The sequence below is a fragment of the Marmota marmota genome, unplaced genomic scaffold, assembly GCF_001458135.2.
Source record: "Marmota marmota marmota unplaced genomic scaffold, marMar, whole genome shotgun sequence".
Classification (NCBI taxonomy): Eukaryota; Metazoa; Chordata; class Mammalia; order Rodentia; family Sciuridae; genus Marmota; species Marmota marmota.
Window position 1 is genome coordinate 39,566,447 of NW_026000005.1, and position 71,387 is coordinate 39,637,833.

The 71,387-nt window shown below is 37.4% G+C and overlaps 1 protein-coding gene across 1 annotated transcript; it reads left to right on the top strand.

The window, feature by feature from the left end:
- Positions 1 to 7,988: 7,988 nt before the first annotated feature.
- Acsl3 (acyl-CoA synthetase long chain family member 3) lies at positions 7,989 to 55,788 on the top strand. Its single transcript, XM_015481455.2, has 16 exons — positions 7,989 to 8,076; positions 8,692 to 8,749; positions 29,298 to 29,715; positions 36,187 to 36,364; positions 37,371 to 37,480; positions 38,302 to 38,440; positions 39,901 to 40,051; positions 41,285 to 41,408; positions 41,641 to 41,712; positions 43,178 to 43,317; positions 44,591 to 44,763; positions 45,953 to 46,027; positions 47,059 to 47,250; positions 48,573 to 48,687; positions 49,488 to 49,645; positions 55,047 to 55,788. The coding sequence occupies exons 3-16, from the start codon at positions 29,338 to 29,340 to the stop codon at positions 55,202 to 55,204; spliced, it is 2,163 nt and encodes a 720-aa protein (XP_015336941.1). The 5' UTR covers positions 7,989 to 8,076; positions 8,692 to 8,749; positions 29,298 to 29,337; the 3' UTR covers positions 55,205 to 55,788.
- The last annotated feature ends 15,599 nt before the right edge of the window (positions 55,789 to 71,387 follow it).

Consider the following 71,387-nt stretch of genomic DNA (forward strand, 5'->3'; position numbering starts at 1 on the left):
CTCTAACAATTTACTTAACGGTCTTTCGGTTTGTTTTTTACTAATTTCTAATCTACTATAAAGGTAACGCAACCCAATAAGATAACATAAAACAAAACCGAAATAGAATGAAACAAAAACGGAACAAAAAATCGTTGTATCAATTTTCTCTTTCTCAGGGCCGAACATCTTCAAACCTTGAGCCAACCGTTTTTCCCAGTTTGCCTGAGAAAGTTCTAAGGATAGGCAGCTTGAAACAAAAACAAAATAAATCAAAACAAGAACACATTGTTTTTTTGAAATGGTCACCCATTCTCTCGCCTTCCCTCAGGGGCGAGCAATTTTACTCACCTCTAAGCTTCAGGCGTCCCCCGCACGGGCCACCAATTGCCGCAGTCTGGCTGGGCACAAAATCACGAGCCACTCAAGCAGGAACAAACTTTATTTTTGAAACTGCCGCCAATGCCCCGTACGCTCCCGGGAAATATGCCGACCAACACACGCGGTGTTCTCCCGGACCCCAACAGGAATTCCCTCCTCCGGAATTCCCTCCTGTTCATTTTGCCTCATAAAAGTTTCTACAGTTGGTCCTGTTTGTCCTCTGCTGCCTTAAATTCTGCACCTCTTCATTCTGTGTGTGCTTGAAATCCCTTCTGGTTTATTTTCTATGTAGACCTGAGCAGTCAATCTAAAAAAACCCATTTGTTCAAATGCCTTACTTAAAAACCTAGCTCATTCTGTCTTCAGCATTTTCTAACCCCTCCCAGGTTTTCTGTGTTCCAGCCATTTCGGGCTGCTTGTGGTTCCTCATTGTGTTCATTCGTGCTTCTGTTTGTTGGGCTGGCATGATGGAGGAATCAGCATAGAGGAGTGATTCAGCTCATCTGTTGGTCCAAGGAGGACTTCATGGAGCTTTAAACTGAATCTTGAAGGATGAGTTTACTTTGGCAGTCCTCTTAGCTTCTTTTGTTTCTCTCCAGTTCCATATCCCAATTTCAATTTCAAGGTGAAGACACACACAAGGTGAAGCCAAGAATGTGCCCACACATTCATATTTTTGATATAAGCGTCACTCTAGATAACTGTGGATGTCCATATTTGCCGTGATGCTGGGGTGGATGTGGAAGCCACCTGCTTTGCAACTTATAATCAGTTTTACTCACTGATCTAAAATGACACAATTGTTAGTTAAAAAATTGCATGAATATGTTTGGTTTTCAAATTCTGTACCAGAATAATAGTGTTTGTTTTGATATCTAGTAGGACAAATATGCATTAAGTATTCTTTTTTCTCAAATTTTAATAGATAATCTTAATTTTTCTTCCATATATTAATATATTAGTATTAATATATTAAGATATATTAAGAAACCATACAAAACAAAAAGTTAGAAAAATCTCACTAGGATTTTGATTGGGATTACATTTGGATAACAGGTTAATTTTGGCAGAAATATATTTTTCCTTTCCACTCAGAAATAAGCCTGTCTTTATGTTTAGGATATTTAGTGCCTATCACAATAGCATTTTTCATGTGTACGTGTGTGTGTGTCTGTGTGTCTGTGTGTGTGTAACCTTTCCAAGGTCTCGTGCATGCTGGGGAAGCAGACTGTCACTGAGCTACATCCCCTGTCCTGGTATGGGTGTTTTATAACATGAAATGTTTTAAGGTTGTTTTTGTTGTTGTGATGAAGATCTTGTTTCTTTTCATTTGCTAACTGGCTGTTAATACTATATAGAGAAAAACACAACTATTATTATTATGTCCAGATGCCTTAGTGAATTCTGCCTCTGGTGGGATAGTATTCAGATGATTGTTTTGGATTTTGCCTGACAGCCACTTATCCATGCTGAGTGATGTTGTTTGTTTTTCCTTTTCTAGCATTTATACTTCTCTCTCTCTTTTTTTTTTAACTTGTCATTGTATTGGCTAGACCACAGTACTGTCCAAAAGATTGTAGTGAAAGCCAAGTATATATATAAGCCATATATATATAATTTTAAGTTTCTAGTTGATACATGATAGTGAAAGGAAACAGGTAAATTTAATTTTATTTAATGCAGTAAATCCATAATATTTCAGTGTAACTAGTACAAAACTTACTAATGATCAATTTTATATTCTTTTTTTAAAACTTAGTCTTTGGAACCTCTGTGTATTTTACACTTTGAGTATACTTCAGTTTGGACAAGCCTCATCCCAAGTGCTCAGTAGTGCTGTGGTTAGTTGTTAATTCATTGGTTAACACGTATTAGAGTCTTCTGAATAATATACAGTAGTTATGTTCATAGTGGGCTTCCTTGTCTTAGTTTTACTTTAATGGAAATAGCTTTTGTTCATTTCTGATAAATACTCTTTTTTTTTGGATAGTTTTCGTTTGTTAAGAAGTATCTTTTAAACTCAAAAAACTTAACATCAAAATATCCAAATAACCCAATCAGTAAATTGGCTAAGGATCTGAACATACACTTCACAGAAGAAGAAATACAATCAACCAACAAATATATGAAAAAACGTTCAATATCTCTGCAGTCAGAATGGCAATCATCAAGAATACAAGCAACAATAAATGTTGGAGAGGATGTGAGGAAAAGGGTTCACTCATACATTGCTGGTGGGGCGGCAAACTGATGCAACCACTCTGGAAAGCAGTGTGAAGATTCCTCAGAAAATTTGGAATGGCACCACCATTTGACCCAGTTATCCCACTCCTGAATTTCTACCCAAAGGACTTAAAATCAGCATACTATAGTGGTATAGTTACATCAGTGTTTATAGCAGCTCAATTCACAATAGCTAAACTATGGAACCAACCTAGATGTCCTTCAGCAGATGAGTGAATTAAAATAAATAAATAAATGTATATATATATATATATACACACACACACACACACACATACATACATACACACACACACACACAATGGAATATTACTCAACCTTAAAGAAGAATAAAATTATGTCATTTGCCAGTAAATGGGAAGAGCTGGAGACTATTGTGCTAAGCGAAATAAGACAATTCCAAAGAACCAAAGGCCGAATGTTTTCTCTGATGTGTGGATGCTAATTCACAATAAGGTCAGGGTAGGGAAGAACAGGTACTTTAGATTAGACAAAGGGGAGTGAAGGAGGGGAGGGGGTTTGGGGGTGAATAGGACAGTTTTGAATGAATGGGACATTATTATCCTATGTGCATATATGATTACATGACTGGTGTAATTCTACATCATGTACAACCAGAAGAATGAGAAGTTTATGTATGATATGTCAAAATGCATTCTATGTCATGTATAACTAATTAGAACAAATTTTAAAAAATTGAAAAAGTATCTATTAAAGTTAATGATTTATATTACTTCTCTTAAATACTTCTAAAAAACATACACTGACATGATCACAGGGGATGTATGGGTGTCCTAGTATGGGTGTTTTATAACATGAAATGTTTTAAGGTTGTTTTGTTGTTGTGACTAAGATCTTGTTTCTTTTTATTTGCTAACTGGCTGTTAATACTATATAGGGAAAAACATAAAAAGTTTTCTGATACTTATGTTGACTTTTTAATTTCAGCTGCTATTATTAATTTCTAAGAGCTTTTTCTTATTTTTATCCTTTCTTTTATTTTTTAATTTTATTCCTTCTTTTCCCTCCCATTTAGCCTGTTAATATAGAGAATGATAATTGTGGAGTCCTAGTTGTGAAGCAACTTTATACTTGTAAAGAAACCATGTTTGAATGTGATGTATCCTTTTGCGGGGAGGGCACTGGGGATTGAATTCAGGGGCACTTGACCTCTGAGCCAAATTCTCAGCTCTATTTTATATTTTATTTAGAGACAGGGTCTCACTGAGTTGCTTAGCAGAGGGTGGCTTTGAAATGGAGATCCACCTGCAGTGGTGTAGTATTCTTTTAACTCTGCTAGACTAGATCTGCTGGTGTTTGGAGATTTTTTCCCTAGAGTGGTTGTCCTGTGTGGTTATGTTTAGTTTTGGAATTAGCATCATATGTATGCTTGTAAAATAGATAATAAAACTTGAGATCAATTCTTGCTTAAAAACTGTCTGAGAACTTTTAACAAAGGTATATATTCACATGGTTGAGGGACTTTGGGTCCCTACATGTCTGGAGAATTTCTTTATTCTACTTGTAATTGATGGGCAGCTTATTTGGGAGTGGAATTCGAGGTTAAAATTAATATCCCTCAAACCTTTTAAGGCAAATTGTTCATAGCCACCTGGCTTCAGGGTGCTCAGCTGTTTGCTGCAGTGTGATTCTCATTCTTTTATGGAAAGCTCCACAATGTATCCTGATTTGTTGGAAGCACCCTCAAATTATACTTTCTAATAACACCTGCTTTTACTCTGAGAAGTATCCTTGTTGTTGATCACTTACCGGCACACCTTATTTGTTAGATGATCTGCTTTTTGTGTCTTTTTGGAAGCCTCTAGGGTATTCTTACACCTTGTGCTCTGAGAATTCAGCAGGCTGTATCAAGAGGTCAAGTTTTTCCATCATTCATCTGCTCTCCTCTTTAAGTTTGAAGACTACTGTCTGTCAGCTCCAAAGTATTTTATTGTAGACTGCTTCAGTGATTTCTGCCTCCTCTTTCTCCTCCTCATTATCTTTCTCCTCCTCATTATCTTCCTCCTCCTCCTCCTCCTCCTCCTCCTCCTCCTCTCCTCTCCTCTCCTCTCCTCTCCTCTCCTCTCCTCTCCTCTCCTACTTTTCCTTTCTAGAACTCCTTGTAGTGGCACTTGGATCTCTTAGATACATTTGACACCTTATTTTTAAATAGAAGTCAAATTCTTTGATTAGTCTTCTCTCTTTGCTTTTTTCTTCCTTTCTGGGAAATATTCTTAATCTCATTTTCTGATACTTATGTTGACTTTTTAATTTCAGCTGCTATTATTAATTTACAAGAGCTTTTCTTATTTTTATTCCTTCTACGTAGCATCCCAGTCTTGTTTTGTAGACATATATGAGAGTCTCTTTCCCATTGAATATCAATTACATATACATATTTAAAATTTCCCCCCACTTGCTACATTATATATTTCCATTGAGGTTCCTCTTCCCCTCTGTTTCTCTTTCTTTTAAAGCAGTGGTTTTTCTCATCTATCTGGTGATCCAGAAGTTTTATCTTCTGTCTAGATTTTTAGTTTTAATGGCTACTCTGTTTCTTTTGCCACCAGATTTAACATTGTGAAACATAGATCTGATTTTGTCATTCTATGCATGAAAATGATACCTCTTCAGAAACCTGGTTGACGTCTCAGCCACTTTGCATGACATTCATTTGCAGTGGCAGCCCTGTGTTTGCTTCCTAGGGCTGCTGCAACACATCACCACAGTGCTGGTGACTTAAAAGAGCAGAAATTTATCCTCTTATAGTGATGTAGGCCAGAAGTCTGAATCAGTATTACGGAACAAATCAAGGTGCCAGCAGAGGTTCTGACCCTCTGAAGCTCTGTGCAGGAATCTGTCCCTTATATTTTCCAGCTTCTGTTGGCTGTTGGCATTCAGTCTAGTCTCTTAGGCCAGAGTTGTCAAATCTTTCTGTTTCACATCATCTGTGTATGTGTGTGTCTCATATCCCTCTGTTGCTCTCTTACAAGGGTACTTGTGATTGTTTTAGGGTTCACTGGATAATCCAGGATCATGTTCCTGTCACATAATCCTTAATTTAATCACATCTGCAATGATCCTTTAAATAAGGTAACATTCGCAGGTTCCAGATATTACAGCCTGGTACCTCTGAGGTTGTTTGTTTAGCTTTCTGTCAGTACTTCTGAGTTTTCTTTAATTTCTCTCTCTCTCTCTCTTTAATTTTTTTTTATTGTTTACTGATGGACCTTTATTTATTTATTTGTTTATATGTGGTGCTGAGACTCGAACCCAGTGCCTCACATGCTAGGCAAGTGCTCTACCACTGAGCCACAACCCCAGTCCCTCTAGTTTCTCTTTTGTTTGTATGCCTCTGTGCTTTTGCAAATGTCATTATTTATTGTTCTGTTTTTAGACAAAAATGTATGTATTCAGTTCATAATGACTTCTTTGACTTTCTTCCTCCTAGACAGAGGACTGCATTTGCCTGTCAGATTTTGTACTATAGTCTTTGTACTTCTTCTAACAGTATTTGTCACCTTAAAGCATTTTGCCTTGTCAGGCTTTACAAAAAGTCTAGGAACTTTTTGAAGACTAATTAAACACTAGGGACTGTCCATTGGACTGTTTAATTAACACAACAAAGTAGGCCAAAGTAAGTATACACACGTGCCATACTTTCTCCAGGGCAAATTACTTACTTAAGAGGCATTTGCTAGGTCATAGGAATTTACATTTTCAGCCTTTGCTAGATGCTGCCAAATTGCCCTCCAAACCAGCTACACTTCCCCCTAAGTACTAAGCTCTATTCTGTTCCCTATATCCTTTTCAATTCCTGTATTTTTTTTCATTAAAAGAAAATTAATGGGGAGAATGATAATGTTTTACTTTACATTTCCGTGATAGTGAGGTTGACCATTGTTTTTTCAGTATGTGAAATTCTGTTAATGTAGTCTGCTTTTTTTTATCTACAGAAATTGTACAAATATGGATATGAATGATGTTGCCGTTCTCACTTATATATGGGGAAACTGGCAGAAGATATTAGCAAGGACATTTATAAGATGTTTTCCTCCCAGATGGATATTTGAACATGTCTAGCGTTATAGCTAATAGGAAACAGAGCAGGGATTTTGAACTCAGTTATATCTGGCTTTAAGGCCTATTTCTTCTTTCCTCTCTATATTAGGCTGCCTTACAGAACATGAGAAAATTAATATTGCAGTGGTATGCTGAAGTTTGATCCAAAAGATTTAACTTTTAGCTCTACTTTCTAGCTCTGTGACTTCGGGTTGGTGTTAAAATATTTTTAAAAATGACCATCAATGACAGTCAATTTGCTTTATAGTTGATTGAGAAAAAACATTGGGATAATGTAAAAATGTATTTTATGTACAGTATGCTGCTATGAATAATTTTAGTAATTATTATTCTTTTTAAAAATTTTGTTTTGTTTTTGGTGATTCTGGAGATTGAGTCCAGCGCCTTGTGCATGCAAGGCAATCACTCTACCAGCTGAGTTATATATCCACAGCCCCCCCCCCCCAGTAATTATTATTCTTTATTATCATCATTTTAATGAGTAAATAAATTTGATCTTTTCTTGTTTTTTTTTTTTTTTTTTTTTTTTTTTTTTTNTTTTTTTTTTTTTTTTTTTTTTTTTTTTTTTTTTAATTTTGGAAGTCCTTTGTTTTTAATGGACTTTATTTTTTTTTAAAGCAGGTTTAGGGTCACAACCAAATCTCTGTACCTTCTTCTCAGTTTTAAGAGAAATTTACTGCAGGACACATACAGCTGCCTTCATTATCACCATCCCTCACCAGTGGTACATTTGTTACAGTTGAACATGCGTTGACACATTACCTTCACTGGATGTCTGTTATTTACATCAACATTCACTATTGGTGTTGTATATTCTCTGAGTTTTGACAAATGTATGATGATATGTGTCTGCCATTACATACCATTCAGAGTATTTTCACCTCTCTAAAATCCTTTGTGCTCTACATGTTCATCTCTCCTTACCTCCAAGCTTCTGGTGTCTACTGATCCTTTTTACTGTCACCATATGTTTGCCTTTTCCTTAATGTTATATAGTTGACATTATACAGGAGGTAGTCCTTAGATTGTTTTCTTTCAATTATTAATATATATTTACATTTCTTTCCTTTTTGTGGATCGCTATATAGGTTTCCTTTCTTTTTAGCATTGAATCATATTCCATTGTTTGAATGTACCACAATTTATTTATCCATCCATCTAATGAAGGCTTTGTTGGTTGCTTCCAAGTTTGTGATTATGAATAAAGCTGTTATAAACATTCATGTGCAGTTTTATTTTTTGGTACTGGGGACTTAAGCCAGGGGTGCTTTAGTAACCAAGCTACATTACCATACCTTTTTATTTTTTATTTTGAGACAGGGAGGGTCTTGCTGAGTTGCGCCGAGGTTGGCCTGAAGCTTGTGTGATCCTCTGAGGCTGGGATAACAGGTGTGTGTCATTATACTTGGCTCATGTGCATGTTTTTTTGTGAACGTGTTTTCACCTCTTTTTGGTAAATAGCAAGAAGTATGATTGCTACATCATATGTTAAGAGTATATTAGTTTTGTAAGACACTTCTCTCTCTCTTCCATAGTGGTTATACTATTTTTCATTCTCATGTGCAATGAATGAGAATTCCTGTTGCTCCTCGTTTAAATTTTTTTTTTTTAATTGTAAATGGACACAATATCTTTATTTTAGTTTTCTATGGTGCTGAGGATTGAACCTTGGACCTCATGTGTGTGGGGCAAGTGCTCTACTACTGAGCTACAACCCCAGCCCTTGCTCCTCATTTTTGCTGGCATTAGGTATTGTCAGTATATTGGACGTTGGCTATGCTAGTAGATATGCAGTAAATATACTACACTTTTGTTGTTGTTGTTTGAGAAAGATTACATGATAAAATATTATTTGCTATTATGATAGAAGGTATTTCTAGAAAAACTCTCCAAAAATTTTCCTATGAGTTTTAGAAGTAAAATATCTTTGGGGAAAGGTTCATATTTTTAACTAAACTGTGATTAGTTAAAATGCTTATTGTCTTCATGTGTTTGTTTTGACAGGTAGTGACCCAAAGGCCCTTATCTTGAAGGCACTAGTACCTCCTACCATTGTCAACTGGTAAAATATTTAATTTTTTATTATGAAATATTGCTTTAAGCATAAAATATATTAAGTTAAAATAAGTTATGGCTAAACTGATGAAAACGCTTTCCATTTTGTGTTGTAGAATTAGGAACATTATGAGACAGTAGTTTCATACTTATTTTAACTCCATACAAACCCATTGAGCATTAAAGCATGTTGTTTAGCACCGTTGTGTACCTTCCTTTCCTCAGTTTGGATTTCATGAAGTGTTTGTACAAAAGATATGAACTAAGTAACCTCTTTATTTTATTAAGTTTATCGCTAATTATACTAATGTTAACCATTTCAACCTCTGATAGTCACTTTAAATTTGTACTAGTGTTATTATAAATTTCTAACTGGACATTTTAACAGAAATGGTAGTTTCAAGGTTAGAAAACAGCAATGGGCTTTTTGTTAACCTTTAGAAGGTTCTACATGATAATTACAGTAGTCTTGGGCATGCCAAAATATATCAAAGTTTTCGTTATTATGGTTTCTGAAATAGATTCGTGAGATTGGGGGCAATAGTTTAAGGATCAAGTGACCTGAAAGTTTTTAGCATTCTGTGATATGAAAATAAAATTAGATAGTTTCCCTTGTTCTTTTGCTAGGGCCTACCCCTTAACAGTATGGAGTGTGTCCTTTCAGATCTTTTGTGTGCATAAGTAATTTTACCATCTTTTGACGAAGCTGGGTGTTGGATAAAAGAATATACTTTGCCCGTTGATGTCCTTCACTTTAGACATTCTTTGCTGTGTCTCTTTGAGGGATATATGTTGCAAAACTATTAGTGCTTTGAAGTTACTAAGCGAACATATTGGAACAATACAGTAGTCCTCAACCCCCTCAACAAATTTCTTTTAGTGGTCAGTAGGTTACCAAACTTTGATCCTAGCTAAGAATACATAATTAGAGTTTAGATTTACAATCAAACTGAAATTACCAAGGTAACTTATGACATTAAAAAATAGGTAGTAAATAGTAAGGCATTTATAGAAATGATTATAATAGTATTGCCTAGCTTGTGGTGGATGGAGAAGTGGGTTTGGGAGATTTAGTACATTTATATGTGCTCAATGTAGGACACTTAGGACACTTGAGGGTCTTCCTGTAAAAGTAGGATGACATAACTGGGGGTAGGGAATGGTACATGGGGAAACAGTGGTATCATATGGTGACAAGAGTAACTTTGTCCCTATCATAATTTTGCCTAGGTTTGACCAGGTAACCAAAAGTGGAAAGGAAGCTCAGAGTCATATTTCATAAGTTATTTATGTGATGAATTAAAGGGGATGTCATGAACTACTTGGGGAACCCAGTGTCTTGAATTCTGGAACTAGAACTCAAACCTTTCACAATTAGGAACTGCCTATGTTCGGAAGTCCCATGAATTAAGAAATGATGTCAGCACTGAAACTGATTTATATCTGTACATGTCCTATGTGAGATTGTCAGATTTAAAACTCCTTAAACACCCTAGGAAAGCAGATTTTTAAATACAGAATTTTATATTCATTTCATGTTTTTAATAGTCTATCTAAAAATGACTTTAGAATTTCAAAGATATCATTAAGAAATAGAATTGTATATGAATAAATTTATAGACCTTCATCACAGCTATTGTAAAATGTGTTAAGTCTATGTATGGATTCTCAGCAAGTTTATTACTCTCAGTTTTTTCCCTTGATGCTCAGTTCTGTTGATAATAAAAATCATCCTGTCATGATTATAGTAATAATTCATATTTAAATATTTTGTACAGTAGACGTTTTTAATGACCTTCAGCTTTTAATAACTTATTTTGCTATTCAATGTTCTGTGTTCACTTGGCATCAGAAAGTGTTACCTATGTGTATAGCCCTGCATTAGAGAAATTGTTCAGAAACTTTTTATTTGTATGTGAAAGTGATGAGAAGTTAAAGGAATGGGTATGACAGCAAGTAGGGTTTAACTGGAAAAGGTTTCTTAGAATTGGGCCAAACATTCCACATAGGAATTTAACTGGGATTGCTTTCTCTTGTATCTTTTTAAAAAATGTAATCTGGATTTTGAATACTTAAAACTTCAGAGGCCAGAAAATGGTACACCAGAGAATGGAAAAGAGGAGAGAGAAGACAATTATTTATCTTAGTAGCTTTTGTTTTGAAACATGTTGTTTAGGAAAAGCTTTATTAGTGTTAAAACAATAGAAAATTTATGAGAAAAGAAAGCACAGTTAAGAATTAAAAAGGGAAAACATATGGGCTGGGGCTATAGCTCAGTTGGTAGAGTGCTCTCCTGGCATGTGCAAGGGCCCTGGGTTCAATCCCCAGCACCACCACCAAAAAAAGGGGAAAAACATAAATGTTAGAGTCTGTAAACAAGTCAGGATGGCACCTGGCATTTTGCCAGAGGGAGTGGTTTGAGAAGTAACGCCAGCGAGCCATTAAGTGTGGAGATTTCTTATTGGTTGACTGCTGTATCTAGTTTATGCTAATTAAGATAAGCTGTGTGGAATGTATAAATACCTCTGTTGTCCTACAATAAAAGGCTCCCACTCCTGCTGTATCAATCTACACAAGTTGCTCGTCACCCCCCGGTTATTTTGCTGCAGCCGGACTGCGGCAGATGGTGGCCCGTTACGGGGAGCCCCGGGACACTCAGGGGTAAGTGACGAAAAAAAAAGCTGCCTGTCCCTAGATAGGACGGGAGCAAATCTGCTCGTCCCTAGGCAGATAGGGCGAGAGGAAAAATGGCCATTTTGAGAAAATGGAGAAGATTGATACAGTATGTTTGTGTCTTGTTTTGTCTTGAAATGTTGTATTGTCTTTGTGATGAAAATATGGAAGGGGTGTTAAGTAAATTGATAAGGGAAAGAGGCACCTCAGTGAAACCAAAAATAGGGCATGTGTTGATGAAAGCCCAGGAACTCTAGTCAGAAAGAAAAAGAAAGTTCAGAAGAAGAAGGATTATCAGGAAAAAAGTTGCAGCAAAATAACGGGGGGGTGACGAGCAACTTGTGTAGATTGATACAGCAGGAGTGGGAGCCTTTTATTGTAGGACAACAGAGGTATTTATACATTCCACACAGCTTATCTTAATTAGCATAAACTAGATACAGCAGTCAACCAATAAGAAATCTCCACACTTAATGGCTCGCTGGCGTTACTTTTCAAACCACTCCCTCTGGCAAAATGCCAGGTGCCATCCTGACTTGTTTATAGACTCTAACATTTGCCAGGCGCCATCCTGACTTGTTTACAGACTCTAACATAAAAGTAGATAACATTGTATGAATAAAGTAATAAGACTTAGGATGGGTTGGGGTTGTGACCCTAGGTTTGATCTTAGTACCATCTAAAAATAAATAAGGGTAATAAAGGTATTGTGTCCAACTACAACTAAAAAATAATAAAAAAAATAGTAATAAGACTTAGGAAAAGCTTTATTAGAGGTAAAACAATTGAAGATTTATGAGAAAATAAAGCACTGTTAAGCATTAAAAAGGAAAAAACAAAATAGTAAGACTTGACCAAAGGAAATAGTTGCATGTTTGAACTTTTTTCTTAACTATTTAACCTTTAAGTAGTACGTATAAAAGTGAAATTATGTTAGTCGTGATGCAGCTAATTCATTCCATAGTTAAGCTATATTTCTCCAACATTTTTATAAATTCCAGTTATGCTATATGTTATTTGCCTTTTATTCAGTTTGTTTTTTAGCTGATTTGCCCAAAATAAAGGTAAATGGGCTTTTTGGGCAGGAGGGGAATGAAGGAAAAGATAAGGAAACATTCAAGAAATCTTAGCGAACCAAATTAAAAGGAGTAGGATTCTGATAGACATAGATTATCAACCAGCCAGATTGATGTCATTATGTAATTTTAATAGTTTATGTTCTCCGTAAGTATGTCTACAGCTTACTCTCAATAACCATTTTACTAAGGATGATTGGAATAAATAAAGAATAGTACCAACAGGGTGAATAGTCCTATTCTATATTTTCTTAATATAGTTAAGGTATTCATTTTTTTCTAGCTGGCATATACAAAATCGTGCTACTGAATAGGGCACTAGAGTCTAGTTTCTCTACTCCACCATTTGGATAATGCAGTGATTGCTTGATGTCCGGGTTTTTAGCTCCCGCCCCCCCCCCCCTCACACACACACACACACATTCCCTCCTGACCTGCGGGAGAGATTGGGAGAGCATGCCCCGACCAGGAAAGGAAAAGGCCAACTGACCGCCCACACCCAGCACTCCCCCGCTGGAGGACAATCAGACATGTCAGGGAGACCAGTCAAAGCAGGATCTCGTTTATTGAGAAAACACACACAGCTAATATATTATACAGGATAAATCAGGATAAAGGTCAGCAGGGTGGGGAGAGTTCACGTGTACACCCATCCTACAGGCAGTAATGGGTGACAGGAGCTGTCCACAAGGTTGGAAGGGTTCTGAGCCTATCCTAGAGGTCCTCAGATTTTTCGTCACAACCCAGGCAACGCCTTCTGGCTGATTGCTAGGCGCTATCTTAGCCACTTGTGGCCCCAGGACCGGGATGTGGGTAGCAAGTTAGGTTTCCTCTTTTCTGATGCAACATGCCCCACATGTTACATCATGCCCTACAGCTTTACATGTCTTGTCATCCCTCCCCACTCCCCTTCAATGTGTCAAATTTGAACAAAATTCTAATATAAAAAGTTTTACTTCTGAATGGAGAAACCTTCATGTCACTTCTTTTTAGATATAATAGGTGAATACGGCTTGGGAAAGTAAGTAGAAAGGAAAACAGGAGTAGGCTTTCCTGTAGGTGAGCAAGTTGAAGCAAAATGATTCAGAACCCAGAACTGATTGGAGGATAAGTGTTTGGGTGCTGGGACTGGAGGTGGTTAGCAGCACACTTCATGGCAACTGAGATGGCTGAGTGGACTACAGAGCACTTTTGAAGTACAGAGTCACTTCTGCTGTATCTTGTTAGGGAAGTTTGTTAAGGAACATCTCTTTTAAATATATGATGGTTGTGTGAGTTGAATTGGTTAAACAGTTTTGAGTGTTATCCAAAAGTATTCTTTACCTTTGGGACTAGAGTGGGATCCAGAAAGTGGAATTCAGTAGTTCTGTGTTATAAAATCCAAATGTTTAAATTTTAGCACAAAGTACCCAAAACAGGAAAATATTCTTAGCATGTGATGACATCTTAAACAAAAATGAATTTTGTAATCAACTCACTGAAGCTCATGGAGCGAGATCCCCAAAACTGACTAGCTAGCCAGAGATGCCAAGTGGAATACTACCAATTTCAATATAAGATGTGTTAAGTATCATTCTTACTTTTGCTTGTTATTATTTTATGTTTTATAAGGGACTTAATGGATAGACATGATTTTATCCTCTTCCAACCAACCTTAAAACCTTAAATGCAGTAGCCTAGGTACACTTTTTAAGTTGAATTGACTTCAGTGTTTATTTAATCCAGACAAAAGAATAGTGGTATATACATGGTTGTATGATCAACAGCACTTAAAGTACTATCAACACTTTTGTACTCTCTCTATTAGAGGACTTTCACCTACTTGTTACTAATAGGAGTTTTGTGGGGCATTGTCATCGTGCTGGTTTTATAGTTGGTCCTAAAACATGAGGGTGTGAAGGGACTTGCCCCATGTCACATAATTATTAAATTAAAAGCTGGCATCAAACCCAGAGCATATTGCCATAGTTCTAAAAGGAATGAGTCCATTTTAAACATTGTATGTAATCAAACTAGAGTTGCAAGTAATAGCACTGCCAGTGAATCCTATAGAGTATGTAAATACAACAGGTACTGTCTGCTTTGAAACTCTGAATGACACCGACTGAACTTTGTATCTGTACCTTCTATATTGATAACTAGTTTTTAAAATCCCTTTGCATCTACTGCATTTCACATCTTATTCATACTTTAGTTTTGTGTATTGGGTAAGTTATGATGACCAGCATATCCTGGCTTGCCTTCGACTTCCTTGGTTTTTAGTATTGAAAGTTCTGTGTTTTGGGAAACCCTGCTGCTCTGGCAAATCAGGGTAGTTGCTCATCTTAATTAATTTTAACATATGGTGGATTGGAAATTGGTGTAGAGTTGCCGTATAAAATACAAGACAAGTTAAATGTTAGTTCACATTTGATAAACATGGCAACCATAAGTAGGAATGAAGGGACATTTCCTGTGTGTAAAAAGTTCACTTAACTGCTTTTGTTTGTGGACCTTGGGCTTCACACATTTATTTGCTTGAGGGAACACCCTCTGGTAGGTTCCTTTTCTAGGATACTTGGCTCTTGGGCTTTTAGCTGTGTGGACAGAGAAGTCAGGATGAATGTATAAAATTAGATTTTACCCAGTTCAGTAAAACTGGTGTGTCTTCAGTGGTACGTGGGGGTTGTAGTTTGAAACAAACAGTTCTCCTTTACTTGACTGTAAACTTAACCCAGGCCTGAGCCCATCCGTTCTTTGTTGGATCACTCCTTCAAACCAGCAGTTCTTGTGGCTTGGCATATTATCTTTAGACTGCATGTTAGAAAAGCATTTGTTGTTGTTAAGATAGTCCATTCATGTGATTCAAAAATGAAAAGGAATTAAAATCTTTCTTCTTTCTTGTACCTATTCATTAACTCATCATGGAGATAATCTGGTTTGATTGGAGAAGGTAAGAAGTCTTGAAAAGGATCTTAGACTTTTTTTTTTTTTAATGGGCAATGTGAAAATAAATCCAATGGAACTCTTTCCCAACCCTCTCACCCTCACCTTCCAAAAAGGGAAATATTTAGGTCATTTATATCTTCATTATTTGGTGGCTATCAATAATTGATTTTGGGGAGCTTTAGACATCAATAGAATATATTATTAAAATTGATCTGTGATAGTTGAATCTTAAATCCCATCACTATTAATGGCAAGCAAATTAAGATTTATTGTCCTGATCAAGGTACTGGTGGCAGAGCTAAGATGTGTGTGATATTTTTGCATGTATGTATCCATGCATGTGTTCTGTCTGGTTGGGTTTTTCTTTCTTGTGGTGGTGCTGGGTACACCAGAGTGCTATGGTTTTGATCTTAAATGTTTCCTCAAAGGCCCATGTGCTAAAGTTTGTTCCCTGCTCATGGCTGTTTTGGGAGGTGAGACCTACAGGGAGATTTGAAGTCAGTGGGGGCCTTCCTTCAAAGGGAATTTTGAGACCCTAGACTTCTTCCTCCTTCCATCTGACTTTGAACTGAGTGGACCTTCTTCTCTGCCATATGCTCCCACCATTTTGGACTGTGCCACCACAGGCCCAGAGCAATGGGGCTAGTCAGTTATAGACCTAACCTTCAAAACAGTGATCCAAAAGAAACTTTTCCTTTTCATAAACTGATTTATCTCAGGTGTTTCTAATAGTAATGGAAAACAGGCCAATATAGGGTATACAGTCAGTGAATGTTTTAAATCCATTCTCCTAAATCAAATATATGTTTTTATCATGCTTTTAGACTTTAGGGATAGATAAGTGAATATTTTCACTAGAACTATGGTGCTACTCTAAAGAAACTTTCGAGATTGCAAATAAGAGTTGTTGGTTGCATTTATAGGGACCCAGAAGACCCTTTTGCTATAGAATGAATTTAATGACTTTTATTTCTATCCTGTGGATACTGCAAATGTCTTCAATTCTGAGGGTGACTCCTCTTTCTTTGCTCAGTTCACCAACTTTGTAGAGAATAATTTCACAGATCTACCAAGTTTGGATTGAGGTATTGTGCTGCATCTTTCAAGCTTACAATGATCTTGAAATGTCTCCCTTTAGCTACAAACAGATCTTAGTAAGTAGAACCATTTGATATACATATAAATATGATCCCTAGTCACCATTTTTCTGTTACTAAAACATGCCATCTCTGTTTTCAGATAAGAAAGTACAGCAAATTTTTTTCTTTTAAAAAATGAGCAGGTGGTGGGACTGTGATACTATTAATACTCTTTAGTAACCGTTTAGCGTAAAACTTTACTTAACATCATTTTTATACACTCTGAAAATGTATCATTTGAGAGCAATTTTGTGGGTGGACGTTAATCTTCCTTATTTTATGTATAGTTGTTTCCATAATCCAAAGATTTGTCCTCACTTTTCTGTCAATGACACAAAATCCTTCTGCTCCTTCATTTTTTCGAAGGCTTTTGTATTCTTCATTCCTTCCAAGACTCTTGTATCTCAAATAATAGAGGTCACACAGAGAAAGATCTTCCTTACTATTTGATTATTAAGATTTTAGACAATTACTAATTAAAGTGATACAAGATGTAAACTCTTGACATAATGCAGCTGATCATTTACATAGGACATTTTAAAAACACATTTGAAGTGTTTGAACCTAGCTATCTATTATCACACAGTTTCACATTTTAAGAATTGGTGTTTGCTCATCTATCATTTTATGAATAATAATAGGTCATTTTCTTTTAATGCTTTTAAACTTGACTCTTCTTGTTATTTTAATGAGCAATTCTGAGAATAGTAAAGAAGGGAGTTATTATATTTTTCGTGATGCAAGATTAATATACTTTGACCCGCATTTATATATTTAGAGATAGTTGCTTTAAAATCTTGACTTGTTTATTTTTTCCACTATGGTCAGTCATATAACCTAGTGTACCTGTGTATGCATTTTTCTTTTCTTGCCCTTTCACTAAAATGAGCAAGATATAGACTCCTTCTGGGCCAATGCATGTATACTCTTCCTTCAGTATCATCAGGGAATTTGTTCTGAGACCTCTGTACATACCAAAATATGAGGATGCTTAAATTTCTTACAGAAGGGGCTATTTGTATATTACCTGTGCACATCCTCCTATATATTTTAAATAGTCTGTAAATTACTTAGAATACCTAATACAATGTGATGCTATGTAGATAGTTGTTTTAACTTTACTGACTGGAGAATAATGACAAAAATATAATTTTTTCAGTTTAGACACAATTAAAAGTTGTTTCAATATATTCAACCATGGTTGTTTGAATCTGTGGATGAAGAACCCATTAATATACAGGGATGATTGTACCTATAAATCTCTATAAGTGGCTGCATCACAGTCCATTTAGTTTCTCAGTTATTCTTTGATAAGTAGATCTTTAGATTGTTTTCCTCTTTTAGTTGTTTATTTTTTTCTTTTTTTGGTCACTGAAACAATACTTCCATATCTTCCAAGCTTTGCCTTTAGACTGGGCCACTTACTACCCCTTCTTGATGTAGTCATCTATACCTCCTTCTTCCTTCTAAAGCCTTAAATAGCTGAATACCAGAATAATAGGCTTCCTGTTACTCTAGAGATGAATGATTTCAGTGTCTTTCCAATACTCTGGTCTTCACTTCCTTGACAGCCTGCCTTTAAGTGATTTTGTATTCCATTTTGCATTTGTTACCCCCTTCTTCCTGATCATAACCTGGATCTCCACAGGAACCCAACTCTCGTTCTCTGTAATCGGAATTTAAAGGATTGGTCTCAGACTGTCACCTCTTATGGTTCTAATGTGACCCAGGATCTAAGTTTATTGATTCTGTCTTTTGATAAACTGTCTCCTCAGGCTGATGAGTGTGCTTGCTTGCCTTCCTTAACTTAATTCCCTGATGAATCATTATAATCACATTATTAGAAACAATCTCAGTTCCCTTTGTCCTCTCTCTCCTTTCCATTTGTTCCTGGGGCCTCTGTGGGCCAAACTGCCCAGTGTGGGCTGCCACACTCTTTTCTGGAGTTAAGGTTGGGTAGGTGGGGTACCTGGAAGATTCCCAAGGCTGGGTCAGTGAAGCTGCTGGGTGCAGCTGCCCTGCTGTTTCATGGGACCCTGTGTGGGTGGATTCTCCAGATAGAGCTATGCATCAGGATCCTGGTTGGGGTTGGCAGGGTGGGGGATGTACTGTGCCCTTTATCCAGGGCAATGCAGTGCTGTAGTAACTAGGAGGCTTGTAAAGATTGCAGGCTTTTCCAACAGCAAATGCCTTAGGTATTTGTGGTGTGTGGGGGAATTCCCCACTTGGTCAAGTTCTTGGTTCAGGGTTGATCTCCACAGACAGGATGGTAGCTGCTTTGTGCTTAACTTCCTTCTTTATGAGGCTGTTTTGTGTTTCTGTGCTTTACAACATCTCTGTCACATCCACATTGCACTCAGGTGCTCTGCCTCAGACATTCCAGTGGAATAGTTCCTGGTTTTTCCTTGTTTTGGTACTTTGCTCTGGAGGGAAGTGTGCCAGACATCTCTGGTTAGCCTTCTTGCTCATGTTCCCTTCCTCACTTTGCACTTGCTTACAAAGTAAAGAAAGCACATTGTCATGTGAGTATTAGCCATCTGCATTTTCTTTCTCTACAGCCCAGTTTTCCTCTTGTTGCTTTTTAAATTTATGGACACTTTTCATATTTTGTCATTGTTACTTTTCCCCCCCAGTCTTGTTTTCCTTTTGATTTTCAAATTGTTTCAACTTACAAAACTGTTAAATCTTTAAAGTTTATGGAGGAGAAGAATTGGTGAGAAAAATTTGAAAAATATGGGTCTTTAAAATTGTAGTTCCCAAGCATTATTATACATAAAACTCACGTGGTTTCTATTTGAAGATACGCATGCCACTAGAGTTTGCATTTTATAGCTGTTGGGGTGGTAAGGAAGAGGCATATTTGAGTAAACCTTATTTCAAATAACCTCTAAGGTAATTCTGATAGTGTAATTGGTTAGTACATGGACCATGTTTGAGAGACACTGTTGTAAATCTATATTCAGAGTAGTAAAATATTAGCAAAGCAGTAGAAAAATAGATCAGAGAGACAGAATAGCTGTTATAAATATCCAAGGGTAAATGAGAAGTTTTTAGTGAAAGTGGTATTTTGGTTAACTGGGAGAAGTTTAGGAGGTTCTTGAGAAAAAAAACCTTCTTTATAGGAAAGTAAAGTCTGTTTAAAAATCTGGATGAAGGGCTGGGGCTGTGGCTAAGTGGTAGAGCCCTTACCTCATGTGTGAGGCACTGGGTTTGATTCTCAGCATCACATATAAATAAATGAATAAAGTATGACCCATCAACAACTAAAAAAATTTTTTTAAAAATCTGGATGAAAAATTATGTAAATACTAGAAAAAATATGAGTCTATTAGCTTAATCTTTGGATAGATAAAACCAGTTAGACTGGCAACCTAGAAAGAAAAGATTGACAGATCTGTTTACTTTTCAGAGTTAATACAAATGTAGAAATATGAAAAATTGCCCTTGACTAGATTTCTAAGTTCTTTACATTTTTCTATAGCCAATAAATAGGGTGCAATTTGCCAAAGATTTATAATTCTACCTAATTTTTCTAAAATAAAAATTCCACCTCCGTCTTACTTCACCTGGGTAGCTGGGATTACAGATGTGTACTGGGCCTGGTTTACATATTGCTTCCTGAACACATGCTGCTTCTGGTACTTGTTCAAGCCCCTTTTTTCCTATCCCTGTCCTCACTTAATTTTCATGATTTTAATAAATTGTTATTTGTGCTTTTTACTGCATTCTTCCTGAAGTGCTATTTATGCTCAGTGATTAATACTTACAAAAGTTTTATATTTTAACCTATGATTTATTTTATATTATGCCTATGATCCATTATTGTTAATTTTTTTATATGGTATAAGGAAGGAGGTCCAACTTTATTCTCTTATGTTGATATTTATTTGTTTTAGTGTCATTTGTTGAAAAGACTGTTCTTTCTCTAAATACTGTCACCCTTTTGAAATCCAGTTGTCCATAATATAAGTGTTTATTTCTGGACTTGAAGATCTGTTCCACTGATCAGTATGTCTGTCCTTTTCCTAATACCCTCATTGTGATGATTACAGTTGCTTTGTGATAAGTTTTGGAATGAAAATATATAGGTCCTTCAAGTTCATTCTTCTTTTTTAATTGTTTTAGCTATATTAGATAATTTGAGATTCCATATGAATTGTATAGGATCAATTTACCAGTTTCTGAAAAAAAAGCTGAAATTTTAATGAGTCTATATATTGATTTGAGGCATATTGCCATTTATTATTATTATTTTTATTATTTATTTTTGTATGCGGTGCTGGTGATCGACCCCAGAGCCTCACACATGCTAGGCAAGTACTCTGCCACTGAGCTACAGCTACAGCCCCAAGGCATATTGCCATTTTAACATTAAATCTTCTAGTCTGTGAACAGGGGATATTTTTCTATTTATTTAGATCTTCTTTAATATCCTTGAACAATGTTTTGTGGTTTTCAGGGTACAAATTTTATAGTTCTTGATATAGTTAAGAGTATTATTATCTAAGTATTATTTAAAAGTATTATTATATAAGTATTATTATTTAAGTATTATTTCTGATATTATAAATTGTTACTTTAATTTCATTTTCTTATTTGTCATTGCTAGTATATAAACATAAATTGACTTTTCTATATTTATCTGATAGTAGAATATAAAAATCAAAATGGAAGCTGGGTGCTGTGGTACACACGAGTAATCCCAGTTACTCTGGAGGCTAAGGCAGAAGAATTGCAAGTTTTAGGTCAGCTTTGGCAACTTGGTGAGATCCTGTCTCAAAATAAAAGATATGAAGGGCTAGGGATATAGTTTAGTGGCAGAATGCCCAGGGTTCAATCCCTAATACCACTCCCCCGCCACCGCCCAGGCCCCACTATACACAGAGGAGATTGTAGAAACTACAATAGGAGAGCAGAAATCCTTTTCTGAGCCAGAGATTTGCTGAAAAGAGGTAGATGACCACACAGATATCATGTTAGAAATTGATTCCACCAGAGGGAGCTATTTTCCCAAACCTAATATCTTGCAAGAATGGAGAAATAACAGAGTTCAGTTTTGCCTCCTGACCTGGCATTTTCAGTGGACTTAAACATTTTTACCACCACTAATTTGCATCAGTTTCCAACTTATCTCAGTCCTGCTTACCTCCCCCAAAGAATGATGCCAAGCTGCATGGATCCACTTATGGTTAAAAAAGACCAAGTTCACTTTCTTTGGTGGATGCTTGTTCTGAGCCTGTGTTTCTTGATTGGCAAATTTGTTTTGTACCAAGTAAAACTATCTTTGCTTTTATTTTAGCATTGTTTATCAGTTCTTAGCTTATGCATCCTTAAAGGTAAAAGGATGTCTCTTATCTCTTGTCAGAACATTTCTGACACCAAATGTATGGATTTTCTACATCAAACACTTCTCCAGTTCTCTGGATACCACTTGGGTACATTTTACTTTAGTTCTGACAACTACCCAGAGTTAGCACATGTTTTGTAGGTTAAGGACTCATTCTGACAAGATTGTCCTTGTCCTTCAGACACTAATTACAAGTAGTGGGTCCCCAGGTCACCCACACTGCTGTCTGATGTGGCTACAAAAATTGGGAGCTAGCCTTCTTGTCAAGTTTGATAATTTGCTGTAATATACTCAAGGAAACACTTTATTTCCAATTGCCAGTTTATTATAAAGAATATAATAAAGGATACAGATGAAGCCACATGACCAAGTACATAGGTTGAAGTCTCGAAGGGTCTCTGGAGTGCAGGGCTTTAGTACATGTGGAACTGCGGTGTGCCACTCTATAGCACATTGTTTAGGATTTTTACAGATTCTGTTACATAATTGATGAAATCATTGGACATTGGTATTAGCTCAATCTCCAGCCCGTCATTATTCCCCATAGGTAAGAGATAGGGTTGAAAGCTCCAGTTCTAGTCATGTAGCTACTAGCAACTAGCCCCTTGTGGTAACTAGCCCCCATCCTCCAACAGTCACTTCATTAATAAAATTTGAGGTAAAGTGTGTGTTATGGAATAATAAAAGACCCTTATCCCTCCCTTATCACTCAGAAACTCCAAGGATTTTAGGACTTCTGTGCCAGGAACCAGGAATAAAGACCAAATATGCACTATCTATATCATTCTTTCATAATAACACAATCTTGTATCCCTACAATCTTGCTGAATCCTGTATTTGAATTGCTTTTTAGTGGATTTCTTATGATTTTATGAATAGTTTTTAAGTTAAATCATGATATTTTAAGTTCAAAATGCAAACTTGCAAAGTTAAATTTCAGAAAACAGAAAGATAAACGAGATTGATAAGTCCTTAGCTAAACTAACCAAAAGAAAAAGAAGACCCAAATTAATGAAATTAGAAATGAAAGAGGAGGGGCTGGGGTTATGGCTCAGTGGTGGAGTGCTAGCCTCGAATGTGCAAGGCCCTGAGTTTGATCCTCAGCACCATATATAAATAAATAAAATAAAGTTATGTGTCCAACTACAACTATAAAATAAATATTAAAAAAATAAATGAAAGAGGAGAAATCACCACAGACATCAGAGAAATCCAGAGGATGATTAGGGACTATTTTGGAAACCTACACTCCACTAGAAGAATTGGATACATTTATAGACGCATGACCTGCCACAGTTGAATCAAGAGGACAGAGAAAGCCTAAACAGCCCAATGACTTGCAGTGAGGTAGAAGCAATAATAAAAGCCTTCCAACAAAGAAAAGTCCAGGACCGATGAATTCTCAGGTGAATTCTACCAGACATTTAAAGAAGAACTAATGCCAGTGCTCCTCAAATAATTCCATTAAATAAAAAGGGATAGGACACTTCCAGATTCATTTTATGAGGCCAGTATCACCCTAATACCCAACTCAGATAAGGATACATCAAGGAAAGAAAACTAAAGACCAGTATGCCTAATGAAAAATCCTTAATAAATAAAAAATCCTTAATAAAATACTAGCAAATTATATTCAATAACATACTAAGAAGATTGTACATCATAACCAAGTAGGTTTTATTCCAAGGTTGCATTGATGGCTTAATATATGCAAGTCAATAAATGTAATTCACCACATAAATAGAATCATGGACAAAAATCACTTAGTCATCTCAGTAGCCTTTGACAAAATTCAGCACCCATTCATGAAAATGCACTGAAGAAATTAGGCATCAAAGGAACTTAACATCATAAAGGCTGTATACAACAAAGTCAGGTCATAGTGAATGGGGGAAAACGGAAAGCATTTGCTTTAAAATCTGGAACAAGAAAAGGATGTCCACTCTCACCACTCTTATTCAATATAGTACTAGAAATTCTAGCCAGAGTAATTAGGCAAAACAAGGAAATAAAGGGATAAATAGAAAAGGAAGAATTTAAATTACTGCGTTTGCAGATGATATAGTTCTATATTTAGAAGGTCAAAAAAAAAAGTTCTACTAGGAGATTGCTATAGCTAACAAATTAAGCAAAATAGCTTAATATACATACAAACCTACAAAAATCAATAGTTTTTTTTATATACCAACAATCTGCTGAGAAAGAAATCAGAAAAATAATCCCACTCAAAATAACCTCAAAAAATCCAAACAGAAATCAAGCAAACCTGGAAATAAATCTAACCAAGGAGGTGAAAGTCCTTTATGATGAAAACCAAAATGCTGAAGAAAAAAATTGAAGATATAATAAGATAGAAAGACCTCCCATGTTTGTAAATGGGAAGAATTAATATAATTAAAGTGACCATATTACAAAAGCAATATACCGATTCAGTGCAGTCCTCATCACAATGCCAATGACATTCTTCACAGAACTGGAAAAAACAGTCCTAAATTAATTTGGAAGAATAAAAGACCCTGAATAGCCAAAGCAGTTCTAAGCCAAAAAAGCAATGCTCAAAGCATCATAATACCTGACTTCAAATTATATACTATGGAGCTATAGTAACATAAAATAGACACATAGATCAAGCTACACAACAGAAGGCAGAGACAAACCCACACACGTAGTCATCTGATCCTTGACAGAGGTGCCCAAAACATACATTGGAGAAAAGACAAACTTTTAAATAAATGACGTTGGGAAAACATGTACAATGATGAGACTAGATCCTTATCTCTTACCTTGCACAAAAATCAACTAAAAAAAATGGATCAAAAACCTAGGAATTAGAGAGAAACTATGCAATTCCTAAAGAAAATGTAGGGTTAGCACTCCCAATATATAGGCACAGGCAACATCTAAAGCTCAGGAAATAATGCCCAGAATTAATAAGTAGGATGACATCAAATTGAAAAGCTTCTATACAACAAAGGAAACAGCTAAGAATGGGAGAAAATATTTGTCAGCTACTCTTCTGACAGGATTGATATCTAGGGCATATAAAGAACTCAAAAAACAAAACAAAATCCCAAACAGACAACCTAAGTAATAAATGGGCAAATGAACTAAACTGATTTGTATTTCTTTCTCAAAGAAGAAATACAAGTGATCAACAAACATAGACAAAAAGTTCAACATCTTTAACAATTAGGGAACTTCAAATCAAAATTACACTGAGATTTCATCTTATTCCAGTTAGAATGGCTGCCGTTAAGAATATAAAAAATATAAATGTTGGAAATGATGTGGAGAAAAAGGAACATTTGTTGGTAGGATAAAATTAGTACATCTACTAAGGAAATGAGTATGTAGGTTCCTCAAAAGACTAGGAATGGAACTACATATGATCCAGCTGTACTAGTCCTCAGTATTTATCCTGAAGAATTAAAGTCATCATACTACAGTGATACATATGTTCCCATGTTTATAGTAGCACAATTCACAACAGCCAAACTATGTAACCAGACTAGGTGCTCATCAATGGATGAATGGATAAAGAAAATGTGGTGTGTAATATAAAATGGAATTTTATTCAGCCACAAAGAAGAATGAAATTAGGTCATTTGCAGGAAAATGGATGGAGCTTGAGAATGTTATTTTAAGTGCAATAAGTCAGAACGTCAAAGGTCATATGTTTTATTCTCATGTGGAAGCTAGAGAGGATAGAGGACAAGAAAGGTGGTGGTGGTGGAATCTCATGAAAGTCAAAGGGAGATCAATAGAGTAGAAGAAAGGGACTAGGGGAAGGGTGGAAGGGAAGGAACGGGGAAATACTGGGGAATAATATTGGCCAAATTTTTGTGTATGTATGAATATGTAACAACAAATCCCCCCATTGGGTATAATTATGATGCACCAATAAAAATACAGAAAATAAATTTCAGAGTACTTAGTTAAATAATATCATTCTCCTGGTTATTAGTGTACATTTTTTTTTTTTTTTTTTGTACTCTGATGTCCTCAAAATAGCAAGACCATTTGTTTTATGTGCCATTTTCCTGAATGGAGACCTTCATTGTCTCTCCATGACCTTTATGGCAATGATCCATATTCTTTGGACTGGTCTTCAAAATATTATACAATATGTTGTCTAAGAAAACAGCCTGGGAGGGTGAACAGAACCTGGGCCCCATTTGGAGTCCTAGCTTCTCCCCAGTTGTACATGAGCAAATTTGGAGGTGTTTCTTATCTTGTAAGAGAATTGGATTTTTAATTTTTAAAGCATAGTTTTCTTTATTTCCTTGAACGTATTCATGCTTTGATCTCTTTTAAATTAAGTCTGACGTCTGGGTCTTCTCAGGGACAACTTCTGCCTGCTTGCTTCCATTTTATATGTGTCATATTTGCTATTTGTTTGCATGCCTCATAATTTTGTGTTGTAAACTGGACATTTTAGATGGTATTGTATAACAACTCTGATTAGTGATCTCCCTTTTCTTCCAGGACTTCTTGCTATTGTGGTGTTTGTTTGCTTAGTGACTTGGTTAAACTAGTTCACTGAGCTTTTTCTTTCTTGCATAGTATACTGATACTGCTCCTCTGAGGGCACATTCTTGGGCCCGCACACAGTCTTCCCTTCTCAAGTGGTGACAGCAGTTTTAGCAGAGTTCACTTTAACTGTCTCTTTCTCTGCTTTCCTTGTTAAGTTTGTAAGTATTCTGTCTCTGTTGGTATCACAACCAGCAGTTATTCTTTACTAATTAATTGTTGGGTAATTAAAAAAAAAATCATTTTGGACAGAGCTCTGGGCCATAAATAGCTCCTTAAAATACATGCCTTTTCATAGGGGTTGTACCAGAGGCTGGTCTTTTGGGTTTTTCAGGAACCTTAGAGGGTTCTTCCTGGTTTTCTGTTAAAAATTTGATTGGCTTATTCTTTTACTTAAATGCTTTCATGTTGCCATCAACCTCGTGTTAATTGCTCACCACCAAAGTCTTTGTAATTTTTGACAGTGCCATCAGACATGAACTACTCCATTTTCTGTTCCACATAAAGTCAATCTTAGAAATTACTAAGGAGTTTTCTGTTCTTGCTGCCTGTGTCTCTGGCCTGTGCAGAACCTTTATGCCATTGATATGGAGGCTGGGGCAGTGGCTTGGTTTTTCTTCTCTGCTTATGAGTGGTATGCTAGGCCATGGATTTAGGTACTGATGTCAGTTTGGAGTTTCTCTACCTGCCTGGAACCTCTGCCTTAAAAGCGAACTAAAATCATTTCGGAAAGCAGTATAGGGATCCTTCAAAAGATTAGGAACAGAACCACCATATTACCCAGCTATTCCACTCCGTGGTATTTATCCTAAAGAACTAAAATCAGCACACTGTTGTAATACATGCATGCCATTGTTTGTAGCAACACAGTCAATGATAGCCAAATTAAGGAACCAGCCTAGGTGTGCATCAGTAGATGAATGGATAAAGAAAATATGGTATATATACACAATGGAGTTTGCTCATCCATAAAGAACAATGAAATTTTTATTTACTGTTAAATGGTTAGAACTGGAGTGCATCATGCTAAGTGAAATAAGCCAGACTCAGAGAGTCAAATATAATTTTTTCATGTGTGGAAGTTAGAAAGTAAGGAACAAAATGGATCTTGTGAAAATAGAAGGGAGATCAGTAGAGTAGAAGAAGGGAACCAAGAAGGAGGGAGGGGGAAGAAGGAGGGGAAGAACTGGGGAATGAAGTTGATCAAACTAAGCTAGGTGCATGTATGAATATACCACAATGCATTTCAATTTTATATATAACTGCATCCATTAAAAATAAATAGAATAGAGGAAGGGGATCAGAGGGAGGGAAGATGGGAGGAAATGGGGTAGTACTAAGGACTGAAATGGACAGAACTATGTTATGTGTATTGATTCATATGTTAAAATGAACCCTACTGGTTATATATATATATATATATATATATATATATCTCCATGATGCACTTAAAAAATAATAATCTGTACTCACCGTTCTTGTCCTGCTGCACCTGGGATAGAACTCTTGTCTTATAAGTGGAGATTGGGTTAAAGAAGGGATTCCTCAGATCTCTTGACTACACTTTGCTAGAATAGAATTTTTGTAACGTGGAGCTGAGGTGAACTCATAGTCCAGAATTTGGATCAGGGCAGACAACGAGTTAGTAGTTTGCTTCAGTTTTTTTCAAGAATGACATTATTCCCCATGTACCACACAATGGTATTTCCTCTGCCTTGGGCACTCTTTATCTCCACATAGGCACATGGAACACTCTTTTCCTTCTGAGTCTCTGTTTAGAGCCAGGGAAGCTTTCCCTAAGTTTCCATACAAATTACCTTTCCAACATTGTCGCCATCATTTTATCTTTCACTTACTTGGGTTTAATTTTTCCTAATGGCATTTAATACCATTGGGCATGTGTACATACACATGTATGCATTTGCTTGTCTACCTCTCCCAGTAAAAGTGTGGGTCTCTTAAGAGCAGGGACTTTGTCTGTTTTGTTCACCATTGTATTACCCATATTTAGAATAGTGTCTTGAGAGCCTGTTTGGAGGTTCTATCAGGGAAGCACAGCTCCTCCTGTACCCTTGATTGAAGAACAGCCCTCCTTCATTGGGGAAGTTTGTCCTCTTCATCCTCTTTGACTGAGCGTGCAGCTTCAGGAGGGACACAGGTGGAGCAGTGAGGAGGGAAGGGATACCCACCTAATCAGCCAGATGAGCTGAATCAACCTGGTGATCAGTAGGGTGACAGATGTTGCAGCTAGAGCAGCTCACATCCTAGAACAGTATCTAACACAGTAAAGTTTCAATAAATTTGATGAATGAAGAGTATAAAATGACCACAATTTATCGCCTTGTTGCTTCATTTTACTGCCTCAGTTGGCAGATATTTAGAAGTACTGTGAAAAATGAATTTTACATGTTTGCCAACTCCAGTACTTGCTAGAGTGAGAATGGTGTTCACAGGGTAAGAGTGCAGGGATTATTTAGTAATGGCTTCTGCTTGAGTCATGAAAGAGAAGAATGTGGCATTTATGCACAATATTTACCATCTTTAATGTAGTGGGATGCTAAAGGACAGGAAATGAGTAAATTTTTGGTCCCCCACCCCTTTCTGGCTTGCTCCCTACTTAACTACTGGGAAGGGTTAGGTTGGAAAGGCCACCAGTTTACAGTGTGATGTGGAAACTTCTCTAATTTCATTGTTACTGAATTTGGTACAAATGAGACTATTAGAAGCTTCAGGATATTGGTAGGGGACAGAATATTAATTCCTGCCTGATTGGGAAAGTTTGTTTGCTTGACTAATATGAAGAACTGTTCGTTAAAGTTATTTTAAAATAATTTCAAACTAATGTATTTTCCTTCCTTCTAGATTTTTGTTGAAACCTGTTAATTCTACTTCTTGAACACTTATGAATAACCACTTGTCTTCAAAATCATCTACCATGAAGCTAAAACAGACTATCAATCCCATTCTTTTGTATTTCATACATTTTATAATATTACTTTATACTATTATAACATATATTCCATTTTATTTTTTATCTGAGTCAAGACAAGAGAAATCAAACCAAATTAAAGCAAAACCTGTAAATTCAAACCCTGAGTCTGCATACAGAGCTATTAATAGTTTAGATGGTTTGGTTTCAGTATTGTACCCTGGATGTGATACACTAGATAAAATTTTTATGTATGCAAAAAACAAATTTAAGGACAAAAGACTCTTGGGAACACGTGAAATATTAAACGAGGAAGATGAAATACAACCAAATGGAAAACTTTTTAAAAAGGTAAGGTAATATTTCATTGCTTTTGACTTCCCTCTGAATACAGTGTACTTTAGAAGTGGTGGCAAGGGACAAGTGACAAGTATAGCCTTCTCCTGCTGGAATTTGCTGATGTTGGAGGAGAAAGGGGACTAGACTATGTTTTCATCTCTCTGAACCTCATAAACCTAATTTATTCTGCAATTTTCAGAAAGATATTTAGAATGCCCCCTGCTCTGGGGCTTTTTTGAATCTGATTATCTCACAGGGCTTAGAATAGAATGTCATGTAGTTTTGGCTATGAAACTGTATTCCCTGGTTTCCAGAAGCACCTGGGTACTTGAGATGCCTCCATGTTTTGGGTGTGGACCTTCTGTTTCTGATTTTCATGTGGGTTGCTGTGGGTACATAATGTCTTAATACTTTGATTATGGCAATTGCATGGTTTAAAAAATATCTTTTTATAACTATAGAGGAACCTGCCATTATTGATTTGAAACAGAACAAGCTGTCCCCAGAGTTAGAGAAACATAGTTATTAAGAGCCTGGAATCCTGCCTGGAATCCCAGTGACCAGGAAGCCAAAGCAAGAGGATTGCAAGTTCCAAGCTGGCCTTGGAAACTCAAGACCCTCTCACAAAATTAAAAACAAAAACAAAACCCCCAAAACGGGCTGGGGATGTAGCATAGTGGTGCCCCTGGGTTCAATTCCCAGGGGGCGGGGGGAAAGCCTGGACTCCAGATGCAGACTGTAGATTTGAATTTTATCTTTGCCTCTTACTGGTCTGTGACTTTGGAAAAGTCAAATTTGCCTCAGTTCTTTTATCTTTAATATGGAGATAATGATCATCACATTTGTTGTTATTTTTTGTGAGCCAAGCTGTTTTGAGATCTTTACATTCATCAACTTTCTAGAGTTTAAATGACCCTAAGAATTAATATTAATGTCTCTTCAGATTATAGCATTGAGGCAGAGATGGGTTAGGTAATTTGACCCTGCTGTATGCATAGATTCCACAAAGCAGGAAGTTTTTGTACTAAAATAAAAAAGGTTAGACAGCGAGACATACTGTTTTTAATCAGCAGTCTTTTCTGTCTGTAGTACAATATTATGAGGCTTTATTCAGTATAGGAAGTTTTTAAGTTTCCTTATGTCAAGAAGATTCACCTATTGTTAGTATTTGCCTCAAACTCTTCAAAAGGTTGTATATAGATTGACTAAAAAAAATGGAATATTTTTCTTGTCTGAAATCAAGTTCATTGGGAAATTGAATTAATTTTTAGGTTTTGTGTGTAATAAATGAAGCAGATATTTTCTTTTGGTCTTCCTGGAGAAGAAAGTGTGCTTGGCCACCAGTTAGCTAAGCCTTGCATTTCTCTTGGCCCTGTGTTGCCTTGTGGCACACAGGAGAGGAGGTGGGTATCTCAGCTGCATGTTAAACATTCTGGGCTTCCCTGGCCCATGGTTTCTCGTTAAACCCATTGTATTGTGGTTGTAACAGCCTTTGTCATGACAGGGTATTAAGTATCCTGACTTCTGTCTATCGTGCCTGCTACCCTGCCACCCTGCCACCGATCAAAACAAAGATAGCTCAGCAGGAGGGTTAGAAGATATACTTTTGATGAAGTATTTTCATTAAAATGATTACCATACTTGAAGGCTTTGGGAGACAACACTTTTAGGGCTTGTTTAAGCTGGGATGTATCTGATATGGTAAAGCAAAGCTATAAATATTGTATACCATACCCTTACAAACCTTATTTCAAAATAATGATTTTATTTTATTTATTTATTTTTTTTGCGATGGTAGGAATCCAACCCAGGGTCTCATGCATGTGAGGCTAGCACTCTACCACTGAGCTATATTCCCATTTGTGAATTTCATAGCTTTGTTTTGCACCAACTGAGAAACAAAGGCACAGAGCAAATTCTGCTATGATTTTGAGGCTTGGTGAGCCTTTTCATGACTATTTGCCCATTCTTCTAAGCTCTATGTTTTATAAAACTATATAGCAAGATAAACATCTTGGCAGGTGTGTGTGTGTATGTGTGTGTGTGTATCACCTGATTCTCACTGTCCCAGTAGCAATAATGTTTTGTTGAAATGAAGAACTGTGGAAGATTGGATTTCAGAGCAACTTTAAAAATGCATGTGAACCTGAATAGAAAAGAGTTGCAAAAAATGAACATATCAGAAATGGAAAAGACCACACGTCTGGTTCAGATATTTTTTGAGCTAAATATCTGAAATACTTTTAATTTTTTTCTTGTGTATTTGTTACATATTAGAGGATTATATAATCATAGTGCTCACAGAAGACTTTACTGACATTCCTTATAAATTGATCCAAAAAGATAATAGAAACACTTATTTCTGTCCTTGTAAATTGACCTCACTTTCTTTTCCTCAGTGCCTTCCTTTGTGTTGCCTCTTCCTCCAGTCATTTTTTTTACCCTTTAATGTGTATGTATGTGATATTTACTTCCCGATTTGTAAGAACTTTAACATCATAATTCATGTAAAAAGTAATGGGTATCTTGGCCAGGATCTGTGGTTTGGTATTATATCTGTCTCTTCTTGGTTTTCCCTTTGAAACTTGTTCTTTTTCTTGCCATTTTATTTATGAAAGGCACATTGGGTATACCAAGTTGCTCAAGCAAGATCTTTTATTTAGAGTGCATAGAAGCTAAATGAAGCTAGATAGACTTTCTTGATAAGTTGTAGATGGACAGAATACTGCCTCACCCATGCCAGGCAAGTGCTCTATCACTGAGCCACAACCCTAACCCCCGGAAAAAGTACAATTTTTGAATAGTTCTTTCCCAAATAGTGAAAGGAAGAAAAGACCTAGTACTTAATAAAAAGGTTTGACTCAGCTGTCTGAAATCTTGATCCTCACTAGACTGTGTCATCCTTCTGAGTCCTGAATGGTTACATATTTGTGTGCTTTTATCTTATAGTATGTTCTCTATGTTGTCACCATTGTATTTTTATAGTTTTCTTTTAAAGTAAGTGACCATGGTCAGAGCATCTAAGACTATAGGTTCCTGAACAAAACTAAATTACTGAGTTGATGTATTCCAGGAAGTTATAGTCAGAATAACATTGATGTTATAAATGTATGTTATACCTTTCATAAAATAGGAATATAGACAAGTGTGAGAGAGGAAAGTGATCTTTGGAGTCATCTTAATCCCCTCCCTAAGTTTTGATGACATAATTGCTCAAAGATTCCCTGACAAGTCATTCAGATAACCATGCTGTGAGGAAAGTTGACCATGTTTACATCATGTATTGGGGCACAGGTAAGAATATTTAAGAAGTGACAGGCAGAGAATGTATGTGATTGTTGATCACAACAGAACTATGGTAGTTAAATGTTCAGATGGGCATGGCTTTTTTTTTTTTTTTTTTTTTTTAAATCAGTCTTAAAAAGTGAGGCAGCCAGCCAGAGGGGAGACAGATAGACTTCCTTGGGCTCAAAATGAAGTTGTACTTAATTATACCATCCATTCCATATTTATCAAATAATTGTTGAGGGCCTCTAACAATAGTGAACAGGTTATGGTGGTTACTCTTCTCTGGATCTTAACATTTGCATGGGAGGAAAAGAGACAATAAGATAACAGAAATGTGATCTTTTGTGAAAAAAATAAAGAGGATTGGTGATCAAGGAAAACCATCCCATCTTAGTATGTTATGATTCAGCTGAGGCCTGAATAACAAGAAAGAACCAACTTTTCAAAGATATGGGTAAAGAAAGTTCTTTGTAGTGGGATAGAGTAGAGTAGTGTCTCAGAGGCACTACTCAGTTGAATGAGGTCTGTCTTTGGGGTGTAGAATTTAAGAAAGCATTTAGATTCTGAGTGCCCTACATACCTGTCTTGCCCTAGCCTAGCTAGTCTGAAGAATAGAGAAGACAAAGTGAATTAATAGGAAGTAGTCAGGGAAGAGGATTTGAGAGGAATACAGAGAGGCATGTCACTTCTAGATCCCCTACTGCTTGTTAGGCCAGGGTAAGGTGTTTGGTTTCTTCTCTAGTGCTGCTGGAAGGGGAAACCTGCAGAATGTTAAACAGGGGAGTGACCTCATTTAAGTGGATTGAAGGGAAAAAGAATGAGGGCAGTTTGACCAATTGGTAGGAGTTCAGGGGAAAGATGGACCAGGATGACAGGGATGGAGGTGGAAAGAAATGACTAGATTCTGAGCATATATTGTAGATTGAGTTGGTAGAACTTATAGGTGGATTTAGAAACGAGTTGTGAAGATAAATGTCATGGAGAGTGTCTCCTAATTTTTGTGTTGAGCAGTTGAGGGGATGGTACAATACTGACAGGAATGACCAAGAGAAAAAACGGGGAGGACAATGAATGAGAATTTTTTTTTTTTCTTTTTCAAAACTTGCTGAGTTTTGTAGGACTGTTAGATAGCCTACTTGAATGTAAAAAAAAATGGGTATCCAAGTTAAGGGTCTGGACTGGAAATGAAAATTCTGAAGACTTTGAAGTAAGCTTTTCAGAATCTGGCTTTTGACAGGAATACTCAGCCATGTGGACTACAGAGTCTAAGTACAGATCAATGTAGGTTATTAAATTTAATGATAGGAAGCTTAGGGAATTTCTGTTTAATTGCTCAGTGAAATATGAGACAGGGTGACCAGATGGATGTATGAAAGGGAGGAAGTAAACAGAAGGTTTCAAAGATATTTCAGAGGGTGAGAAAATGAATATACTAGGGTAGAATAAATAATATGATTGTGAGCTGCAGAGATCTGTGTGCTATATTTAATAAGGTGATTTTTTTTTTCCCCTGCAGCAGTATTTAACAACAAAGGCAGAATAACTTAATGAGTTTTAGTCTAGGATTGGGCTAACCATAGGGACAACAGTACAGAGTTAGGATTAGAAAATTTTCAGAGCAAGTCAGATAAAATTAAGGAGTGAATATTGTTATCTTAATGAAATCTTTATGAGAAATATAATTACTAGAAGACTCAGTGGTTTAAAGAATTCACTTTATATTTAAATCTGCAAAGATTTTTTTTTTTAGTTTTCGGCAGACACATCTTTGTGTGTATGTGGTGCTGAGGATCGAACCCAGGCCACACGCATGCCAGGCGAGCGCACTACCCCTTGAGCCACATCCCCACCCCAAAATCTGCAAAGATTTTAACTTATGTTTTCTATATATAAGGAAACCCTTGAATTAAATTTGATTTGATTTCTTTGCCACATGGTGAAATCACATGAGTTTACATATTTTAATTATGTATCTAATACCTTTTCAGAACACACATATTCTTTGAAATTTAGAAAGCGTGTCATTTAGATTCTGGACTCTTTTGAAAAGTCACTCAGTCTTATGTTTCGGATTATACAATTCTTAATAATTATAATGCAGTTTTTGCGCATTTTGGCCCAATTCTCAACTGTCTTCTCACACCTGCAGAGCTCCTTTTGAAGTCATTAGAGCTCCCTGTGCTGAGCATTTCATAGGGGTGCAAAGCAGGGTGAGAGTTTGGGACCATTACAGTTAAGTAAGTACCATCTTAGGTACAATTACTTTATTCATCAAAATAAAAATTTTATTTATTAAAACTATCTTTAAATAGGACACTAGAGGGCAGCATTTGTCCTTTTTGTCTTCATCCCATCTTGTCTGGAAATTTCTGACTATTTTTTGCATTTTAAAAAATGAATATAGTCAGATGTTTTTGAAGGTGTTTAGATGCACATTACTAAAGCTGTGTTTGGGAGCTAGCATGCTTCTGCAGAGTGGGCTTTTTATTCAGTCTTTACTTGTGAAGGGGAATTTATGGTCTTGTCTAAAGAAAATTCCTAAAGACAAAAATATGTTAACTAGCTTTAAAGGACATTATTTCTAACTCAAACTTCATTATTACCTGCACTCATGCTATAAACACGGATGAAAGGCTGGAATCAAGACTTATTTATTCTGTATATAGCAATTCAAATTGAACAGCCATAAATATTTCTATTACTTTGGGGGAGCAGGACCAATTTCTATTTAAGGGTCATGTTGTATCATTTAGTATTGAAATAAAGATGTTCCTAAGGGAAAGAAAGTCAAATTTTGGCATTAGTAGTACTTAGTACCAGGCCGGACATTAAATTAACAGCTAAATCATTTAAGTAAAGGAAATCTGCAAGTGAATTATTAGTAGATGGCCAAGAAATTGACCTATAAAATTCCATCAAACTGGATATTTTTGAAAACAAAAAGTACTCCCCTATTTTAAAAAAAATTCTGTCACAGTTAAAGATTTAGAATAGGATTTGAGTTGTTCTAGAAGATATCACAAAATAGCTGATTTTTAAAATAGATTTTCACTTGAAACTCAATTTCTAGCTTTTTATTGGGCAAAATGTTTTATGCAGATGTAGTTATTAAATTTGAAACATTCTGACTTCTGTCTGTAAATAATATTTTGATTATATTAAAAGCTATTTGTATCTTTTTTTGATGTTTATTAGGTTATTCTGGGAAATTATAATTGGCTGTCCTATGAAGATGTCTTTGTCCGAGCCTTTAATTTTGGAAATGGCTTACAGATGTTGGGTCAGAAAGCAAAGACCAATATCGCCATCTTCTGTGAGACCAGGGCCGAGTGGATGATTGCTGCACAGGCGTGTTTTATGTATAATTTTCAGCGTAAGTAAGCTTTCTTATTTTCTGAAAGAGTGAACTTTTGTAATTTGGGAGAGGTGATTTTTTTTAAAATTAAAAGGTTAACATTCTTGTATCCAATCAGTGGAGAACTCTTTGTTAGGATTTGGATATTTTGGTCTCTTGGAAAAGGAATCAGTTGTGGAGTAAATTGTACCTGTCAAATGTAGTAAGGGGACTTGAATCTTTGCGGGGGTGGGTGTATGGTGCTGGGAATTGCATCCATGTCTTACATGTGCCAACCAAATGCTCTTACATCTGAGACACATTCCCAGCCCTACTTGGACCTATTAATAGGAGACTTTCTGGGTCTAGGGAACTACATCTGTACCTAGGGCTTATTGCTCTGCTGCCCTCTCTGAGGAGCCCCCGTTGAAGTTACTGGCATCTCATTAATGCCACTTCGGTCAGTAGCAACAGTTGACCTCTAAAACATGTCCATGCTGAAACTGGTGGACTTCAGGGTGCTTAATGGAATGATTGGTAATTTTAATGTTGTTGTTATTTGGACAGCAACTATGATGGGTCAATCTGTGAGATGGTCCTGGAAGCTTAGTTCAGAAATCTTTCATCTTTCAGATGAAACAGAACAAAAACTTTTCACCAGATTTCTTGCTGTAAAATCTTCCAATTTTTCTTTAAATAAGCATTGTCTTTTTGTTTTCACAGGTTTGGATTTGCGTTGTTTATTTTAAGAAGCTTTAAAAGAATTATTTTCGAAGTCATTTTATGTCTCACGTTTTTCAGTTAGGCAGAAAGTAAAAAAAATCCATGTTATTGTAATATCTGTAGGTGAAACAAAATAAAAATTTGATTAATACTTCAAAATAATTTTAGGAAACATAACACCATTTCTCATGGACTTATTTATTTAATAATCTAGTGTTCAGAAAGCTCCTTTGTGACTCACATCCATTTCCAGGGATGCTGTTTGCATTTGGTAGTTCATGAGGTGTTTTGAATATCTGACTTGTGTTTCTTTTCCTTGTAGTTGTTACATTATATGCTACCCTAGGAGGTCCAGCCATTGTTCATGGATTAAATGAAACAGAGGTGACCAATATTATCACTAGTAAAGAGCTCTTACAAACAAAGTTGAAGGTGAGGATTGTAGTTAATTTACTTCAAAATTTTTACTGTGATGAACCTTATTATTGATAACTTAGTTCTTTTTTGATCTTTTTAACATTTTTAATATTTTTGCAAGCTTTTAAAATATCAGATTTTATTCCTTTCCTTTGAAATAGAAAACTTAGATTTCATATATATTCAGATAGACTCGAGTTACAAATTGCTAATAGGCCTATATCTAAATTGAAGAGGCTACAACTTTTTCTTGTATAATACTCCTTTATTTTCTAGTGTATTTTAAATAAATTTGTTATTTTGAAGGGCTATATTTAAAATCAGTAATTCACTGAGTTTAAATCACTGAGTAATGATGATTTCTAGGAGAAATCTGCCCAAAAGGGAGATTCTTAATAAAATAGGAAAAAGCTATCTTTAGTTTCTAGATAGCTTCCTCTAAAAAGAGCAACATCTGGGATATTCTTTTAAAATAAATTTACAAGAGAAATCCCCCTCCTCCTCCTACACCCTCTCCTTATAGCTCCTTCCTGCACCCTTCTCCTTTCTGGCTTTGCCTCTGCAAACTTTATCCTGTATTTACCTGCCCATTTTGTTAGGCAGTAACTTTGTTGATTAGGATTTGACCCAAGAACAGGGTACACACTGTAAATCTAGTACAATGCAGTAGTGAGTTAGACCAGTATTTATTGATCTAAAAACAGATCTTTAGCTAGTGCACGTCTCCCTCTTGCTTTTTTTGAGGCAAGAAATTAATAAGTCACTGAATATAGTAAACTTCTTTTATTGGATCCTGAACTGTTTGAATAAGGAATGTGGTAAATGTGTTTTTCCAGGATATAGTTTCTTTGATCCCACGCCTGCGGCACATCATCACTGTTGATGGGAAGCCACCGACCTGGTCCGAGTTCCCCAAGGGTGTCATCGTGCACACCATGGCTGCAGTGCAGGCTCTTGGAGCAAAGGGCAGCATGGGTATGTCACATTTCCCTCATTCCTTATGTGCAGTCTCCAATCACCATGTTCTCCAGAATTACTCCAAAGATTTGATTCTCAGGTTAGATCAAAAATCACATTTGTCTAGGCATAGTTGGGGAAGGTGGGCTCTTCTAGAAATACTTTTCATCTTGCCTTTGAAAAGAAAAGTTTAAGGAAAGCACCAACATCAACATTAATTTATTGGTATTCTGAAAATAGTACTTAATTGAAATGAATTTTAAAACTTTTTCCCTTACATCATTCATTTTTCTTGTTTCCTTTTTCTGATAGTTTTGGAGAGTTTATAGTTAATTTTATAAAGTGATGCCATGATGCCGTTTGCCCATGTGAATCACTGTTATTAACAGATGGCTAATCCTAGAACTCCTCCTTTTACTTCCTGCTCCAACTGTAACCTTCTAGAGGGGTCAGATATTTTCCTCCAATGATAAGCACAATTAGGAATGGTAAATCTAGAAGTTAGGATTGTCAAATAAGCATTAAAAAAATTAGAGAATTTACAATTGTTTTGAGATGTTGCAAAGTCTCTTGGGATATTTGGACTATTTCCTCTGAAGTTCAGAGATAAGGACCATCATCAGAGTTAGCAAATGTCATCTTAGAAAGGGCAGTGTTTTGATATGGTGGCAGATAATTATGCTGTGAGCCGAAGGAGTGAATGGCAGATGCAGAAGTAGTGACTGGAGAGACAGGTGGTCATTCTCTTGGGAACCTGTTGAAAAGAGTTTTTTTTTCCCTTGAAGTCTGTATGTTAGGAAGTTCTTGAGTGTAACCAAGTGAATTTCACCTCTGTGAAACAGAGAACATTTTTTAGCAAATATCCAGATACCCTATTCTGTTTCTTAGTTGAATTACTAGAATAGCCTTTTGTCTCCTTAATTCCTTTCTACCTTTTCTAAAGTTAGGTAGCCACACGGCAGTATAGTTCTCTTTGTCACAGTTGATGATAGCTATGTTTAAAACATGTTGATTTCTGTTTGAGAAAGAAATCCAAAGTCCTTAGCCTGGCCCTCTGAGGCCTGTGGAGTCCTGGATGTTCCTTCACCATAATTTCTGCCATTCTTCCTCTTGCTCATTCCATTCCATACATATTCCTACCTGAGAGCCTTTGTGCTTGCTTATTTACCTCTACTTGGATTTCTGTCTTCCCAATTCCAGGTTTTCATGGCTCTCTTCCTCACTTTATTCAGGTATTCGCTAAAATAACTCTACAGAGAGGCTTTTTCTGACCTATCCATCTAAATAGCATCTACTGTCATTTTCTCACCTTGTCTTTATTTTCTTTATGGACCTAACCTGTCTGTCCCAATAGAATTTATGTCCTTTATATGTTGGCCACTATATGAGTAATTGTGTTAACAAATAAATGATTATGAAAAAACTTGATGTGGCTGAATTTCTTAAAAGTATGCATTTTTTCTTTTCCTTCAATACAGAAAACAGATCTTATTGCAAACCATTGCCCTCAGATATTGCAGTAATCATGTATACCAGTGGATCCACAGGACTTCCAAAGGGAGTCATGATTTCACACAGTAACATCATTGCTGGTATAACTGGGATGGCGAAAAGGATTCCCAAACTGGGGTATGTCATAGTGAAATAGCACTGAGTAGTTCAGTATTCGTACCTGTTGTTATAATGTTTGTGTCATTTTAGTATATCATTAAAGTATTTCTTCAGTCTATTCATAGTAGGCGTTTCCTTAAGTTTATTAAAACCAGTTACAAAACAGTTACTTGTATGAGGCTTGAAATGTAATTTGTAGGTTTTTTAAAGTGCATATTTTATCTGATTTTATAATTGTAAATCCCCTAGTTTAAATTATTTTAGTCAGTTGGTATGGTTTCCCTACATACGTAGTCATTTTTATATCTAAATACAATTTAGGTGAGCCTTACAAGCATAGTGATTTTTATATCTAAATACAATTTAGGTGAACAGATAATCTAACCCGGAAGTATTTATTAAGTTTCTGTATTTACAGTCTCTGATTTATGTTTTTAAGACTGACTCCAGTGGCATACGGTAGGGTATAATGAAGTGGGAAGAGACTGATGGAGGAAACTGGATGGAAGTTTGAGGGACTGTAAAGGAAACATCCTAGATGATATCAGTATTGTAATGAGTGATCTGGTGCCGTGGATAGATATTTTTGATGCCATTATGTATAGAAATCACACACATACACATGGAGTTACTGTGGGATTGAACTTGGGGATGGAGAGAAATTTTTCTTTTTTATATATATTTATATATACTTCAGGAAAAAATTAAGAGCAACAGTTTTCTTTATAATTTTTGCCTCAGTTGCCCTTCAGATTTTAGTTGTGGGGGCAGTTCTTGAAAAATATACACATGGGTATGTACATATTTTCTTACATGTTAAGATATTATTATTCTTAATTATATCTAGCTCCCAGAATAGGCATGTTTTCTGTAAAATTCCTGGAAGACACTTGTGAAATCTATTTGAGTTTTTTGGGTTGGCAAACCACTAAAGACCATCTCCTCCTTGGATTTCTTCTGTTCTTCTGTCTCCTCTTTCTATGTCTTAGTACTTTGTGTCTGTAGCACTCAGTGTGTGCCTTCAAGTAGGACTGGAAACAGCCACTGCCCAGGGTACCCACCATCTCAGTTTTAGGTTGGGCTGTAGTGCTTTTTTCTTAATATTCTATGTCTGTTTGTCTGTCTCAGTGTTTCTTTTTCTTCCTCTAACAACAGGGAGCCCAAACTGATACTTTATGGCCCTTCCATGTGCCTTCTGTGGCAGGGAGAATGCACCTGAACTTTGCTTTTTATATCTCTCTTTTCTTTTAGAGAGGAAGATGTATACATTGGATATTTGCCCCTGGCCCATGTTTTAGAATTAAGTGCTGAGCTTGTTTGTCTTTCTCACGGCTGCCGCATTGGCTACTCTTCACCACAGACTTTAGCAGATCAGGTAAATCTGTCTATAACTTGAAATACTTATCTAGAATAATTAATTTTTAGCAATTTTTTCCTGTCAGTATGACACTATATTAGAAGAATGACAATCATTTAAAAATAAGCTCTTTTTAATTGCTCTTTAGAATATAAGTACATTAAAAGGATAAATTTACAATAGGCTTTTTTAATCTAAGAATTCCATTGAGTTTTTAAAATAAGGATCACTTTTTCTTTCTGTTTCATAGTCTTCAAAAATAAAAAAAGGAAGCAAAGGGGATACATCCATGTTGAAACCAACACTGATGGCAGCTGTCCCGGTAAGAATTGATGATTATTTAGTATTGAGTACTAAAGAACTATCAGCAACCCCACTTGACAAGGCAGCTTATGTAGGATTTATTCCATATCGAATATCAATATTGCCTTAAGTGTTATGATAGATTTACTTACTCTTGCTTTATCTTTTTATTTACTAAATACTCAATTAGTTTCAGCTTCTACCTGATACAGTTAATTTACTTAAATAGCTTCTTTAAAAAAAAAAAAAAAACTTTATTTTTTATTTATTTTTATGTGGTGCTGAGGATTGAACCCAGGGCTTTGAACGTGCTAGGCAAGCGCTCTACTCCCAGCCCCTTAAATAGCTTCTTGTTAAAATCATTTTTCTGATACCTATTTGCTGATTAGTAGAAACCTTAAGTAAAGTGCAGTAGGAGATAGGAGGAAGGAACAAGGCCACTTTTTTTTTTCTTTTAAAATATTTTTATTGGAGATAGACACGGTACCTTTATTGTTATTTATTTTTATGTGGTACTGAGGATCAAACCCAGTGCCTCACACGTCAGGCAAGTGCTCTACCACTGAGGTAGGCCACATTTACCTACACATATTCCCTCCTGAGTCCTCAGAAAGTCTGACCAAGTTACCAAAAAGAGTGACAGAGAAGCTATTCCAACTTTGAATTACCTGAGAAGTGCCATGAATCCAATTATAATATGAGAGTGGAATGGGTCTGGGAATAAGATAATAGATAAGGGACAGCAACGATTTTCTGTCTGTTCCTCATGTGGGCTTCATGTAGTTTTCTCATTTTGCTTTGAAGTGTTGGGTACTTGAATGCTCAGAACAATATTATTACATAGTTCTTCCAAAATCAAATGAAAATGGTTAGTAGCTTTGGAATTTGTGTGAGTATAATTACAATTTCCTAAGTAGTAACCTACTTTAAATTCTTAGTTCACTTAGAAGTTAATGTAACTTAAAATTGTAAAGGAAAAATTATTTTTTTATTAAAGCAAATTGCATTTCAGACAAGGGAAATTTCATGGGTGCAGCATTAAAAAGAAAACCAAAAACCAAAGAACAAAACAAAAAATGCTATCTATGATCCTTTTGTGAATGAAATAGGTGGTACGTCTATATATTTATGTGATAATTTTAGGAGATTTTAAAAAATATTTCAAATAGTTGTTCATTTATTTTATAAATTTAGTTTTTAGTTAAGAATAAGTAAGATAAACAAGCAAAGCAATATAAACAATTACTAATGGTATATTACTGCCTTAAAGCATTTGTTTTTCTTATTCATTTGTGTATCTATTTCTGCTATTAAATACTATCTGCAGAAATCTCACTTTTAAGCTAACTGTGACTCTATTTAAAATTCTTGTCTTGATAGAATACATCTTTGAAAATGTCTTAATATTGATAGAAATAGCAATTGGTGGTTATGTAAATACATGAGGCAGCTGATATGATATCATTATTAACTCATACATGTAGGAAATCATGGATCGGATCTACAAAAATGTCATGAATAAAGTAAATGAAATGAGTAGTTTTCAACGAAATCTGTTTATTCTGGCCTATAATTACAAAATGGAACAGATTTCCAAAGGGCATAGTACTCCACTATGTGACAGGTAAGTAAAGACCCATCTACTCTCTATCCCTCTCACCCACTTTCTATCTTCCCTTCCTATTCCCTTTGGTAAGTGAAGGGTTGTTAATATGATAATTGTGAGAAATAAATTTATTTTTAAAAGTCAAGGGACTATTTAAAAATTTACCTGCATAAGAATTTGAAAGTTTTCACTTATAATTTTGTTATATTTAATATTATGCTTAAATTTTATCACATTTTTGTTTTAAAATTTAATTCAATATGAATATAAAGTGATAACTAAATATAATTAATATTTCATGTTTAAAGTTTTAAATGACAGGTTTTACCCCTGCCTATATTCAGTAGATTTATGATTTTCTTATCAAATAGTTTAGAAATTAGAATATGAAGCTATTACATTCAAATTATTTTTTATGGGAATATAAATACAGTTTTAAGATGCTTCACATTATTTAAAATTTTATGTTTTTTCCCTGCCTTACTTTAATTACCTATTTTTAGTGAGATAAAATAATTGCTATGGGAAGTCTGTTCATCTATCTTTTCTTTTTCAAATGAATTGTCACTTGGTCTTAATCTTTTTCAAAGTGTCTGCCATCCCCACCCCATGCATTTCTGGGGATGGAACCTAGGGTGCTGCTCATGCAAGGCAAACACTCTACTCTGAGCTACATCCCTGTCTCCCTCTTCTCCATTTTTTGACTGAGGTGTAGTAAACCATCTCTAACGTGCATTTTCAGAAACATATCAAAAAATGTTTGCATTTTTTATTCATACCAAATACTTTGCCAGATTTTAAATAAGCAATAACCACTTTAAAACTTCAATTATCCTGAACTTTTTTTAAAAAATTAGATTGCTGTATCATAGAATTATAAAATTCTAATTAAGTTAAAGCAAAAAATTAGTTTGCCTTTAATAAATTTTATAAAGATGTGAGATTGTTTAGTATTAATATATAGTAAACAATGATAGATATTTTCACACATACGTATAAAATGATATAAGTTGCTCTGGCCATAAGGGATTTCCATTACTTTATAAAATTAAATCTGGCAATTCTGAGTTCAAATGTTACTTGAAAATTTCTTAAAAGGAAGCCATACTTTTTTACCTGGTTGATGATATACTAAAAATAAGATTTAATAGTGAGTCATGATATCTTCTGAATTTGGATAGGTAACTTAATTTTAAAATCTCATATAACAAAATTGAGAGGTTAATCTAAATATTTGAAAAAATTCCATTCAGCTTTAAAATCCTTTGATTCTCCGATTAATTTTTTTTAGATTTGTTTTCCGCAAAGTTCGAGGCTTGCTAGGTGGAAATATTCGCCTTTTATTGTGTGGTGGTGCTCCGCTTTCTCCAACCACACAGCGATTCATGAATATCTGTTTTTGCTGTCCTGTTGGTCAGGGATATGGACTCACTGAATCAACTGGGGCTGGAACAATTACAGAAGGTCAGTGTTGTCCATGAAATGTCCTCTGAGTGCCATTGGAGGCTGGGGCACAGCTTTAGGCCTTTTTTTATTTTTTATAATATATGAAAGAAGAAAGAAAGTAAGGTTTTTGTGTAGCAGAATAATGGTAAATTCCAGATACTGTGATTATTACTATTGGTTTATTAGGATGTATTATGTGGATCAGTAGTCAATAATTCATTTAGAAGAATTTTTAATATTAAACTATGGGATGTATAATATTAAAAAATGATCAACATTCTGGAAAAGAAGCTTTATTTAGTAACAAATGTTGCTTGTATACATTAGTTTTCTTACAGCAGTTATTAAATTTCTTCTTTCTAGAAGAAATTTTAAATTTTAATTTTAATTTCTTCTAGAAGAAATTTAATTTTCTGTTAAATTTCTTCTTTTTTCCTAGTTGTTTGGGTAAGTGTAGTAAGACTCAGATTCCAGAAATGTTTATGGGAGTCTTCCTAAGTATGTAGAGAAATTATATTCAGGTCTAGATAATATAATGCCAGAGTTTATCATGGTGTCATGGTTGAGGAGGGGCTCTTCTACTACCTCTTCAGTGGTTCCTGGCGAATCTCATTTCAGAGAATTCTACTCCTAGAAGAAACTACTGTGCATTTTCTAGATAGTGATAGAGGCTAAACCTCTTAACTGAGCAGTTTTTCCCCTTCTTTATCACGAGAGCTTCTATTACACCTTTCTTATGTCTGGTCTACTTTGCATTGATTTTTTTATATTTCTGTGTCTTTGTTGTGTTCTCTATATTTTACATATTTTTGTAACTTACAAATATCATTTGTACGAAATAAACAGTCCTAAATACATTCATATGGTTTCTTCTGTGGATCCTTAATTTCTGATTTTAAGATTTAAGCTTAATGTGTTATTAATTAGTATCAGTATATGTTATAAATAACAGTCTTTGATTTCTGATATTTGATGATTTTCATGGAGAAAATTTGTTGTAGTAATTCATAATAGTGTCTAGTAATTTGGGGTTTGCAAAACACTCTATGGGTCAAATAGTACCCCTGTGTTGGCCTCACAGCTGGCAGTTTGCAGCTTTGCTGTTCAGGATGCTTTAGGGCTGTCTAAGCTTTTCATTTTTCGTAATGTAGAAAAATCAACTCATTAACTACTGTTCTGAAATAACTTTTTCCCCTTTGCATCTTAGTGTGGGACTACAATACTGGCAGAGTGGGAGCACCATTAGTTTGCTGTGAAATCAAATTAAAGAACTGGGAAGAAGGTAATAACCCATTTTAACCAGAGCATTAATTTTTATAAGATTAAATTGTGAAATTAGAAGCATACTTCATTTTCTTATTTTAGAATATAAAATTACCTACAGGTACTCTTTTTTGTTATTTATAATAGTTACATTTATCCAGAAATGTCAGATACATTTATTTTGCTTGTTTCTATAGAATTATAAATGTTTTAATTTTGCTTATTATCACATAAATACAAGTAAGATTATGGCAAAAACTTGAAATGTACTAAATGCATAATGTTAATAAATTAGGAGTGATCATAACATTATTTTATAGAAGCAGAATCATAAAATTAATCCTTTGAGGAGTTTTACGTGTTTTTTTTTTTCTTTTCTTTTCCCTGAGGACTTCAACTTAGAATTTGTCAGAAGGAAATTTTCTTATAATCCACATAAGTTTGTTTGTTGCTTTTGCTCTTGAAAATACAAATCACTTTTTAAAAATTTATTTGATCATATTAAAGTGTAAAAATTGCCTATGATTTATTGGGATGTACCTTTCTTATATTCAAAGTAAAGATAAATCAGTTCTAAGGCTCCAATTATTTTTAGCAGAATTAATGATAATGTTCAATAAAATTAAGCTTTGAGTCAGTCTGAAGTTTCTGTAAGAATAAATCTTCTACATCTATAGTAATTTAGTTTTATACATGGATTTGTTCTATTATTTAATTCATGACAGTACTTTTATTGCTTTATTAGCATGACATTTAAGACTATAGAAACATTTACCTGTGTAGTATTTGTAATTTATGTAGTAGATTAATTACATTCTTTTCCCCCTTGTAATAGAGCTTAAAAGCATAAATGCTTAGGGTTAAGCAACTGAAATATTGCCCCTGGTTTTTATATTGATATACCTCATTCAATCTCTATGTTTGCCTTGTTTACTTTAGAAAACTCTGGATTAAAATAAGATATTCCTATTAGGAAACTGATAGTGTTAAATGTTCATGTGATACATATAGGATAAAAATGGTGAATTAACTCTTAAATTATTCTGTTAGGTGGATACTTTAATACTGATAAACCACACCCCAGGGGCGAAATTCTTATTGGTGGCCAAAATGTGACAATGGGTTACTACAAAAATGAAGCAAAAACAAAAGCTGATTTCTTTGAAGATGAAAATGGGCAGAGGTGGCTCTGTACTGGAGATATTGGAGAGTTTGACCCTGATGGTTGTTTGAAGATTATTGGTGAGCCATCAGATTTTTTTTTGAAAGTGAATGTTCACTTGGGCTTATGCTAGAGGGCTGTGTTTAGAGAAGCTGCCGTCAGTGCAGGGGTATATCTTTGTGTAATGTTGGTGTGGTTTGCTATGCCATCTCTGGAATATAAAAACATTTTTAGTAGGAACTGAGGATTTATGAGGTTTTACTTTGAGGTCTCAAAAGCTGCAGCATTGGTGTTTTTAGTTACTCTTAGGTGACTTTACCATTCTGTCCTGCTTCTGTAGGGAATGCTCCTTTTTGTGACTTACTTGACATCTATAGATTATTGGTCAGGGGTTTTCTGTCTGAACCTAGTCTTACCTTGCCCAGTTAAATGAAGGAAATCCTGACAGCTCCAGTGCTATGGCCCATATGGTGTGAAAAATACCTTCCTCGGCTTTTCTTAGGACTTTTTGTGTTCATGACTATGCTGGTCATGCTAACTAGAAGCCTTGAAGGAGGTGAGACTCTCCCTTTAACCAGCTCTCCATACCTGTTTCATAGCCCAGAGTTAGCTTATGAGATGTGCTTCAGAAGTACACTCCTCCTTTCACTGTCCTTCTTACTATGTTCATAGGTCAGGCTGTTCTGCCACTCTGTTCCTCTCTGTTGTTTGCTTGTGTCCCCACCCTTCTTCATGCTTCTCACTGATACTCTATGGTTACTAACCATAGACCTTGCCCGATCACTTTCTTGCTTAAAATCATTCAGTGGCTGCTCCAAGTTCAGTTCAGGGTGCCTCTGCCAAATGACCATTGTTCACCTCCTACCTCTTTCTTTTCCTGTCTTCTCCCCTATCCTGCAATAATACAAGCTGACCAGGTTCTGGCCTTTGCCAGTGCTGTTCCACTTGGCTACTTCTCACTCTTCCCTTCAGACTCAGCTCAGACTCCACTTACAGAAATAACCCTGAATCTACAGGTTGGAGAGACTTGACACTTGGCACTACCTATTGTATTGACATACTATGTTTCTGTGTTATGCCTTTCTTCAGACAGAATGAGAGCTTACTGATGGCATTTCATTTCTTTTTCCTGGTATTGATGAATACCAGGAACATACCTATTCAGCAGAATACACCTGAAGCCCTCATGATGGGGTTCCTTAAATATAAGTTAATTATTTTTCTTTAAAAGAATATTTAATTCTATAAAAGTTGGAGCCCAATTTTATTATGTTTTTAATTTTAGTATAGCTGGTAATGTTTAATTTAGCAAAGTTAAATAATTTGATAGCATATTATTCAGGGAGTGGCAGGTATTTACATGTATTAATATTCTCATTGTTTTTCCCTCCCTTTTGCACAGATCGTAAAAAGGATCTTGTAAAACTGCAGGCAGGAGAATATGTTTCTCTTGGGAAAGTGGAGGCAGCTTTGAAGAATCTCCCACTGATAGATAACATTTGTGCATATGCAAACAGGTAAGAAAGTAGACTTTGTACTATTTATACTGAAAACACTGGGTGTGCCATAAGCATTTTCAGCCTGTATGGGTTTCTTTGTAAAATTATTCTAAAAACTCTTTCCCCTCCTCTGTGATTTCTGGGAACAGTCTCCTTCTTACAGCTGTAGCTGATCCTATGTGGTAGAGCATAAAATAAAATAAAACCTTTCTTATGGGTGCTTAGATATTGTTAATTATCTGTCTCTTTGCCTAGGGAAGTTTCACAGAACCAGCCTGAGGAAAGAGGAGTAAAGAAATGTCAGCAAGTGGTCCTCTGGCTAGTACTTAGTGCCCTGCTTTCAGCTCGAGCTTGCTTAGGCCCTGGCTTGTCAGTGGAGCCAGGAATGACCCACCTACAGCTGTGCATCATGGTCCAGATGATAGCAGAGAGCTGGAAAGGGGATTTAAAGTTAAAATCTCAGATCTACATTCTTGGGAAATGTGTTAGAATTTCAGATTAGAACTCTTGATTGCATTTTTCATAATAGTATTGCACAGCATAATTATTCTCCGGTGATATAATGATCAGATATTTTGTGGGTATAACTGTTGACATAATTGGAAAAAGAAAATCGGGTATCAGATAAACCAATTTAGAAATGGACTTTGGTGTTATAGCCCAAGTTAGGGATGAATTTCAGGTTGAATACCCCTTATTTGAAATGCATTTTAATAAAAAAAACAAAAGATTTAGTTATAAAATATCAAGGTATCAGTAACTTCACTTAACTCATGATACTATCTTGTTTCTCGGTTGTTGTCCTTTATGTATTTCAGCTACCATTCTTACGTCATTGGATTTGTTGTGCCAAATCAAAAGGAACTAACAGAACTAGCTCGAAAGAAAGGACTTAAAGGGACTTGGGAAGAGCTGTGTAACAGTAGTGAAATGGAAAATGAGGTCCTGAAAGTGCTTTCAGAAGCTGCTATTTCAGGTGAGTGTTTTGTTAAACTAACTCTTAAGAACTGCTTTTCTTATCGGTTTAACCTGTCATGTTATAGGAGTTTGGGTACATCATTTCCTGCTCAGAAACCATTTCTACTATTACTAGATAGAAGAATATATACTTACCAGTTTCCATTTCAGCTCTCCTACAGTACACACAAATCATCCACTCCTACCAACCTGATGTACATGTCTCTTTAATATTGTGATCATTGTAGCCTTTGTTCTCTCGGATGGCCCTTTCTCCACTTAGCTATTCTTCAAGGCTCTCCTGAGCTTCATAAGCATGCCAGCTCACAGTGAAAGGTCTAAAACTCCTTTTGGAATTGTATACATTGTTAATGTATTGGCAGTTTACTATATTGATATGTCCTATACTGTCTCTCTCTCTCTCCTTTTTTTTTTTTTGGTCCAAGACTAAATTGTTGATTTGGTAAAAACAGCAGTATCTTTTGAGTTAAGCATTAAATGTAACACAAACATGCATTTTTAGTTTACCTGAATATGTTATGTAAGATCATGAGAAATGTAAATTTGCATTGAGACAAAAGGAGTAGTTATTGTGGCCCTTTATTTCAAGAGTATATCAAGATTGAAAGTAATTTTTAGGTAGCAGAAAACTTTGAACCAATGCTAAATTGATTTAATTAATTAATGGATGTTCATTAAAAACCTATATTATCTCCCAATAAAGTGAAATATCCAAACATTAATAACTAAGCATAATATACTTTTTTGCTTATTTTTATATAATAACGTTTTTGAAATATAATTAGTCTGCCGTACAGCTCACCCAATTAATATGTGTAATAAGATATTTTTTAGTTTATTCATTAAGTTGTAGAACCATTACCACAATCAATTTCACAACATTGTTATTACCCCACAGAGACCCCATACCCGTTAGCAGTCATTCTCCCTTATAGTATGTATCAATGATACTTAATTCCCTTTTATTGATATAAATATATAGATATATAACATATTACATAAATGTTATATGTCATATAAATATTTGTTATATTTGTATTATAAGTGGATATATGCCGCATTTTGTTTAATACATTCATCAATTGGTGGACATTTCTTTTGTTTCCACTCTGGGCTGATGTGAGAAATGCTGCTATGAACATGCAGGTTCAAGCTTTTGTATGAACATGTGTCTGTTTTTCTTGGATAGATTCCTATGAGTGGAACTGATTTGACATATGTTAACTTTATATTTAAACTGTTTTGAATAATAGAAGAGTCAAAACTATTTTCTAAAATATTTTTTTCCAGTATTTTGCAATATGTTGGTACTATTTTACCTTCCCAAATGGGCTTATCAGGGTTTCAATTTTTGTACATTCTCATCAACACTTGCTATCATTTGTTCTTTTAATGCTAGCTATCCTAAGTGTTATCTTCTTATGGTTTGGCATTTCTCTGATGGCTAATGTCAAGTATCTTTTAATGTGATTATTGATGTATATCTTCTTTGGAAGGTGTTTATTCAGATCTTGTCTCCCTTTTTTAATGGTACTATTTGTCTTTTTAGTACTGATTTGGTATGGATCTTTTACATATTCTAAATGCAAGTTGATGATCAGGTATATGATTTGCAAAAATATTTGTCCGCCTTCTGTGTTCTTATGTTCTTGATGGTGATCTTTGAAACACAAAGTTTTTAATTTGTAGTTGTACAGTTTATCTCTTCTTGCTTTTGCTTTTGGTTTCACATGTAAGAAATTATTGCCTAATCGAAGTCACAAAAACATTCCCCTTTTTTCTTCTAAGAGTTTTGTAGTTTAAGCTCTCATCCATTTTGAATAGGATTTTGTATATGATAGAAAGAAGGGATTGATCTTTATTCCTAAACAGAAAACCATTTATCTATATATAATATCTATCTATATCTGTATCTATATCTACATCTTTTAAGTGATGTATTGCCAATAATAGGCTTATGTGATTGTGGGGACTTCCTAAGCAAAGCCTGAAATGTGTAGAGCAGACTTTGAGAAAGGGTAGGCTGGACTTTCAGGCATTAGCTAAAGCTGTTTTTGAAAGGCAGAATTTCTTCTTGTTTGCAGAAGTCTCATTTCCGCTCTTAAGGCCCATCAAACTGATTGAATCAGGCCCAGTAAGATTGTTTATACTATAAGAAATATCCTCACACCAATCCCTAGATTAGTGTTTAATTGAATAACCAGGCACTTTAGTGTAGGCAGTTGAAACATACAAATGAACATCACAAAGCATTCAGAGGTATCTACTTAAATCACAGTTTCCAAATAAAGGCAATAACAAAGTTTAGACTTTTGTCTAATAGGATACAATTATCCTGCTTACAACCAAAAACACTAATCCTTTCCCAGAGGAGGATGCAAATTCCTGGGATGATTTTTAGTCATGTCCTTTGGTAGCCTGTAACTTATGTGCTGTGACTTTATTCAAGCATGTTATAGATAAGGGAGTAAAAATATTCATAACTGAAAAAGAAATAGCTGTTGAGAGTCCTCATTTCTCCAGCCTGCCCTGCAGTCTTGCTGTGTGTGATTTTTTTTTTTTTTTTTTTTTTTTTAAAGCACTGGTTTAGGTGGTTTCAGTACCCACTGAAGAAGATAATTTTAAGTTGGTTCCTAGAGGAGAATGCTGACTGGTTTGAAATTAAAAAAATAATAATAATAATCCAGCAATTACTTTACAGTCTCCCCATATCTCAGTAGTATCAGACTCTGTCCATTCTGTCTTAATGATATGTGTCTTCCTGATTTTGCTCATGTGTTTGTATTTCCTCTTGGAAACATCTCCTGAAATACTTTTAATCTTTGAAGAGTCAAAACTTGTGTTCTGTCTCCATGTTTACTTTTACAACTAGAGTTAATAGATGTTTTTTACTTGTAAGGCATCTTGTGCCCTTAATTTAGCACATTTATTTTTTTCAAATTTGTAGTGAAAATCATGATATTGAATTTCCATTTTAACCCTTTTTTAAAATTTTATTTTTTTATTTGTTCTAATTACTTATACATGACAGTAGACTGCATTTTGACACATTGTACACAAATGGAGCCCATTTTCTCCTTCCTCTGGCTGAACATGGTGTAGATCACCCCAGTAGTGTAATTATACATGTATATAGGGTGTTAATGTCTGTCTCATTCCACCGCCCTTCTTATCCCCCCCACACCTCCTGTTGCCCTCCCTACAATCCAAAGTTCCTTCATTCTTCCCCACCCAACCACTCCACATTATGGATTAGCATCTGCTTATCAGAGAAAACGTTGGCCTTTGGTTTTTTGGGCCATCTTAACCAGTTTTAAGTGTAGAATTCTGTAATGCTAAATATATTTATATTATTATGCAACAGATCTCTAGAACTTTCTTGCAGAACTGGTACGTTGTACACACTAAGCATTGATTCTCCTTTTATCCTTCCCCTGCCCTTGGCAACACCTTCCTATTTTCTGCTTTTATAATTTTGGCTACTTGACTTTCATGAATGGAATCGTAGACTATTTGTTCTTTGGCTTCTGGCTTATTTTGCTTGGCAGGATGTCTTCAAGATTTATCCATGTAATGGCATGGAGCAGGATTTCCCTCCTTTGTAAGGCTTATCATGTTCCATTGTGTGTATATACTACATTTTTCCTTATCCATTCATTCATCTCTCAGTGGATATTTGGGTTACTTCCACCTCTTGGCTTATTGTGAATAATAGAGTGATGAAAATAGGTATTCAAATATCTCCTTGAATTTTTTTGGAACTATATCTAGAAATGGGATTGTTGATCATATGGTAGCTTTATTAATTTTTTTGAAGCATCTGATTATGACTACTAATTTACATTCCTGACAATGTGTATAAGATTTCCCTTTCTTCACATCCTCACTAACACTTGCCATTCTAATAGGGAGGACAGGGTATTGTGATTTTGAATTGCATTTTAGTATTTAGGTTCTTTTTTTTTTTTTGTAGTTCTTTGAATTGTAAAGTCAGGTGGTTGATTTGAGATTCTTTTTTAAATTTCCATATAATTATATATTTTTCCAACTGCTGTTGATTTCTAATTTCATTTCATTGTGGTTGGACAAGATGTTTTATATAATTTCAGTCATCTTAAATCTGTTAAGACTTGTTTTGTGGCCTAACCTGTGGTTGTCTTAAAGAGTGTTTCATGTATAATTGAGAAAAATATACATTTCTTACATCTTCCTTTGAGAACTGACCTTTTTATCATTATATAATGCCCTTTAGTCTTGTGTTATCTTAGTGTTATCTCTTGTGTTATCTGATGTAAGTATGGCCATCCCTTTGCTTTTCAGGTCCTATTTCCATCATGTATCTTTCTCTATCCTTTCATTTTATAGCCCAGGTTTGTGTTTGCAGTTAAAGTAAGTTTCTTATTGACAGCTTTTGAGTGTGTGTGTGTGTGTGTGTGAGAGAGAGAGAGAGAGAGAGAGAGAGAGAGAGAAAGAGAGAGAGAGAGAGAGATCCATTTGGTGATTTCATGTCTTCAATTGGACATTTAATCTATTTAGATTAAGGGTAATTACTGATCTGAACAGATTTAACTGTTGCTATTTTGTTATCTGTGTTCTGTATGTTTTATAACATTTACCTTTTCTGTCTTCTTCTGTTGTTTTCTTTTCCAGTGCAGTTACTTAAAATGTCTTGAACTATGTTGATATTAACTTACCTCCAATCTCATAAAACTCTACTTTATATTCCTGCTTCTCCCCTGATGTTGTTACTTAAATACTACTCACTTTTTTTTTTTTTTTGGCGCTAGGGATATAACCTAGGAGAGCTTTACCACTGAACTAAATCCTCAGCCCTTTTTTAAAATTTTGAGAGTGTCTCGCTAAGTTGCTGAGGCTGGCCCCTAACTTGGGATCCTCCTGTCTCAGCCTCCTGAATTGCCAGGGTATGCACCATGGGGTTCATATCACCTCTTTTTAAAATTGTGTTTGTGTATTTGCTAGTTAGCTTTTTGTCGCTGTGAGAAAATACCTGAGAAAAACAACTTTTTAAAGGGGGAAAGATTTATTTTGGCTTATAGTTTTAGTCCATTGTTAGCCAGCTCCTTTTCCTTTGGGTTTGTGATGAAGCAGAACATCATGCAGAAGGGTGTGGTGAAGGAAAATTGCTCATTTCATGCCAACTGGGAAACGCAGAGGGAAGGGAGACAAGGGTTTGGAGACAGGATGGAGTTCCCCAAGACAGATACTCAAGCATCCACTCCCTTGGGCTCGGGTCCCACCTCCTGCATTCTCCACAACAAAGATTCATGGGCTAAATGGTTGGGCATTTTGGTGGGTACCCCACTGGGGAAGTTATACTATTTGTTAAGAATTTTAATTATACAGCTTTAATGTCTTTTTTTTCCCCTTCATCATCTCAGCGAGTCTGGAAAAATTTGAAATTCCAGTAAAAATTCGTTTGAGCCCTGAACCATGGACCCCTGAAACGGGTTTGGTGACAGATGCCTTCAAGTTGAAACGCAAAGAGCTTAAAACACATTACCAGGCGGACATTGAACGCATGTATGGAAGAAAGTAATTATTCCCTTTTGGCGTCAGTTTGCTACAGTGAGCTCAGATCAAATAGGAAAATACTTGAAATGCCTGTCTCAAATTGTGAGGCAAACTCCATTCCTCATATTAAGCCTAAACTGTTCTTTCTCATGACATCACCATTTTTTAACTGACAAGATTAGTAAAATGTTAAGACAGCAAACTTGTGTCTGTCTCTTCTTTCTTTCTCCCTCCTCCAGTTTACCACCTACAATTGTACTTGTCAGTAGGAGAATTTTTCTGAATCAGATTGGGGAAGAAGTGATTTTAAAAACCTCAAGTTTTTAAACATGATTTATATGTTCTGTATAATGTTCAGTTTGTAACTTTTTAAAGTTTGGATGTATAGAAGGATAAATAGGAAATAATAAGAATTGGTTATGGGGGGCTTTTTTACTTATTGTATTTAAAAATACAAGGGTATCATTGTGAAATTATGTAAATTTCAAATGCTATGAATCAAATCATTGTTGAACAAAAGACTTGTTGCTGTGTAATTATTGTCTTGTATGCATTTGAGAGAAATAAATATACCCATACTTATGTTTTAAGAAATTGAGAACTTGTGAATATATGCCTGACAGTGTCTTCTTTATGTATTTTTTATTAGGAATAAATGTAGTTCGGTTGGTATTGCATGACACAGATAGCAGAGAAGGGATGGATTTAACAGTATAGGGGACAGAACAGCCAGTGCCACACCAGTTGGTGATTGGTCCCAGTAGGTCACTCTCAAGATGTTCGCTGTTTTCTGTTTAGCTATTGAAATTAGGAAAATATCCAAAATTAAATCGGAGCAATTCTGAAAGATAGGGTAGAATTTTAAGAACAAAGTATAAAAAGTTATTCTTTATTTAATCATATGTACATTTACTTGTCTGTATGAACACATCAGTTGTGGAAATTATTCTACTCCAAACTCTTCCACTTTTAATACTTAATTTTAAAATTAGAATTTTTAGAGTAGTTTGCACTGGTGTGTGTGTGTGTGTGTGTGTGTGTGTGTGTGAGTGTGTGTGAGAGAGAGAGAGAGGGAGAGAGGGGAGAGAAAGACATATATTCAGGGGTGGTAGCTTATATTAAAAAGCACCTTTTCTTTCTATACTAGAAAATGAAGTAATTTAGAATGCTGCTTCTAGTAGCATTCTCACGAAGAGAAATTTTGGATACAAGAGAATTTAGCTTTATAATGAGGAGATTTAATATTTGATTTGTAGATTTTCATGTCAGTGTAGAAGCCGTGATTAAAACATTGCTTATATGGTATGTAGTAAGTCTTTCATATATATTGCTTGTCTTATTCTATATATAAATAATATTGCATCATTTAAGATATGCTCAAATTAGGATTTAAAAAGTCATAGGCACCGCATTTTTCATGTCAGACCAACTATTTTCTTGATTCTGTTACTTTAGGCAATAAAAGGCAAAAAAGGAAAGAAAGAAAAAAAATATGAACATAAATCTGTTCATCCAGTAGTGGGAATGTTGAGAGCAGCTAAGACCTGGTGGTTTTGGGTTACATAAAAAACAATGTATCTGAAGACAGTGCAATACAGTGTTTTGTTTTCAACTTTTCTCGTATTGTTGTGTTATTGTATTGTGTTTTGGATGCTTTTTTCTTGTCATAGTTTAAATTTTAATAATGTTTAGGGAAATGCCAAAAAAATAAAAATATGAAAAAATACATGGGACTTCTCTATCAGGATGCTGTGATCTAAACATTAGTCCAGGGTAGATAGAAGCGTTTGTTCCTGATGCTTTGTCTTTAGAATATAAATGATTGTTCAAATGATTAAAAGGTTGTATTTACTTAGAATGAAAGCTTTAATGCTTTAAAGGAACGATATTCATTGACATGAAATAATACCAGTTGAATAGGTAGCTTATCACTGATTCAGAATAAAAATTATTTCTTTTCAGAAACATCTAATGAGGCTGTTTTAATCCATATCAAGTTCCATTTGTTTTCTCATGATTAACATTTATAATTCACAGTCTTAAAAATGTCAGATAGCAGGGTCAGATGTCACAGGAGAACAGGAAATGAAGTAGAATCCCCTTTCAAACAAATTATTCTCTAACTCAAACCATCTTTAATGACTTGAAAAATCCAATTATTTCAATACTCCCTTTCACGGAGAAAAGGTTGACCAATGAGAAAAAACAAAAACCACATCCATTCAACAATTATGAGAAAGACTGGTATGACCAGTTGATGTTTGAGGAGGAGAACTTTAAGGAATTTCAAATAAACTGCTAAATTTATATGCATATATAAAAATACAGTATGAATCCTAGAAGAATGTTGCTTCAGAACTATTGTTTTCTGGAAATAAACTATATGAAGAATCTATAGACGTTTCTGTCCAAGTAAGTTTAGCAGTTTATAGCACACTAGACTGGTGGCCACCTCCCCACCCCATGCCCGTGGGCATTTTTTTTTTTTTAACAAATTGAATTAGAAAGGTTTTTTTTTTGTTGTTGTTGTTTAACAGACAGTAAAACTGGAAGTGGTATCTACTTTTTAAATACTACCTTGTTTTTAAGTCGTGGAGTTGATATCCATGATGTTCTCCATTCTTATAAATTTTCAGCCATGTTTAAAAATGAATGAACTGGGAATAACTTTGTTTGCTACTAACACTACTCAAGGTTTCACAGGTTTTTAAACAATTAGTCCCTATGATACAACTTTAAAACTTTTTTTTGGAAAAATTCTGATGTGTGGGTTCCTTTTGTAAGACAATTTATGTACACCTGTGATGTTTTAAAGGGGGATCCACTTTTAAACAGTGTACATACTGGACCACACTGAAATGTAATGCATCCTTTCTATACTTGTTATTCACTCTGAGTTCATTTCCAGTGTATTCTTAGTTACTGGTGTTTTCTGCCTAAGAAAGTGCATCATAAAGAAGCCCCATAGTTATATTGGTATGGACTATTTATGTGTAACTTGACATGAAATTTGAAGAATAAAGATGTATAAAAAAATTAAAGTTTCTGATATTAAAGCTTCAGTATTTTAAAAATGTTGAAGAAAAAGAAAAGCTCTTCCTTTAAAAGTCAAACTTGAGTTGACCTTCCTGAAATACTTGCTGAAAAAGAAGTTTGGGGAATTTTCTTTCCTGGCCTATCCACCCATCTGAGGGGACATTTTTATTTCTAGAGGTTCTGTTCTTTGTTTCCTAGGATTCTTGTGCCTTGCCCTACCCCATCTTCCTTCCCTTTTGGTGTTGGGTTCATGCTGTCAGCAGGTAAAAGTCAGTGCGGGTGAAAATAGAGATTGGAAGTAAACAGTGTTAAAACTTGTGGGGTAGAGAAGTGTGCCAGCAATAAAATGCCCACCTTTTGTGACATCATTTACTCCTGTGAATGGGGAGGAAAAATTTTATGCCATGATCTCAGGAGTAACCCCTCCCTGCCAGTCAGGGGAAACAGCCTGTGTAACTTGATGGTAACATACTTTTTATAAAAAAGTACGCTTTTTTGTGTAGTCCTGCAGCAAACCCAGTTAAAGTAATTTTTTGTAAGCATCTGGAAGTTTCAATGTGTGTTTTGTATGTTTTGTTTTTTGTATTAACAATTGTGTCACTTTTCTGTTCATTCACTTGGCTCTATTTTAAAACACTGGTTGCTTAATACTCTGTGATCAAATATACACATCAAATATGAGGTAGATCTGTTTCCTGGATCTAGATTCAGTTAACTTTCCATCGAGGTGACACAATTCGAAGGGGAAAAGTTTATTTTGGCTTGTAATTTCAGAGGCCTTAGCCCACCTCACTTGAGGCGAGGCTGCGCATCGTGAGGGGAGCTTGTGGAGTGAAGTTGCTCACCTCGACTGGCCCCGGGGCCCAAGGTCCCAGTGTCCCCGCAAGGGCATGCCACCGGTGACCTAATCTCCTTCCACCAGCCCCATCTGCTAAATTAAGTTCCGCCACCACTATCAGCTGGGGCCAGTCCTTCAACACAGGAGCCTAAAGAACAGGCTATGGACCAACAGCTTGATTTAAATAATAAAATGCATAGACTGAGAAGGAAAAGAACAAGCTCTGGTTCCCTGCTGGTCAGTCCACATGCTACGTGTAGGCTAAAAACGCCTGTCCATTTCAGACTCCCTCTGTAAACCCAGTGCCATAACGTGGTGCCTGACCCATAGTAGGCGTTCAGAACTGTTGAGTGAATTAAAATGTTAACCAAATTATAGTGACAATGCATGTATGTGCCTCTAATGTCATGCCTTTTTCTAGTTCAGACTTTTATTCAAAACATTTTTCAGCAAACCCTTCCCCATTGGTGTCCTTAATTAGTGACAATCCTTTGAATAAGGATTGCGGATGAATCCAGAAGCGACTCCTCGCATTTGGTGATACCTTTTTATATTAGCCCTCTGTTCTTTGTGAAGAAAGGAAAGGTTCTGCGTGGCTTTTTGTTAACCAATGTTAGGAGATCTCAGCTTGAAGACTTTCCTGCATAAATTTTACAGAAATAGGGGTTCTTTACAGTGTGAGAGTTTTGATGGTGGAAGGTTTTCCGTGGTTCGTGCACTCGCAGTTTTCCTCTCTGAAGAGTGCCCTCTAGTGCTGAGAGGCAGGAGCTGCAGGTTTCCCACACTGTCGGCCTTCACGGGCTTCCAGCCCTGTGAGATCTTGATGTGCAGTCAAGGGCGAGCTTCTCCACAGAGCTCTGCCCCGCCCCACTGCAACCTTTTAAAACCAGTGTTCTCAGTTGATGAAAAAGGCAGGGTCAGTCTTTAGGAAGATAATTTATCAATACTTATGGTACTGGCTGCCTGTATGATTTTTCACTTGATTAAGGCAGTGGTTCTTTTTTGTTTCAGGATCCCTTTGTTCTGAAAGAAATGATTGATGAAATTATTGTGGATCCCAGAAAACTTTTGTGCATGTGGCCTATATCTGGGGATATTTTTAAGTTTCATATTTTTTTTCTAAAGAACTTGTACTTCACCATGATACATGGAGAATTTTCAATCATTCACTTTGATTTTCCTTAGTGATGACCATAGTCTGCGTGTGTGTGTGTGTGTGTGTGCGCGCGCTTGCTTGTGTGTACATATAGATACGAGAAACAAAGACAAGAGTTCAAGGTGGGGGGGCTGTACCTGTGGATACCTTGCCTTTCACCTTCACTTGGGGAAAAACTTCATAGCTGTTAGAACACAAATGAGAAAGATTGGTTTGGTGATAGATGCAAAACCCCATATTCTTAAAATTGAAATGGAAAGCCAACCCCTATGTTTTCTGAATAGTTGATTCCCCGCTTTTAAACTTTTCATGAGTAAGTCCAGAGTTCCAGTGCTCTTCTGAGTCACACCTCTTCACCATCCCATGGCCACAACCTGGGCCCTGTCCTCCCCAGAAGTACCCAATGTCTGCCACCTGAGAACAGGTGAATATTGAAGACTGAAGGTCTGAATGAGATCAAAAAAGGACTGGAGGACAGGGTTCAGGCTGGGAAAAGAGGGCAGAGGTGGGAAGTTTCTCACGAATAAAACACCCCAGCAAGTGCGTCCCCAAAGCCCCTGTGTCTGGTGCTAAGAGATGGTCCTCGGGGTCCCTCAGACTCCTAACCCACCCACCATGGGCTGCCCTCTTCTTCTGAGCACTGAGTGCCTCCCAGGCTTCCCAGGCTCAGGCCCTCACTCTTTGCTGCTTTGTTTGCCTGCATCATATCCTGTTTTTCAGCTGCGGTGTGACCCCATCACCACCCACTATCCTCTCTTGCTTTGAGTGATTTTAATCATTTAAGTTTTAACTGACAGGTAATTGTACACATTTTTGGGATACAGTGTGATATTCAATGCAAGCATGTTTTTAAACCTGATTAGGGAAGAGGTACCAGAGACTCCTTCCCCCTCTCTCCTCCCTCCTTCCTTTCTTCCTCTGTCCCTTCTCTTCCCCTCCTTAACTATAAGCCATAAGTTCATGTGCCTTCTGAGTCATTTGAAGGAGTGTTTAGTTCTTGGCTTTCTTAGGAATACAGTAATAGTGAGTAAAGGAAAGCTGGATGCAGTACTGTCAATCAAGAGGGCTTAGGAGGAATTCCTGAAGGCGGGCAGCCTCGTGCTCCTGTGTCCTGCCTCCCTCCCCCACATGACAGGAAGACTGTGGCCCTGCTGCGTGGGGATAACTGATGCTGCTGTCTGTGACTGTGGCCACCCGACTGCTGACATACCCCAGCTCTGCCACTTCCCGGAGCTTTCTGTGAACAGAGCGCTGGGGATGTGCTGCAGCAGGCAGCGCTGTGTGCACAGGTAGAGAGGATGAAGGAGCAGCTCGCCACCATAAGATACCCATGAGCACTAGACCCCTATGTGCCCTTGATGTTGGAATGGACAATTAGGTCTGATCACGGGCAGGTGTACAAAGGATTTTTCTTCTTCTTCTTTTAAATAGGTGCATTATAATTATACTTACTAGTGGGATTGATTGTTACATGTTTGTACACACACACACACAGTGAATTTGGTCAACTTCATTTCCCAGGACCTCCCTTTTTGTCCCTCCTCCTAGTCCCCTTCCTGTATTCTAGGTCTCTCTTCTGTTCTCATAAGATCCCCTACTCCCTTTGCTCCGCTTTTTTCTCTCTTGCTTCCACATATACAACTCTCGTCTTTCTGAATCCAAATCATTTTGCTTAACATAATGCTCTCAAGTTCAAAAATTTTTATTGCAATACTGGTAATGAGACTTGCTTTCTGAATTTTATGATTAGGCATATGATTAGTCCTTCTTGCCCTGCTCTCCTCCCCCCACCCCCTGCTTTAAAGATACAGAAAGATCGCTTCGATTTTATTAAGAACCTGTGTTGAGAAGCTGTGCCTCGGGTGACACTCAGTCTTCATGCTTGTGTGCTGGAATAGCGATGACTGAGAATCAGCTTGGTGCCTGTTACCACCATGAAGCCTCCTGATGCTGCTGCTTAGCTGCATGTCCTTATCATGTCAATCACCTTCCTGCTGATTGACCCTGGGGCTCACAGGGGCTCAGTTAGCATGTGATAGAGCTGGGGTGGAACCCAAAGGGGAGCTCTTAGACACTGTTGGTAGGGACGTAAATTAGTAGAGCCATTAGGAAAAAACAGTCTAGGGATGTCTAAAAAAGTCACCAGAAAACTATCATATGATTCAGCCATCAGCTCCCGGGTACAACAGAAAGGAAACGAAATCTATATGTGCAAGAGATACTCTGCACCCCCAAGTTTATTGCCAGCATCATTCACAATAGCCAAGATATGGATTCAACTAGGTGTCACATTGATGGATAGATGGATAAAGAAAATATGCTGTTTATACACAGTGGGATATTATTTAGCCATAAAAAGAAGGGCAATCCCGTCATGTGTGGCAATATGGACAGAACAGGAGGAATTGCATTAAGTGAAATAAGCCCAGAGTAGAAAGACAAATACCACACCTTCTCACTCATGTGTGGAAGCTAAAAAGTGGATCTGGTAGAGGTGGAGAGTAGTGTCCACTAGAGGATAGGAAAGGCAGGATAGGAAGCGAAGGAAGGTTGGGTAACAGGTGCCAAAGTGCAGTTAGGTAAGAGGAATGAATACCAGCCTTCTACAACTTGCTGATGACACAGTCCACAATAACTTATTACGTATTTTACAAAGAATTGGGAGAGAAGGCTTCCAAGGTTCCCAGCACAAAGAATGATAAACGTTTAAGGAGGTGGAAATGCTAATTGCCCTGATTTGATCATTGCACATTATACACATGTATTGCTGTCATGCTGTGCCCTATAAATATGTAAGACCGAAAATAATTTTCTTTTTTTTAAAGTTTTTTTAAAAAGATGGAAACAATATCTTTATTTTGTCTATTTTTATGTGGTGCTGAAGATCAAACCCAGTGCCTCATGTGTGTGAGGCAAGCGCTCTACCGCTGAGCTATAACCCCAGCCCTTGAAAATAATTTTCATTGGGAAAAAATCCTTTTTCCCTTGGCGATGACTCTTCCTTTTAAAGTTATGTGGCCCTTAAATGGTACCCTTCATCTAATATTTAATATTCTCTCTCTTACCCTCTCATTTACCTGTTCATCATTAGATCACGCTCCTTAACATCTAATGAGGGTAATAATTACTTATCCTATGAGTATTTGCAACCGGCTCCTTTATTAATCAGCTTTGCATCACTATAACGAAATGCCTGAGGCCTCTGGTACAGAGAAGTGACTTGTTTGGCTCACAGTTCTGGAGACTCATGTACAGGGCTGGGTGGCCCGAGGGAGTGGGTCTCTGGTGAGGGCAGCACATCATGGCAGGAGCGTCTATTTGAGTGTTCGTATCTTGAGCCAGGAAGCAAAGGGAGACTGAGAGACAGGGGTCCTACAATCCCCTTTTGGAACCATGTCCCCAGAGACACGGGAACCTCCCACAAGGCCCCATTCTTAGAGGTCTCCAGCACTTTCCAGTACCACCCTGGGACCACGCCTCTGCACATGGACCTTGGGTGGGGTACTCAAATCACATCCACGCCATTGCAGCACCTTCCTTCAGTGTGTAAGGAGGAAGGACTCCGACTTGCTGGGCTGTTCCCAGTTGAGTTCTTGGAAGGGTGTTGATGGCGAGCAGGGATGTAAACAGGTGACAAGGACACTCTACGCTCTGCGCCATTTCTTCTAGTTGTACTGTCCAGTGTCTCAGATACGATGCTGAGCAGAGCAGGTATCGGTGCAGATGGCTCTCAACAGGGTACTCTGTCTCGGGCTGCTAGCTGCCCACCCCACTTTCCCATTCCTTCTTGGTAATAGAACCTCAAATTTACTGAGCAGAGTGTTTAGCCAAAGGATGATCTTCCAGATATTACTTTACCTCGGTATGGTAATAAAACGTAAGTTTTGGTCAAGAAATAATGAATAGCCAGGTGGGGTGGCACATGCCTGTGGTCCCAGCCACTTGGGAAGCTGAGACAGGAGAATTGCAAATTCAAGGCTGGCCTCAACAATTTATCAAAGCCCTAACCAACTTAGTGAGGCCCTGTCTCAAAATTAAAAAATAAAAAGGGCTGGGGATAGATAGCTCAGTGGTAAAGTTCCCCTGGGGTTCAATATTCAGTACCAAAACCCAAAAACAAACCAAAAAAGTGAATCATTTTGTGAAACTTTATTTTTTAAGACAAATTTTATTTTATTGTATATTGATAGAGTATAGCTATGTATATTGTTGGGGTACAAAGTGATGCTGTAATATATGTGTACAAAGTGCAATGATTGTATCAAGCTACTTATTGCAAATCAAATCATGGGATACTTTAGATCCATCTCCTTCCTCTCTCTTTGCTACTGCTTAGAATTTGAATGTAATGACTGGAACCCTAGAAGTCATTTTGGGCCATGAGGTGGGTTTGTGAATGGGAATCATGCATCCAGGTGGCTACATTAGCAAGAGAAATGGAGCCTGTGTCGCTGATCATTAAGCACTGTCATATCAGTCCCAGATTAAAACAAAAACAAACAAACAAAAAAAACCAACAAAACACTTTTACCTTGTTTGAGTGGATGTTGTTGGAGTTTCCAGTCACATGCAGCCAGTTAATTTTAATGAAACCTGAGCTTCTTCATCTGTTGAGTGATAACAGTCTACCTGCTGTTCTCAGGACTAAATGAAATAGTTCATGAAAGAAGAAGCCTGTCCATGGGAGGTACAGGAGACAGCGTGCCCACGTCTGCTGTGGGACTAGATGGCATGGTGTTCAAGTGCCCTCTGCCAGTCGTCAGTGGAAGGCTTGCAGCCCGCCTGCACTCGCCCTCCTCCTTTCTGAAATCATGATGATCTTTTCTTGAAGAGTCAGCCTCTTTCTTTCAATTTGACTATTATATACATTTTATTTGTTTTTTCTGTTTTTTTCACATTGATTTTAAACGTGTGCGAGTTGTTCGTGTTAAATCAAAGCTGCCCGTCACCCCTCCAGTCCTCCATTCCATCTTTTTCTTATTCTTCCAACTCTAACTTTTCAAAGTCGACTTTCCTCACCTGCTGTCTGAGCAGTGCTGCCCTCTCCGCAGGCCCCTGGAGCCTGGCCGTGGGGGCAGCCTCCCTTCAGAGCCTCCTCCTCTGACTCCCAGCTCTGAACTTCTGCAGGTCCTGCCCTCGGGCTCCGGGATACACTTTGTCCCCACCTCTTCATCCCCAGAGCCAGAAGAGCCTGAGATCTGCTCCAGGCAATTCCCATAGGATCCAGAAAGTTCCGGGAATTTATTTTGGGTAACTAAGGCAGGAACCTATGGTTTGTGTCAGGTTGGGACGGGCCCTGGCTGGAGCTTCCTGCAGGGCTTTGTCCCCCCTCTGTTCTTCCCTCCCTTTCTGACACGTATTTTCCTGGGGTCTTTGACTCAATCACTTGCTCTTGAAGGCATGTTCCAGAGTCTGCATTTGGGGAGCTAATTCCAAACACGACCTCCATTTCCCATCTCTCATTCCCTCCTCAGCCCAGGGCACTCTGGCTTTGGGCCCCATCACTCTAAGGAGGCAGCTCTTGCGTGGAGCCCCAGTGACGCCATGTAGACGAACCCAAGGTGCACAGCCCCACTGGATGCCATGGACGCTATTCTCTGGTGCCCCCTCCCTGGCTTTCCTCTTTCATTTTGTGACCTTTCTTCAGTGTTTCCAGGTAAGCTTGTCCTCCTCTCATCAGCCATTGAAATAGGAGTCCCCAGGCTCAGCCCTGCGCCCCCTGCTGTCCTCCCTGGTGAACTCCACACCCCAAGCCTCATGGTGGCAACCAGCAGTAGCCACACCTTCTGCCTCAGCACCATCGTCTCTGAGTGCCAAGCCCTTGTCTGTTAAATCTGCACGTGGATGTTCTCAAAAGCACTTCTGAGCTAAATTTGTCAGATCTAGTCCATGAAAGCAGGCGGTCCTCTTGCCCTCGGTTCCAACGTTGTGCATGCAGACACTTGTTCATCCTGGCCAAGACCTGGGAGCCGCCGGGTAGCCAAGGGGCACCAACTGCTGGGCGTGGAGGACTGGGACTCTTTTCCCTCTGCCTCCACCTTCAGCTCCACCCCTGGAGTCCAGACTGTCTTCATCGACTACCGTCTCAAAACCAGCCTCCTTGCTGGCCTTCCTGCATGCATTTTTATATCCATTTTTTTTCCCACATTGCTCCCAGGCTGATCTTTCCAAAATGCAAATTTAATTATGCCTTAAAAAATGATTTCATTGAAATATAATCACCCATTCAAAGCATAAAATTCATGCCTTTTAGTGTATTCAGAGTTGTGTAAACATCACCACAATCTAATTTTAAGAAAGTTTCCATCATCCCCCAAGAACCCTTGTACCCATTAGCCCCCACTTCCATTTCCCCCTCTGCAGCCCTAGGCAACCACTAATCTGCTTTCTCTATGGATGTGCCTATTCTGAACATTTCAAACAAACATAACCATATAATATGTGGTCTTTTGTGACTGGCTTCTTTGACTCGGTGGGTTTTCAAAGTGCGTGGATGTTGCAACATGTATCGTACCTCATTCTTTTTTTACTGGCTGAATGGTATTGCCTCGTAGGGTATACCACATTTTGCTTATGTATCAATCACTTGATGGGCACTTTTTTCTTATGAACGCTGCTGCTGACATGCACATTCATGTACAAGTGTCTGTAGGTGCGTTTTCATTTCTCCTGGGTGTCACAGACCTAGGAATGGGATCACTTGATCATAAGGTAAATCACACCTCTTTCGTAAGCTTTTCAATGGCATTCCACGCTCTTAGGATGAATTTGGCTCCTCTTTTCCTGGTGATCATGTTCCCTCATGGTCTGACCCCGCCTGCCTTGCCAGTCTCCTCACTGTGTTCCAGGATTTGGGCCACTGTGGCCTTGGGCTGGTCCCTGTCTTCCCACGCCTGCCTTCTTCCCTGGGTTGACTCTCTCCTTCAGGGTGTAGCAATGTCACTTCCTCCAGGAAGCCTTCTTTAAGCTCCATGATGACATCAACTTCCCCTTTCACACCACCATTGTACCATGTAGCCCTCTGTAGTACTTGTTTGTAACTTTTAACCCACTGCCTTTCTGTCTTTCTGGGCGTCAACTTGACTTGATTAAAGTCTGCCCTGAGGCCTGGCAGAGCATTATCTTGGGTGCATCTGTGAGGGTGTTGCCAGTGGAGGTGAGTCAGTGCCCTGGGTGGGGAACACCTGCCCTCAGTGTGGATGGGCACCTCTAGTCAGCCCTCAGTGTGATGGGTGCATCCAATCAGCTGGGGGTGCCCAGAGAGAATAAATACAGAAGGCAGATTGGTTTCCCTCCCTGAGGGATTGGACATACTGGTCTATCCAGCCTGGAACATCAAAATTCCAGGCTTTCTGTCCTTTGGAATCCAGGACTTACACAAGTGGCCCTCTCCTTGGGGATTCAGGCTTCTGACTTCAAATGGAAAGTCGTACCATTAACTTCCCTGGGTCTGAGATTTTCACACTTGACTTGGACTGAGCGAGTGCTACCAGCATCCAGGGTCTGCAGCCTGCAGACCACCTGTTGTGGGACTTCTCAGCTGCCATAATGGTGTGAGCCAATTGCCCCAATAAGTCTCCCCTCATATATCTCTATACATATCCTGTTGATTCCATTGGAGAACCCCCACTAATATGTCAACCATGTCTATTTTTTTCACACCTCCCTTTGTAGCTCTAGCATCTATTCAGTGCCCAGGACATAGTAGGTACTCAAAAATATTTTCCCATCATTGGATAGAAAATGTCATCATCTCCACATTTATGATTACATCTCAAGCCATATCCAGTTCAGCTAAGTGTTTTTGGTCTTTCTGTTATGGAAAGATGAATCTATCCAATGATTACAGCTAAACTATGACGTAGCTTCAAAGAATAAAAGGGCATAAGCTTCCCAAAGCCCACACCAGCAGATGAGCAGAACTTCACTGGTGGGAGGTGACTACTCAACAGTGGATGACCTCATAAGGTTTACTGGAAAAAAAGCTCATCAGGGATAAGACTATTGCTTCCCATGGTGAAGGAACCCCAGATCTGCCATTTAACTGAATTCCTCAAGGGTGAGAAGCGATGTGTATTTCTCAGGGAGAGGAGCACACAGCTTGGTTTTGAGCCACCTCCACTGACTTCCTGTCTGGTCCCTGCATCTCCTCAGAGGATCTAATTTAATTAGATCAGAATGTAAGCCGCTTCTCGTCTCCTCCCTTAAACTGAAACAGGAGAATTTTCCGCCCCGAGCACGTTTTAAAAGGAAATTGGAAGGAGATAAATGTAGCTCTCTGGGAACAAAAGTCTAACTGTCTTCTGAACTTGGAAGGTTTTCTAAACTCTGGGACAGGACATCTCTTCCAGGTAGGTGGGTCCTGGAGCACTACTGCAGACATCTCGGAGGAGCCCCTGGGGAATGGTGGTGTGCGAGGGTGGCCTGGGCCACCGGAAGAACGTTTCCAGACTTCTGGGAGCAGCCTCCCCTCTCGAGTCTCCGGAAAAGGCTGCCACGCAGGGTTAGCGGTGCGACCTGCAGAGGCCACTGCGCCTGCGCAGGATGGACCCGAAGCCTGCTCCGCGCCACGCCGCGGGTGATGTGGCAGCGAGTGATCTAGCTGCTCCTCCGCATCCTTCTCCTCCACCTGGTCCACGCTTGCCCTTTCTCCCTCGTCTCTTGTTGGCGTCCTCAGAAGCACTCCATGAGATGGACATGTGTGCGCCCACGACAGAGGGAGGTGTGTGCCCAGGACAGAGTGGTAGAGGAAATAGAGGCAAAGGAGGGCAAGCGACCGCATGGCTCTGGGCAACGTCCACAGAAGGGAGCCTCTCTGGATCCCGCAGAGGACCTTGGAGTCCAAGTCCCACTGCAGAAATGCCCGAGCAGGGCCAGCGAGAGGGCTGCTGTATCCCATCTGCAGGGGCCACTGGTGAAGGGCCGTGGGGTGCAGAGCTCAGACGCCGCAGCCTGCGTCTGGGGACAAACCCACCCCGGGAGCCTGAGGGCCAGCCTCTCGATAGTGTCCTTCGTTAGAATCAAAAGCACAGGAAACAAGATGGGGTCCGCAAAAATAGCACAGAAAGTACTCAAAGTGGGGAGCAGGGCAGTGCGGGCTTGCCTCTCCTAGGGTGTGGATCCTGGCTAAAGGGCCACCACGTGAGCAGTGTGCTCTGCTGGAACTTGCTGGATCTCCACTGCCACCGCCACCTGCACCCGGCTCCTTGCGGCCGCAGCCACTACCGTGGCTTCAGAGCCCTCTTTTCTCTCCTCTCACCCCAACACCCCAAGTGCTGCTGGTTAAGCTTTTCCTAAAACACTATTTGCACCATTTCATACCTCCCCCACCCCAAGGCTTCTCCTTGTTTTAGTGATATACTTAAAACTCCTTGGCCTAACTTTGAGGTCTTTATGAAAATCTAGCCTCAACGTACCTTTCTGTCACAGAGGTCCTTCATCCCGGTCAGATGACCGAGGGAGGGCACCCTGGGTGTGATTCTGCCCAGCACCAGCCACCCTTGGACATAGCGATGCATCACTTCTCTCTCCCAGGCCGAGGGACAGTTGGAAGGTTCCAGTGGGCACAGGGTGACGGGGCTCAGCCGGGTGTCCGGAGATGCTCCAAGCCTGGGCAAAGGGGCTGAGGCGCTGCAGTTTCCCTATGCCACAGCTGCTTTTTTTCTGGTCTGAATATTTTCCTTGCTGGGCTACAAGCCGAAGGGCCTTGCCTCTCCCCATTGGGCAGAGTCCTGCACATCCTCCACGGCTGGTCTGAAACCCCCACATCCCGAACCGCCAGTGACCAGTCCCACCTCAGTTCTCACTATTCTGTTTTAAGTCTCTGATGATTTCTTTTCTCGAATCTCTCTTTTCCCCGCAGTTCTATTAATCTAACATTGGGTCTTCTACATCTCTTATCTTTTCTTTGTTTTTGTGAACCTATTTTTTTTTATTTGATCATCTGGATTTTATTTTCTAACCCTCATTGGAATTTTGTTTGTCCTCATTTAAAAATTTCCAATGGCTTTCCTTTTGTTTCTGATTTTTTTCTCATGATAGAGTATCATATTTTTGTCTTATGGGTATAATGACTAATTAGAGGTTTTTGTTTTATTTTGTTTTGTATTGGATGGCATCATTAATAAATTGTCGTGTCCTGAAGTGACTGGTCAACCTTGTCCATTCAGGTTGAAGGGGTGTTGCATAAGCACAGAACCTATCAGCTGGGTGGCTTTGCCTCTGGGAGGTTGGGGACATTCTAGATGCCAGAATGTGATGTTTCCAGTGGAGCGTTTTTATTTGCTTTGAGGATAAATCTTTGATGATTAGACTTGGGGGCAGGACAGTGGGGAGACATCTAGCTTCCTGGTGATCTGAGGAAGTTCAGCAAGGCCCCACCCAAAGCCCACGCCTTTGGCCCCCTGCACTCGCCTCTCCTGTTTTTGCATCTCTGGGGTGGGCATGGCGGTGGGGCATTTCCCTGGAGTGCACCCCCTTCCATGCAGACTCCAAGCCGTGGCTTCCCCTGATTGACTTCATTTCACTATGTTTCTTCCATTCTCCATCTCCTGGTCACTTGAATGTCCACTGAATGCAGCCCTGTCCTCTTTATTTTCTCTATTTTGGGGTTTATAGCCTTTAAAATTGTTTTGTAGCGATTGAATGTCAACTCAGATGAGGGAGAAATGAAACACATTTTGTGTTTGGAGCTGGAATTTTTGCTTTCTGCATAGTTGATTGAATTAACTCTTCGAATCAAGGTAGCTTTCTGTGAAATGGGACCTGGTTGGAAAAGTGGCACAATTGGACTGAAATCCACCTTGGGGAAGGCAGGGGCCTGGTGCCTGTGGGGTAAGGCGCTCTGTGGTTCAGTTGGCTTTAACATTTTGGTTCCCTTGCCCTTTCTGGTTCACATTTTTATCTGCCTCACCAATGTGTTTCTCATAGATGGAGTCACACATCTGGGGAGCCATTTGCATCTCCAGTTTATGGCCTTTCGTATTTCCAGTCTTGACTCTGCCCTGGTGCAGGATTTGAAAGAGATGAGAAAATATGGGAAGTATTCTTTGTGGAGAGATTCAGATTCTAACTTTCCTTCAAAGCTGCAGTCCTTTGGGATTCCTTCCCTTTCAGAAAAGAACAACTTGGGCATTTTATGATCCCTTATCTCTGACTTTTTTTTTTTTTTTTTGGTGG

Coding starts and splice junctions, on each gene's coding strand:
- Acsl3 (XM_015481455.2), top strand. CDS start 29,338: ATGAATAACCACTTGTCTTCAAAATCATCTACCATGAAGCTAAAACAG. Junction 37,481..38,301: donor TCTTACAAACAAAGTTGAAG/GTGAGGATTGTA, acceptor GTGTTTTTCCAG/GATATAGTTTCTTTGATCCC. Junction 44,764..45,952: donor GGCTGGAACAATTACAGAAG/GTCAGTGTTGTC, acceptor TTTGCATCTTAG/TGTGGGACTACAATACTGGC.